At 37.2% G+C, this 71,393-nt stretch overlaps 5 protein-coding genes and 4 long non-coding RNA genes across 12 annotated transcripts in view; 4 read left to right on the top strand and 5 right to left on the bottom strand.

The window, feature by feature from the left end:
- The window catches only part of LOC137720318 (uncharacterized), a 912-nt gene extending 353 nt beyond the window's left edge, over positions 1-559 (top strand). Inside the window, exon 1 of the mRNA XM_068459371.2 lies at positions 1-559. This exon is cut by the window's left edge and continues 353 nt beyond it. Coding sequence (XP_068315472.2) covers positions 1-276 — 276 coding nt within the window. The 3' untranslated portion in view covers positions 277-559.
- A 135-nt stretch (positions 560-694) lies between these two features.
- On the bottom strand, positions 695-4,212 carry LOC137720317 (BTB/POZ domain-containing protein DOT3). 3 transcript variants are annotated; one of them, XM_088699015.1, is made up of 6 exons: positions 3,980-4,212; positions 3,814-3,883; positions 2,809-3,704; positions 2,448-2,706; positions 2,250-2,378; positions 695-1,246 (listed from the first exon to the last, which is right to left on the bottom strand). In XM_088699015.1, the coding sequence occupies exons 1-6, from the start codon at positions 4,168-4,170 to the stop codon at positions 878-880; spliced, it is 1,914 nt and encodes a 637-aa protein (XP_088555141.1). In that variant the 5' UTR covers positions 4,171-4,212; the 3' UTR covers positions 695-877. The 3 variants fall into 3 exon arrangements, with proteins under 3 accessions (XP_088555141.1, XP_088555142.1, XP_068315471.2); XM_088699016.1 differs by having other exon boundaries at positions 3,995-4,211; XM_068459370.2 differs by having other exon boundaries at positions 3,814-4,212.
- Positions 4,213-24,896: 20,684 nt separating this feature from the next.
- On the top strand, positions 24,897-27,350 carry LOC137720965 (ras-related protein RABH1e). The gene is made up of 6 exons (XM_068460091.2): positions 24,897-25,155; positions 25,273-25,343; positions 25,863-25,951; positions 26,324-26,435; positions 26,742-26,832; positions 26,987-27,350. Exons 1-6 carry the CDS (start codon positions 25,039-25,041, stop codon positions 27,128-27,130), a joined length of 624 nt encoding a protein of 207 aa, XP_068316192.2. The 5' UTR covers positions 24,897-25,038; the 3' UTR covers positions 27,131-27,350.
- Positions 27,351-27,519: 169 nt separating this feature from the next.
- Positions 27,520-33,573, bottom strand: LOC148699252 (uncharacterized). The gene is made up of 3 exons (XR_015965617.1): positions 29,223-33,573; positions 28,668-28,746; positions 27,520-27,787 (listed from the first exon to the last, which is right to left on the bottom strand). It is a non-coding gene; the product is annotated as an uncharacterized LOC148699252 (long non-coding RNA).
- A 2,992-nt stretch (positions 33,574-36,565) lies between these two features.
- Positions 36,566-44,327, bottom strand: LOC148699250 (uncharacterized). Its single transcript, XR_015955202.1, has 3 exons — positions 43,920-44,327; positions 38,188-38,233; positions 36,566-36,915 (listed from the first exon to the last, which is right to left on the bottom strand). It is a non-coding gene; the product is annotated as an uncharacterized LOC148699250 (long non-coding RNA).
- On the top strand, positions 39,505-44,301 carry LOC148699251 (uncharacterized). The gene is made up of 2 exons (XR_015955211.1): positions 39,505-40,382; positions 42,537-44,301. It is a non-coding gene; the product is annotated as an uncharacterized LOC148699251 (long non-coding RNA).
- Positions 44,328-49,273: 4,946 nt separating the features above from the next.
- On the bottom strand, positions 49,274-56,192 carry LOC137721338 (uncharacterized). 2 transcript variants are annotated; one of them, XM_088698993.1, is made up of 7 exons: positions 55,980-56,192; positions 54,145-54,263; positions 53,959-54,029; positions 52,746-53,023; positions 52,506-52,584; positions 51,914-52,022; positions 49,274-49,530 (listed from the first exon to the last, which is right to left on the bottom strand). In XM_088698993.1, exons 3-7 carry the CDS (start codon positions 53,978-53,980, stop codon positions 49,446-49,448), a joined length of 573 nt encoding a protein of 190 aa, XP_088555119.1. In that variant the 5' UTR covers positions 53,981-54,029; positions 54,145-54,263; positions 55,980-56,192; the 3' UTR covers positions 49,274-49,445. The 2 variants fall into 2 exon arrangements, with proteins under 2 accessions (XP_088555119.1, XP_068316539.2); XM_068460438.2 differs by having other exon boundaries at positions 52,746-53,030; positions 55,980-56,189.
- Positions 56,193-58,579: 2,387 nt separating this feature from the next.
- LOC137720586 (uncharacterized) lies at positions 58,580-61,320 on the bottom strand. Its single transcript, XR_015965615.1, has 5 exons — positions 61,178-61,320; positions 60,941-61,001; positions 60,292-60,405; positions 59,226-59,476; positions 58,580-59,140 (listed from the first exon to the last, which is right to left on the bottom strand). It is a non-coding gene; the product is annotated as an uncharacterized LOC137720586 (long non-coding RNA).
- Positions 61,321-61,885: 565 nt separating this feature from the next.
- Positions 61,886-64,223, top strand: LOC137720585 (putative mitochondrial adenine nucleotide transporter BTL3). Its single transcript, XM_068459677.2, has 4 exons — positions 61,886-62,385; positions 62,656-62,959; positions 63,211-63,678; positions 63,791-64,223. Exons 1-4 carry the CDS (start codon positions 61,886-61,888, stop codon positions 63,863-63,865), a joined length of 1,347 nt encoding a protein of 448 aa, XP_068315778.2. The 3' UTR covers positions 63,866-64,223.
- The last annotated feature ends 7,170 nt before the right edge of the window (positions 64,224-71,393 follow it).

Genomic DNA, 71,393 nt, shown 5'->3' with positions numbered 1-71,393 from the left:
AAGAAGGCCTACGTCACCCTCAAGGCTCCCCTCTCCCTCTCCCAGGACCTCTACCCCATCGGAATCGTCCAGCAGGACCGCAAGCAGCAGACAGCCAACCAGACCAAGTCCGCCGTCGTCGAAGAGGGCGAGACCGAGAAGCATTGGCTTTACGGGAACAAGGAGCGGCAGCAGCAGCCGCCAAGCACTCACAGGGGTAAGAACACCGATAAGGGTTCGGCTGTTTTCGGCGACGGCTCGGCCAAGTTCCCCTGGAGCAACATGAGGTTCCGCTAGGCAGGTTTGACGAGATTTTAAGGTTTTTATTTGGAGACTTTGAATTTTATGATATTTGAGGGTTTGATAAATTATATGGCCGTGTGGTGGCTGTTATGCTTTCGATTAGTAGAGCATATGGGTGTAATGTTTATGCTTAATCTTGCCTGATGATGCATTGCGCGGTTATGTGCTTTACTTGACCCAGTAGCTGCTTATAAAGTTCGAAATTGTCGAGGACGGAACTTTAATAGGCTTATTATGACATATGATATGAAAGAAATGTCTTTTGTTTCGTTGATAATCGGTGTCAAAACATGACGGCTCCCCCCTCCGCAAGATTATTTATATCCGTCCATAAATATGTTTCATCATCCCGTGCGTTCCAATTCTGAAAATTTGCAGGCTTCTAGTGGTAGCAAAGGAATAATAGCAAAGCTTCAAACACAGTTTACTCTTTATTTCTTTTAATGTATAATTGATACATTACGTATAGATGTGCAATTACAAACTATCAACCATTCCAAGTGTTTGTGAACAAACCAGTCGATATGGATGATGCTCTTGAAAGGCGTAACTCTCATATGTTGTGGGATGTCTCTGCGTCATGGGCTGATGCAATTTAGGATATTGACGACCTTTGTATGGAGGTGGTTCTGCGCCTAGCTGGGTTGGTTCTTTGTTGGTTGTCTCCAGTTTCATTTTCCTCAACTTTTGTATGGAAAGAGTTCTTGATTTTTCTCCATCCCAAACTCCAACCCGATACATTCTTTTGCTTGTTGCTTATTATCCTTTCATACTCGTGTTGCAGTTCGGAGTAGTCACTCTGCAGCTCTGCCATCTTCATCTTTACATTCTCAAGTTCTGCTTTAAGATTTTTAATCTCTGCATCTGTTGATGAGTGGTTCCCGTGCTGTTCAGAGCTATCGCCGCTTGGTGATTCCTTCTCTTGCATCACTGTCCTCATCTTTACTTGCTCTGAGAACAGCACCTGCACGTGTTTCATAATTGCTTTCTACAGTTAGAGGTGTCTCCATGTGTCATAAATGCAATGGTCATCGAATTCTCAGATAGTTGTCTACGCCTTTGTGAGGATTTTACACCTAGATTATATAAGGGTATTAGATTCTAATCTTTCCTTTTTTATAGGAATGCCTTCGTAAAACCCATATTTTAGAATTATGGTTTCTGAAAATTTTCTGTTTATTTGAGGGTTTTAGGATTTCTATTCAGTTAATGTAATTTTTTCGTACATTTCAATTGAGTGATGTTAATTTGACATACATCAGTCAATTTAGTCCATACAAGATATAAGTGTCCATTTAGGGTTCTTATTTTGATATTCAGATTGGTTTTATATTTGGATCGTTTTTGCTGCAATATTTTTCTTTTATCATGCTGTGTAATTCAACTTTCACTAGAGAACTGTTAAATTTGAATTTGAATTTGAAATTTGTTCATTACTTTGTTATACAATACTGTGGTTCTAGCATGTTTTGTGTGAGATCGAAGTTCTTTCCTTCCAATTGCTAAATTATATATTCCTGAGACTGCTGGAATTCCATCTCATGTTTTCATCACTTAGCCGGATGCCTGTATGTTTGTACTTTGAATTCAATGTGCATAAAAATAGTGCGAAGCAAAATAAATTGGGGCCCTTATTTCGGTCACGGGTTAATTTTTTAATTTTTTTGGTATCTTCTTGTCATACAGTCTCTAGTTAGTTTCATTATCGTGCTGCTTATAAAACCATAAATACCTTAGTCTGTGGTTGGTGGAGGTTATTGGGTTGCATTTCGTTTCCTGTTATTACATGATAAAATTATATATATATATATATATATGTTGGTTTTAATTGGAATGCAAGCATGTAAATCTGTCATGGTAAAAGGTCTAGATTCCTTAAGGATATAAGTGACATCTTAACATTTTAAAACTAAGTTTCAGCATGGGCCAATTCAGTATTCTCATAACTCGAACTTGAAAAATGTTACCTGGACAATGGTTCTCATAGGCAGTCGATCATTTAGTGCAGCGTGCATGCATGCATCAAGCGATAGTTTATCACAGTTCATTATTCTGCATAGCCTTCTCCGGTCATGCTCAGGCAGCGTAGGATGAGTCTGAAAGAAAAAGGGTTAGGTTTTAGGTTATGAAAAAGGAAAAACTAGGGAAACAGGTGAGAAGGCAACCTTTAGATAGGTATCAATGGCTCTGTAAAGGCCATCATCACATGTTCGAGCATTTTCTGGCAGTAATTCTGCCAATACATGAAACTTTGTTATGGAGAGGTTTGGGTCTCCCGCAATCTCTGCTAGGTAGTTGTCTAACAGCTTACTAACAGCGATTTTAGCAGTCTTCTGTTGCTGTTCTTGCTGCTCATGCATCAAGAAATATTCCACAATCCGTTGCACAACTTCAATGTCGTGCATCATGCATTCTTCAGGTGAACTGTACTATAATTAACAAGAACATGAAGGTTGGCTACGCCGGAAAGATTATACTGTAAGTATCTCTCCAATTCGTAATAAATAAAGAATGTAGAATACTCACTTAGCCAGTTTCCCTTGATCTGCATTATAGTAACTAGGAATCAGCAGATCGTTCACATTGGCATCTTTCAACATCATCCCTGCTCTTTTTTCAAGCTCTGAAATCAACGCTGGCGATGCAGAGTACAGCATGGCCAACTTTAACATCCGCAATAAGAACTTACATGGAAGAGCCTCGTTTTGAGGAGGTAGGATGCTTACTAGGCTTTCAATAATTGCTTTTTGCTCCTTGCTGTATTCGTAACCCCCGTCTTCCTTGCTCCTATTCAATATACTGAACCGCAGCTCATTCTTTCCAAGCCCGTATCCTCTTAGTCCTTCAAACTCCACATCCATGCCTGTCAACCATCTTTCTGCATAGTGCATAATACATTTACCTACAAACTCTGGTCTGGTACTCCTTGCCTTTATTGCTGTTATAGTCCTCATGAAATGATCTATTCGAAAGGTAGCCACTTCGTTAAGCCACCAGCCTTCTTGACCATCTGCATCCCGAATTACCTTCTCTCTGGAAGCCTTCCAAGCGATTGTGTCGCAGCAGCGTCTGACAATTTGAAGATTTTCAGCCCATGGAGATAGAGTTTCACAAGATTTGAGCACAGAAACGGTGTCTTTCCATGAAGAAAGGACTACAAGTGTGAGAAAAGATTCGGTCTTAGAAATGAGATTTCCATCTTGAATTTCTTCAGTCATTTCAAGAAATTCCGAGGCGCATCTCAGCGGAGCTATATTGTTAGGGTTTAAGCCCACTGGAAGACCATAACAGAATTTTAAAATGAGTTCAAAGGTTTCTGATCCGCCGGGGAAGTTTTCAAGCTCGAGTTCATAGCCGAAGTTTGAATGTGAAGGATGAAATTCCAGTCGACCTATGTAGCCACATTTTGACAGCAAGGGACACTGCAAAAATAAAGAGCATGGACCATGAAATTATTGACTACTCTGTAGAAGTGTGTTAGGTATCAAGTTATATCTTGAGCCATGCATGTTTGTATTGCTCTGTAGTTACCTTGTGAACGTTAAAGGCGACGCCTTCAACTTGAATGGTTAGGTCCGTTGGTACATGAGAATCGATAAACCTGCATGAATCCACCAAAGGAAAGGAAAGAGTGAGAGGGAAGATAAACAGTCGAAGAGGGAATGGAGGCGAACTAATTGAGTAGTTTAGGCCAGACTTTATCTGTTTATACCAGGAGTGTTGTTTCTTTTCGAAGGCACCAGCTAAAGTGATGTGTTTTGGAGGAACTAGGATGCGCTCAGTGCCCTCGTAGTCGGCCTCTGGAATTTGCGGTGGATTCAGGGACTTGTTCATCTTTTGGCCGGATGTGTAGGGAGTGAAAGATGAGAGATTTGGATGGAATAACATGATATAAGAGAGTGGGGATGTGATCTAAAAGAATGAATGAATGAGAAGTGAGTCTGTGGTTGTGAACAATGTAGCCCTTAAGGGGGTTGGTTGGGTGATGCTCTCTAATAAATTTCTGAATGTTATGTTGTTGAAAGAGATGGAGGGAGAATGTGAGTTTGCAACCTCTGACTGACGGGTGCCATGTAAACATGGAAGCAACCAACAGATGGTTCGGTGAATCAACAGATCTACTAAAGTTACTTGTGCATGCGAGTTCTATTTTGTGGATTATATTTAACCTGTCTACGTCTAGATCAATGCCAACAACTTGCACTGACTTCTTTTTTGTTATTGGTTATGGAGACGAGTTTAGCCGAATGCGGACCATGTTGTGTGGGTTATGGAGACGAGTTTGTTTTCTGTTTCTTCGTTATTAGGGGATCACTGTTTTCGGTAGAGAAATGATCTTTGCTCTTATTTTGTCCCTATTCAATGTACCCCTTTTTATTTTGGCATTTGAATTGAATAAATTAAAGGAGAATCAAGGGATAAATCATGGAATGAGTGGAGGAGAAAACATGGAAATCATTTTCTACTAATGAAACACTAGCAGCTCATTTTATGTCTCAACGGTGTTTTACTCTTAAACTCTAACCTCTACGTTAGTAGTATGTTACTGTTGATCCTAAAATTACTAAGCCTACGGGGCGCGCAGACCGAAAGCTAATGAGCTAAATACGTCATTTGGTGAAATACGGACTTGACAACTCGACGACTGAGCTCGGTGGATGAGTAGAATGAATGTGGTGGTGGTGTTAAATGTGTTGCCCACTTATGTATTTGAGCAATTTTGGCTAAGGAAGGAACTCGTCTTGGCCTTTCAGTTTTAGAGCCTAAAGACAAGGCTGTTAGTCATTGCAAAGTTCAGGATCATCTACATTGGGTTTGACTGCTTTATATTCATGAAAATATAAGTGCACCAAGTCGGAATTAAACTATAAGGACATAAATACTCAAAAGATATAAGTGTCTTGACTTTGAATGTGGTTCAACCGTTGGAATGCGAACTATGAAGTGTACTTGAGAATATCAAATCATAAAAAGGGCTCGACTTTCAATGTGTTGAACACTAGGTAACCTGGTAACACCTTTTCAAACAAGGACTCAAAGACTCCTTGTTGACAGAGACTTGGATAGATAGTCGAACAAGCTCGAAGCAATGCTGTTATTTCAAACTGAAGGTGCTCCTCGATCGCCTGATTGTGTGGCTCTAGTGCTGTTAATCCAAATTGAAGATGTCACTAGTTGCCAACACAATGCTGTTACTCCAAACTAAAGGCATGTTGACGAAGTTAGGAAGGTTCGTATTTTCTCAAAGGTTTTAGAGGGTTTCGTGTAGAGTGAGAATTTGCGTCGGCAGTTTTGTGTGTAAAGTTAAAGGTCCCTTGAATGTTGCAAAGCCACTTCTATTTATAGGGGTGATTTTTGTGCTGATCACTTTATGCTGAAGTAAAGTCCTACCTTGACTATACCTCCTCGACATTCCTAGACCCAAACTCTTATCAGATAAACTTGATCTCCATGTAGAGCTCGGCCACTCCTACTGTAACTAGGACTTTGAATCCAGTCCATTTTTCGTATTCAATTCACTCCTAAACTTGATCAGCCATGAACCTTGATTCTTGGAATATTACGAATCATATCAACATTCATCCTGATCCTTAAAACAATTTCACTCATACTCGGACTCAACTGAATCATTTCAACATGACTTCCCCAGAGTCTTTCACCTATTAGGATTTAGCCATCCTACCTTGGGCTTGACTTATTCCAAGTTTAGAAACATGGGTCGAAGATCTCTACTCTAAGTTGAGCCTACGACCATCTTTGGCCTAAACCTAATATTTTGGGTCCATACATTGCCCCTCGTCTTTGAAACCTTCGGCCAAAGACACCTAACCAGAAGGTTTTGAAGAAGTGAAAACTACTCAACCACCAACTTCACCAGTATTTAATGCACTTGATTCCTGTATCCATGTCACTACCCTCGATTGCCACAAAATAGCCACGCATCGAATTCTTGTGGCATGTATCTGTCTTCTATTGTTCCACGCGCCATCGGCTTTAGGCACGTAAATCGTCAAGACGTCCATCATTGATGGGCGTGCCTTGGAAATTGGAGCACGTCATCATCATGCGAACTAGGGGTGAAGTAATCGCCAAAAAATCTAAAATCATGATGATTAGGGGATTTCTTCCCGATATTCTCTTGATTTCTTGAAAAATTAAACTCTAGGTTTTCCCCCTTTTTGTCTATAAAATGCCCAAAGCTTTCTCATTCCTCCCTTACACTCTTAAAACTCCCAGAAGCTCTACCATTTTGAATTCAAGCTTTCAAGTTTCTAGAAAAACTAGAAACCTTTCTTCTTTTCTCCAAACTCTCTGAAAGCTTTCTCCTCATCGCCGTTGTACTCACCCCCGCAGTTTGGCTAGTAAGCATCACACTCGCCGTTGTCCGTGCCCAGAAACGGAGCCAGAAATTTCTTCTAATGGGGCCAACCGAAAAAAACTAAGAAAACCTTATTATAGTATGGTTATACGCAATATGATATTAAGGATGATTTCAAATACTGATGTATCACACTTTCAATGTTACAAAAATTTCAATATAGTAGTGGAAAGTAGCAAAGTGATGAGAAAAATATAAGTACATGGAAATACTTTGTCAACTTGTATAGTTTATACTTTGTCAACTTGTACACTTTCAACTTACAAAAATTTCCATATAGAACTTACATTCTCCCACTAGAGCAAATACTTTGTCAACTTGTATAGTTTATATTTAATATGGAATGAATATGAATTGGCCATGAGATTAGTATTTGACATTTCCTCGATTTACCAGTCTCTGTCATTAACAAGTATTCATGAGAATTATCGAGCAACACACTTAACCTTTCAAAGAGTATCGTCCCCATAATTACTTACAATGAAACTAACCAACACATGAGACTCCAACAAGATATAAAAACAATGTAAAACATGGTTGGATATGTATTTGTAATATGTCAAACATCTGGTCCCCTTAAGGATTGAAAACAATCCCAATGCTTATGAACGAAGCCCTTAGGTTGTTTTTCCATCATAATATTTCAAGATCATTAATCATCATGCATAAAAACATTCATGCATTATCATATCTATATGTTGTATACTTTTTGGGAACTTTAACAACCTTACATCATTTTCTTTATTAGCTAAGAAGCCTTTATTACTAATACTTAAATACAACTTCCAAAACATGAATTGCAACTAAAGAAAACATTTAAAATAAACTGATATGCAGCTCCCACTAATTTCCTACATCAATTTGCTCCCACTGGTTTCTTGCATGAGTTTGTTGCATCAAAATCACCCAATACCCCCATGCTCGTGACATGCTTCTTGAAAACTGCCATGGGAACAACCTTATTCAATGGATCATCAATCATTGAATTCGTCTCCAAGTAATCAATCTTGACCAAACTAGCTACCACTTTTTCTTGAGTAATGGGATACTTGATATCTAAGTTCCTTGTTGCATTTGACCTTTTATCATTCTAAGTGAAAAATATAGCGGCATTGTTATCACAATAAATCTGTATAAGTCTCGAGATTGAGTCCACCACTTGTAGTTGTGTTATGAAATTCTTCAACCAAATGGCTAGATTCAATGTTTCACAATAAGACAAGTATTCTGCAACCATAGTTGAAGTAGCCAGAGTCTGTTGTTTTACTCTCTTCCAAGAAACTGCTCCATATGACATTAAGAAAACATAGCCCCACGTTTATTTCATATCATTTGGACAACCCGTGAAATCTAAGTCACTATAACCTTCTAAAACTATGTTTTATGTCCTTCTATAGACTAACATATGATCTTTGGTCCTATGTTCTTCTGTACACTAACGTATGATCTTTAGTTCTCTGAAGATATCTCAGCACTCTTGGTGTTGTGTTCTAGTAAGTCTCTCCAGCATTGGATTGGAACCTACCAAGCATCAAAATGGTGAAGGCTAAGTCAGGCCTTGTGCACACTTGTGCATACATCAAACTCCTAACCAAAAATGCATATGGCTTGTTTTCCATAATCTCTCTCCAAGTCAGTATTTGGGCATTGCAGCTTACTCATTTTATCTCCCTTTGATATAGGCATTTTTTATTTCCACATGAAGACATTAAATCTTTCCATTACTTTTCAATGTACACCCTCTGTGACAATCCCAGTAAGCCTATTCTTCTCTCTCTTTTGATCTCAATCCCTAAGACATAAGTGGTCTCTCCCAGGTCTTTCATCTTGAAGTGTCTTTGCAACAAAACTTTGGTTTCATCCAACAAGCTATGACTGTTTGTGGCAAGCAAATATTTCATCCATATAAAAACTAGAATGATAAAAGTGCTTCCACTAACTCTCAAATAAACACAATTGTCTGAGGGGTTCTCTGTGAAAACATTCCTTTTTACAACTCGATGAAATTTTAGGTACCATTGTCTTGATGCCTGTTTTAATCCATTTGTCTGCTTTTGGATTCAAGATGACTTGTTTGAAAGTCTAGGATCATCGAACTTTGATAAATTGAAATAAGACTTTGCCAAATACATAAAATATGATGAGAATGTTGACTTTCTCACCCTATTTGATTTCCTCAAAATGGTGGAACATCACCAACTGCCAAAACTGGTGAGTCCAGTCGGTGGTTGCTACCTTTTGCAGCTGCTTCCTCTACGTGACCTTCCTGATTTCCTGCATGTTTCTCACCATTAAATAATACTCCAATTTCAGTGCCATGCTCTAGTCGGTGGTCATTGCCACTTGGAGTTGTCACCTCCATGTACCCTACATTATCATCACTTTGCTGCTTACCATGCAACAACACATCAATATTACAATTGCCATGTTGAACGACAAAATCATCATTATAATTACCCTCACTTTCTTCCACTTGGTTTGGAAATTCAATTATTGATGTTGCATTTTATCAAATTGTTATGTGAATGTATTTTGTATTACATAATTGAAGCTGTACAGAGGTATGAATTTAAATAAGAATTGTGATTGCTATTCTAGGTAAACTGGAACTAATTCTATGCTATTACAATCCTCTCCTACAATCACTCCAAGATGGATTAATGTATCCTACAAACACTCCAAATCATATCAGATAGTTGACTATTTTATTTCCTTTAACACTCCCAATCAAGTTGGAGTGTGGATGTCAATGGCACCTAACTTGCTAAGATGCGAGTGGAAGGCATGTGCTCTTAGCGGCTTCATAAATATGTCATCTATCTGATTCCCTATTTGCACATGAGTGGTCTTGACTTCTCCCCGTTGAATTCTTTAACGGATCATTTGACAATCCAATTTTATGTGTTTAGTCCGCTCATGATACATGGGATTTGCTGCAATATGTAAGGCATCTTGTTTGTCGCAAAACAATCTTGTTGGCTCAGGGGGATGTACACGTAAATCTTTCAATAAGTACCTTAGCCAAGTAAGCTCACAAGTGGTTGCAGCCATGGAGCGATATTAAGCTTTTGCTGAAGATCTTGCGACCGTGACTCGCTTTTTTACTTTTCCATGATACAAGTGACTTACCAAGAAAAATGCAAAAGACTGTCACTGATCGATGTGTAATCAGACATCTAGCCCAATTCGCATCACAATAGCCAATCAAATTGAGTTGGTTTCCTGAAGAAAACAATAAACCTTGTCCTGGTGCTTCCTTCAGGTATTGGAGAAGACGGTGTGCTGCCTTAAGATGATGAAGCTTGGGTTATCGCATGAACTGGCTGAGAGTGTTCACTGCATACGTAATCTCTGGCCTTGTGATTGTAAGATAGATCAATTTCCCAATCAAACATCAATATCGAGTTGGGTCCTTGAGAGCATCACTTCCTGTTGTTGTCAATACCAAATCAGGTTCCATAAGTACTTGGCAGGTTTTACTCTAAGTAAACCGACTTCCCAATATATCCAGGGTATATTTACGTTGACAAATGGAAATCCCTGCTTTTGAACGTGCAACTTCTACACCAAGGAAGTATTTTAATGGTCTGAGATCTTTAATTCGGAAACAACCACTAAGAAACTTCTTGAGGCTACTAATTGCTTCATCATCATTCCCTGTAATGATCATGTCATCAACATAAAGCAACACCACAGTAATAGAATTTTCATGAACCTGAGTAAACAACGAGCAATCAGCACGTGACTATTGGAAACCAATTTCTTGAATGGCAGATGAGAATCGTTGGAACCAGTTGCGAGAAGCCTGTTTGAGTCTGTATAAAGACTTGTGGAGTCGACAAACCATGGTCTCCCCTTGTCGATGATAACCAGGAGGCGGCAATATATATACTTCCTCATGTAGTGCACCATGAAGAAATGCATTTTGCACATCCATCTGGTGCAAATGCCTATTCTGAACAACGATAATAGTTAAAAGACAACGGACAGTAATTAGTTTAGTAACCAGAGTGAATGTTTCTTTGTAATTGATGCTATCATGTTGAGTGAACCCCTTTGCGACAAGGCGGGCTTTGTACCGTCAAAATGGTACTTGATCTTGAAGACCCATTTGTAAGTCTAATAAGAGTTGTACACTTGTTTAGCACATGCATGAGGGATTGAGATCATAATAGTTTGTATATGACAATACTTGTTGGTTATTAAGGAATGTATAAAGACTGAAATATAACCTAAAGAAGTCCCGATGCAATTGGTGTTAACCATTCTGATGTGGATGCTTTGGATATTAGTGATAAGGGTTATCAAACTAATGACTTTGATAAGGATTACATGATCGGAAGTATCCTTATGAAAGACCACTATTTACATTATAAGCAAAGGGTCCATACTCTCACATAACACATGAAAACAGAAACGTCAAGCCCCATTAATTGACAGTGCATACAGTTAGTGTTGAGAGGAGAAGAACCTTTATTTTCAGCTAAAATGTCTTTGCAAGGTTAGTGGTTAATTGGATATGTTGAGTTTTTTTGTTTCCGCTATATATAATCTAACATTTGGTATCAGAGCACTTCACATATCATTTAACCCTATGTTGAAGGCATCAAGAAATTTTTCTTGTCTCGCAGGTTACAGAACTGGTAGTATATCATTAGGGAAATATATATGAACACAAAGCTATCCTTGATCATAAAGACATATATTTTCATTCAGTTGTACATACCAGTGATGGTGCTTAAATTCAAGACGTGATCACTAGTCATCTAAAGAAGATCATTCTTTCATGCTTAGAATTTAAGCGGTATATCACTTTATATACAAATGTTTGAATCGAATTACTATTGTCAAGCCACAAACGTTTATAATTTTGATTACAGAAATTCGAATGTTAGTTATAAAGGTGACATGATTAAAGAAAATTTTCATATAACTCGTTAATCCAAAGATTTATGGGTCTGTGATATAAAGATTGGGGATTAAAGATTAATATTTTCATTCTATATGAATACAGCCATGAACCTAAGTTCCATAAACCTCAACATAGTTGAACACCTCACCGGTGTCAACAATAAGAAGTGGAAACAAGATTTGGAGATACTTTTGGGTCTCATGGATATGGATCTAGCGTTGAGAACCAAGGAACCACCAATGCCAAATGAAGGATGCAATTCGAGCCAGAGATCCAAGCATGAAAAATGGGAGAAATCGAACAGAATATGTCTCATGATAAACAAAAGGTCCATGATTGATGTAGTTCATGGAGGTTTCCCAGATGCAACTAATGCAAAGGAAAGATAGAAACTGGAAACTTGATGAACTCGATGACAACCATTAGATATGGTGAAGGTAGTCTCCGTTAGTACATTCTCAAGGTTACCGACATCGCTAGGAAACTTAGAACACTCGAGGTACCCATTTCTGAAACATTTTAGGTCCATGTCATCATGAATTCCTCGCATGATTCTTATACTCAGTTGAAAGTATCCTATAATGCACTGCAAGCAAAGTGGGATGTCAATGAATTAATATCTATATCTGTGGGTGGGGAAGTGAGGATTAAGAAGGAAAGGGTTGAAAAGGAAAAGGGTGAGTCGGTGAATTTTGTTCAAGGTTATGCAAAGAATGCCAATATCAATAACTTGGATACTACCAAAAAGAATTTTGCCAGAAACATTCCTCCCTCTAAAAAGACTTTCAAGGTTAATAACTCAACAATTTTTAAGTCTTATTTTTGCAAAAAGGCAGGCCATATGAAGAGAAACTATCCTAAATACAAGTCATGGCTTGCCAAACAAGAGGCAAAGAAAGGTAAAAATATTTTTTCAAATGTTTTTGCTTGTTTTGAGTCCAATTTGATTGATATACCTAGCAATGCTTGGTGCCTTGACTTTGGCTCTTCTATTCACATTACAAATTCATTGCAGGACTTCATCACAAAGAGAACACCAAATAAAGATGAAGTCAATAGAAGAAGAGTTGAAGTCAAGGCTATAGGCACCGTTAGGCTTAAGTTTGGTTTTGATTTTTATTTAGTTTTAGAAAATGTTGTTTATGTACCTTCTATGAGAAGGAAGTCAGTTTTAGTTTCAAGACTGGTATTGTTGGGTTTTTATTTTACTATAAATAAGATTGGCTTCAACGTTTTTTTTATAATTCTTCTCAGGTTTGCACTGGTTTTATAGTTGATGGGATGTTTACGTTCAAATTAAAACTTGATCAAATTGTTTTAAACATGGAAGACCAAAAACTTAAGCCACAACAATCTTCAAATCCTTGGCACAAAAGGCTTTGTCAAATTTCAAAAGGAAGAATGGAAATTTTGGTTAAAAATGAAATCTTGCCGTCGTTAAACTTTGAAGATTTCGATTTTTGTGTGGAGTGTGTCAAAGGAAAACTAACTAAGTCTTTCCAACAAAAACCATTGAAGGAAACAAGTATTTTATCACCTTCATTGACAATTTTTCTAGGTTTTGTTATGTATACTTAATTATGAAAAATCTATGGCACTTGAGGTTTTTAAAATTTATAAAAATGAAGTTGAAAACCAATTGGAAAGGAAAATAAAGATTGTAAGGTCCGATAGCGGAGGGGAATACTATGGCAAATATGATCAAGCCATTTTTCTACAAAATAATGGGATTGTTGCCCAATATACTACCCCAAGAACCCCTGAGCAAAATAGGGTGGCAAAAAGAAGAAATAGGACATTACTTGATATGGTAAGAAGTATGATATGCAAGGTAAACTTGCCAGAATTTCTATGGGGTGAGGCGTTGAAAACTACAAGCTATATCCTCAACAGAGTTCCTACAAAATCAATGGAAGGAACACCGTTTGAATTGTGGGCAGGGATGAAGCCCAATTTGAACCATCTACACGTTTAGGGATGCAAGGTAGAGGCGAAGATTTACAACCCAAATGCTAAGAAGCTAGATGCCAAAACCATAAGTTGTTATTTTGTGGGGTATGCAGATAGATCAAAGGGGTATCGCTTTTATTGTCCTAATAACAGTAGCAAGATTGTTGAAACTCGAAGGGCCATTTTCTTCAAGCATTTACAAGAAGAAGATCCTGGAATAAATTTGAAGGGTTCTATTCTTAAGGAGATAGCCACTGATAAAACTAATGTTAAGAAACTTGCACCACAAACAATAATGATCGACATCATTGGGCGTGCAGAAGAAGAATGAGGCATTAACGATCATGAAGCAGTAATTACAAGTGAAGTGGAAGAACTTTAAAATAAGCATGTTCAAGATGATGTTGCAGCAAATAATTATGGTGGAGTCGTGAATGAGAATGAGCAGCCCCCTATTCAACCCTTAAACCTAGTGTAGCATGTTGACATTCTTTTGAGAAAGTCTACTAGGGTATGAAAGCCTACTATTCTCAGTGATTTTGTATACTTGGCTAATTGTGAAGAAAATTTATTAAAGTTTGAAAACCCTACTAACTTCAACGATGCAATCTTGAAGACAACTCAGAAAAGTGGATTGAAGCCATGAAAAATGAACTCAATTAGATGTACGACAATGGTGTATGGGAATTGGTGGAACCTTTTAAGGGTGTCAAACCAATAGGTTCAAAATGGGTGTTCAAGACGAAGAGAGACTCTAATGGTAATATCGAAAGGCACAAAGCAAGATTAGTGGCGAAAGGATTTACTCAAAAAGAGGGTGTGGATTATAAAGAGACTTTTAGTCCAGTATCAACTAAAGATGCTTTTAGAGTGATAATGGCTATGGTAGCACACTTTGATTTGTTTTTGCATCAAATGGATGTTAAAACGGCTTTCTTAAATGGTGATTTGGAGGAGGACATATGTATGAAACAACCAAAAGGGTTTCAAGAAAAGGGGAAATAGCACTTGGTATGTAAACTTAAGAAATCCATATATGGATTAAAACAAACATCACGACAATGGTATTTGAAATTTCACCATGTAGTTAAAGAATATGGTTTTATGGAAAATCCATTTAATGCTTGTATTTATTTAAAGACCAGTTGGATGACACAAAGTGTTTCATGAAAAAGAGCTTTGAGATGAAGGATTTAGGTGAAGCAAGGTATGTGTTGGGAATTGAAATCAAGAGAGACAGACAAAGGGGCTTGCTTAGATTGTCACAAAGAAGATATCTAGAGAAGGTTTTAAAGAGATTTAATATGTTGACTTGCGGCATTACTGAGTTACCTATTTCAAGGGGTGACACGTTAAGTAAGGAGCAGTGTCCAAAGAATTATTTGGAAAGAGATGCAATGAAAGATAAACCATATGCATCATTGGTAGGAAGTCTGATGTATGCGTAGGTTTGTATAAGACCAGACCTTGCATTTACAATAAATGTTTTGGGAAGATTTTAGTTTGATGCTGGAGAAGCACATTGGAATGTCGGGAAGAGGGTTTTAAGATATTTACAGAGGACAAAGTCACATATGTTAGTTTATATGAAGACTGATCATTTGGTGCTTGAAGGGTATATTGATTCAGATTTTGCAGGGTGTTCGAATGACTTAAAATCAACCTCTAGATATGTTTTTATGATGGCTACAGGAGTTGTTTCATGGGGGAATGTCAAGTAGGACACAGTGGCATCCTCCACGATGGTTGCTGAATACCTTTCCTGTTGTGAAGCTGTAAATCAAGCAGTTTGGTTAAAGAATTTCATCATTGGCCTTCGTGTAGTGGACTCAATTTCAAGACCTACGCAGCTTTATTGTGACAACAACGCTGCAATCATTTTCACAAAGAATAACGAAATGTCCAATGCAACAAGAAACTTGGATATTAAATTTCTGGTTGCTCGTGAAAAGGTGATGGAAAGGTTTGGTGAAAGTTGATTATTTGGAGACAAGTTTGATGATTGCAGACCCATTGAACAAGGTTGTCCCTGCTGTGGTGTTCAAGAAACATGTGAAGAAGATGAGAGTATTGGCTGCTTTTGATATCGAAGAATAGTGGAGTGGAGGTGAATGCTTTAATATTTTGTTGTCTGATTGTAGTATTTTGGTTTTTCATATTACATGCATAAAGACTTTATAGTTCAATTATCTTAGTTAATAAAGTATTATGCTGCTTAGTTGCAAAGGTTTTCCCATAAAAGTGCAGTTTTTGGGTATGATGTAGTACATTAAATTGTTATGAAAGAAAGCAACTTAAAGGCTTCAATTCGAAGCAATAAAGAAGGACTAGTATACTAATCTTAAAGAGGACCTTAATGGAAGATGTACTGCAGAAACATTACATTTTATATATCTTTCATTATTTTCATATCTTGTTGGAGTTTCTTATGATTACTAATTTCATGATTGTAATTCTGGGGATAATATTTGTGTATTAAGATATGATTCCCTTTAGTTCTTCATGGATATTATCTTTTGACTGAAACTTGTAATCGTGGATTTTGTTAATACTAAACTCATGGCCTTTCAAGGATGTTCTCATATCAGTAAGCATTTGTATTAAACAAGTGTTGGCTCTAGTGGGAGAATGTAAGTCTAATAAGAGCTGCACACTTGTTTAGCACGTGCATGAGGGATTGAGATCATAAAAGTTTGTGTATGACAATACTTGTTGGTTATTAAGGAATGTATAAAGACTGAAATATAACCTAAAGAAGTCCCGGTGCAATTAGTGTTAACCATTTTGATGTGGATGCTTTGGATATTAGTGATAAGGGTTATCAAACTGATGACTTTGATAAAGATTACATGATGGGAAGTATCCTTATCAAAGACCATTGTTTACATTATAAGCAAAGGGTCCATACTCTCGCACAACACACGAAAACAGAAACATCAAGCCCCATTGATTGACAGTGCATACAGATAGTGTTGAGAGGAGAGGAACCTTTATTTTCTGCTAAAATGTCTTCGCAAGGTTAGTGGTTAATTGTATATGTTAAGTACTTTTGTTTCCACTATATATAATCTAACACCATTTGCATCCAATGGGTCGTTGGCTAGGCAAAGGAACCATAGTCTGGTGTGGTTGTCTTCAAGAGCTTGAATCTCAGAATTCATGGATGTAATCCATTTGGGGTCATGACGGGCCTACTTATAAGAAGTTGGTTTGACCAGGTGAGATATGTTGTGTACAAATGATTGGTGAGCATAGATAAACGAGAGTAGGAGACGTACCATTGAAGTGGATATCACATACCGGACATGGAGGAAGGTATAGCGTTGGGCATAAGCAAAGCAACATGATGAGTCTGATAGTCACTGAAATGAGCAGGTGGATTTGTAATTCAGTCGGATCAACGAAGTAGAGGAAGAACGGGCTGGGGTGGAGGAGCGAGTTCTAGTGGTGGTAATGAGGTGTCTGGTGTGAGAGGTGAGAGGTTCTCTGTGTTGTGTGTGTGAGAGTTTGAACTTGTAAGGTTTGTAGATGGGGAATGGGAAGATGATAATAACGAGGTGTCTGTAATAGAGTTTGAATTTATGGGTGTGTAGGTGGGCTAAGATTTGATGGTGTAGGTGTTTGGGCTGAGACTAAAGGACAATTTGTGTCATCATGAGGAATGGGTAATACTGGGGAATTTAGTTGATTTTTTGGTGGTGAGGTAGCAAGCGAAAAAATGTGCTCGTTAAAAACGACGTCACGAGGTGTGAAGATTTGCTTGCTATCAAGGTCATAGACTCGATAGCCTTTTTGGCCAAGGGGATATCCCATAAAAAATAGTGATGTGCATGTGCGTCAAACTTGTGCGAGGGAGTAAGATTGGTGGCATAGCATAAACACCCAAAAACCCAGAGATGAGAATATTGAGGTGATGTGCTGTGCAAGGGTTCATAGGGAGATTTATGTGAAAGTAAGGGTGTAGGAAGGGGATTTATTAGATAACAAGCGGTTTGGATACTTTCCCCCCAAAACTTTAAAGGTAAATTGGCTTGAAAACGTAATGCACGACTAACATTCAAAAGATGCCGATGTTTGCGCTCAACCACCCTGTTTTGTTGAGGAGTGTGAGCACAAGTATGTTGGAAAATGGTGCCATAAGCATCTAAAAACACACGCATCGATACAAATTCACCCCCATTGTCGGCACTAGAACTTTAATTTCACAATTAAATTGTGTTTTGACCTAAGAAAAAAATGATTTCAACAAGGCTTGTTTATCGGGTTTAAAAATGTGAAGCGAGTAAAATAATCTACAATAGTTAGGAAATAACGTGCTCCGGAGTGTATATGAATTTTGTGTGGTCCTTAAATATCACAATGAATCAAATCAAAAGGTGCAATCGATTTTATTGAACTTGAAACAAAAGATAAGGGAGTTTGCTTTGCTAAAAGACAAACATCACAAATATGCTTTGCTAAAAGACAAACATCACAAACATGCATAGAATCAAATATGATTTCTAGGATGGCCTAGGATAAAAAGTGAATAGGGGCTGATGATGGGTGTCCAAGACGTTGGTGCCAAAGTCCCGAGGTGCGGTTAACATGATTAGCTAGGTGAGGTTTTGGGCTTGGTGTGAGGTAGTAGAGCCCATTAAAATGCTTGCTCAGGCCAATCGTCCTCTTCGCATCCATGTCTTGCACAACACAAAAATTCGAATAAAATATCACGATACATCTCAACGCCCGAGTTAATTTACTCACATACAACAAGTTCACACAAAATTTTGGCACCTGTAAAACTCCATCAAGAGATATCTCTAGTGACAATTTAATAGACCCAGTGCTTTCAATTGCAGCTTGTCCTCCATTTGGTAAACCAACAAAATCATGTTGTGTTTTAGTTTTATTATGACTGGGTGATAGATGAGAAATGCGATCCGTTGCCCCGTTATCCACAATCCAATATAATGTTGAATGCGGATCATGTTGTGCAATATTGTAGGTGGTGTGCAAATGATTGATCTTTATTGTTCTTATTGAAAAGTAGAGCCATGAGTTGATTGTACTCCTCAGTTGTGAACGTTGGGTTGTTAGAGGTAGATGCCTTGGTTGTATCAATGTTAGTGGCTTGTGACTGAGGTGCATCAACATTGTGGGATGCTGGATTTGTATGTTTATTCCTGGGCTGCACATTATTCCCATGCCATTTGTGACCTTCAGGAAATCCAATAAGGAAAAAGCAACGTTCTAGTGGATGTCCTCCTTCATAGTAGCTGCATTTGAATGTCTTGCTTGAATTGGAGTTGCTAGCACCAGAGCCTGTTTTTGGCGTTGTCAAACAACTTATTTGCATTGCTTGGGCAGCAGGTTCACGACAATGTGCCACATGTATTTGGCATTCGTGTTGTAGAATCAACCCATGGACTCGTCGTGTATCTGAAAATGGACTCATCATCAAGATAGAGCCTCGTATGGTTGAGTAACTCTCGTTCAACCCCATTAAAAACTGGATGACCTTCTCTTTTTCCTCCCTTTCTACACATATCTTAGATCCTTCACATTCACAAGCAATTGGCTTATGGTATGATGCCAATTCATCCCAAAGAGCCTTCAACTTTGTGTAATAATCTGAAACGGATAGTTGTCCTTGTCGAATTTGATAGATCCTTGAATCGTTTCCTTGCTAGAATTGATCCTCAAAATCCTTCCATGCTACTAATGCAGATTTGTAGTAGAGTATACTGCGAGTTATATTGCCTTGCACGACTGCCAAATCCATGACAAGACCATGTCGTTTCATCTCTACCAAATTGAATACTTGGCATTAGTGATTGCAGGGCTCTTGATTGATCCATCAATAAACCCAAGTTTGTTCTTGGTGCTGAGAGCAGCTCCACTGTCCATAGTTGTATCCGTCAAGAAGCTGTGAGACTAAAACAAAACTTGGTGAATCTGAGTGGTGTAAGATGAGAGGATCGGATGCGTGTGGCATCACCTCTGTTGGTTTTTCATCACTTATGTTAGATGTGTTTAATGGAAAGAATTTGGGTTGTGTTTGTTGCGAAAGTGGAATGGGCTTCGAGAGTCACCAAGATCGATGCTCTGATGCCATATCAAATTGTTATGTGAATGTCTTTTGTATTGCATAACTAAAGCTGTACAGAGGTATGAATTTATACAAGAATTGAGATGCTATTCTAGGTAAACTGGAAATAATTCTATGCCATTACAATCCTCTCATACAATCACTCCAAGATGGATTATTGTATCCTACAATCACTCCAAATCATATCAGATAATTGACTATTTTATTTCCTTAAACACATTCTGATTGTTTTTCTACATTACCCCATTTCACTATCTTCCTCAAATATAAAATTGTCAGTTCTTGTGTTTGCATAATCGTCCATCTCTAACTCCATCAACAACTTGGTAGATTTGTCCTACAAATCACACTCCTTACCATGTTCCTTAGAGGTCTATTTCTTCTCTCAGCCACTTCGTTTGGCTTGGGATTTCGAAGTGTAGGGTATTGAGCTACCATTCCATTTTCTTGTAGAAAAAATGGCAAAAGGACTAAGGTGTCTACCAGTTTGTATATCTACCATGGTATTCACCTCCCTTATCAAACCTAACCACTTTAATTTTCTTTTCCAATTGTTTTTCAACCTCACTTTTGTAAATCTTAAAAGTTTCAAGTGCATTTGATTTTTCTGAAATTAGGTTATGAAATATTTATGTTCCTCTGTAGTTTGCATGGGAAAAAGACCACAGAAGTACGTGTGGACGATTTATGAAGTTTCTTTGCTTCTTGTTGAGACTTTCTTTCTACTACTTATCATTTTTCCTTTAGCATAATCCACACTACTTATCATTTTTCCTTTAGCATAATCCACACAGAACTCAAAACCATTAAAAATTTAATGGAGGCAAAATATTATTTTTGACAAGTAACTTTATCCTTTGTTTTGAAATATGACAGCCTCCTTTGCTTTAAGTTTGATTATTGTTGAGTCTTAGTATGTTCATTTTGAATGTTAAAAATAAATTCGACTTTGTTGAGTTTTTATATGAAACATGCCATCATAAAAATAAAATAAAAAATAGTACCAACTTGAGAAGATTTGTAAAATATGTTGAAGCCAATATTATTTATAATAAAATAAAAACTCAACAAAACTAACTTTGAAACGGAATCAGCTTCCTTCTCATGGAAGGCACATAGACAATGTTTTCTGATTCTAAATAAAAATCCATCTTTAGCCTAACACTTCCTAAAGCTTTGACTTCAACTGTTCTTCCATTGCCAACTGAAAATTTGACTTCATCCTTATTTGGTGTTCTCCTTGTTATGAAGTTCTGCAATGAATTCGTAACATGAATAGAAAAGCTAAAGTCAAGCCACCATTCAGTGCTTGGTATATCAATTAAATTAGACTCAAAACAAGCAAAAGAGTTTTTACCTTTCTTCATGTGGCAAGCCAAGCCTTATACAAAAGTAAGGTTTGAGAATCGATGGCTTGTTAGGTTTGGTGTTTCTTTTAGGAGAGGGAACCCTTTTGGTAGAATTCTTTCTGGTAGCATTGGTGGTTTAGGGTATATGTGCCTTGGTGGTACTTCGTACATAGTTCAAAGACTCAATCTTCTCATTTTCAGACTTTTTCATCCTTTCCTTTTCACTCACACATATTGAAATTAACTCATTCACATCCCACTTTTCACGCAATGCATTGTAGGACAATTTGAGATGTGTATAACTATCAGGCAGAGAATTCAATGTCACATGTACCAAGAAAGTTTGAGAGATTAGTACGATCTCAAGAACTTGCTTCCATTTCTTGTAGTTGACACCAGTGAGTGGTTCAACTATATTAAGGTGCATGGAGCTTGGATTCATAACTGTCAAAGGACATAGTTCAAGTATTAATCTTTAAATCCCCATATTATAAATCACCTTTTCAACATCTTTGGATTGATGAACATGTGAAGACTTTCTTTAATCATATCACCTTTATAACCAACATTCGAAGAATTCTGTAATCAAAATTATAAACCTTTGTGGTTTGACAATAGTAATTCGATTCAAACATTCGTACATAAAGTGATATATTACTTAAATTCTAAGCATGAAAGAATGATCTTCTTTAGATGACCAGTGATCATGACTTGAAATTAAACACCATCACTGATATGTATATTTGAATGAAAATATATGTCTTTATGGTCAAGGATAGCTTTAGCCATCACTTGATCGTGTTCATATATATTTCCCTAATGATACACTACCAGTTCTGTAACCTGCGAGAGAAGGAATATTTTCATGATGCCTTCAACATAGGGTTAATATGTGAAGGGCTCTGATACCAAATGTAAGTTAATTGTGCAACGGAAAAACTTATTCACAGTTATCAACTTTAACCGCTTACCTGTGGAAGACATCTTCTCAAAGAACTAGGATTAAAAACTGATGTTCTTTTGCAACTCTACACAACTGAAAGCAAGGCTCTCTCAATAGGGCTCGAGTTTACTGTAAACTTGCGTGTTTAGTGAGAGAACAGGGACCTCAGTTTTATACTTCATACGATGAAATTCAATAAGGATCCCTCCCATTAAGTGATCCTTATCAAAGAGTAGCCTTATCACCGTGAAACACTTATGCATTATATCAGCTAGAAGAGTTCTAATTTTATCGAGAACGTATCTGAAACTTTAAGTAATACAACTCTTGATAAGTCTACCACAAGTGTCAATCCTAATCTCCTTATCATTCCAAATGTCTTTAATCAAATCACCAAGTGTTTGCTCTCATATAGAACTTACATGAACCTTACCTGAGTTCGAGAATGGAGCTTGAGGCTCACGGCTTCAATGGAGCTGCACCTCATGGTGTTCCGATGATGCATGCAAGAACATAACTAGTTTCCCCAAGTCCCATAGGTTTTGAATATCAAGATTTGGGGTTAAATATTTGAAGGAACGAGTGGTGGTGGCTAGTTTTGATGGAGCTACAGAGAGAGAGCTTCGAGAGTTAGAGAAAGGGAGCGTGAGGGTGCAGGAATGAAGGAGGAGCCGGAGTGGGGTATAATCCCACTTAAAATCGTTTTAGGTGAAATTACAATTTTGCCCTCTCACATACTTCGGAACAGAACGTAACTTCCATAACTTTGAAATCGATTTCGTTATCGTCCATACTCGTGAGTCCAAAAACAATTTAAGGACACGAAGCAAGCACAAGAAATTAAAATTCGAGTCGAGGCTCGATAATTACTCAAGACACTCAACTAAGAGTATTTTGGTCATTTTATGTGAATTTGAGAATAAAATACATTATTTTAAGGTATAGGTTGTAATAGCTGGGATGAAAATAACTTTATGTATTAAAGTTTGACAATCACAATACTTGAGGGCAGTATAATGAGAATTACCCTTTAAAGAATTTGACAATCACAATACTTAAGGACAGTATAGTGAGAATTACCCTTTAAAGAATGTTAGTTTTGGCACGTATATATTGTTAGATGTTGTTGGGTCTCCTAGGTTTTCAAAAGCTTTGTTTAATTTATAAAGCAGCATCCAAGCTTCTTATAGCTCCTTTTTTTCGATGTTGGACCTTAATTTAGGATCCTACTTTCATGGACGACGTCGTGCTTGCATGTTGTGAGTCTTTGCGATTCGTTCATGCACATGCACTTTTGTGTAAAATACACATCGCCTTTTTCTCTTTGAGCTAAACAAATTGAAGGTATATGCACGAAAAGGGCAACTTTTTGTTGGCATTTCTTTACACTTTAGTGCGGATTTGTGAAAAGTCCGGCGCCACCCCATTTGACTTGGTGAATACATTTTTTTTTTTAATGGCTTAATTGGATTAATGGTCTTGTTGTAATAGAGTAGTTGGAAAGTAACCCCTGTAGTAAAAAAAAGAAGAAAAAAAAAAAAGATTTAAGCCCTGTAGTGAAGTATTTAGGCCAAAATTGAAAATATCGCCAACACTCTGTTAATTGTTAGCACATGAGGCTCACATGTAAAACTAGATAGATAAAATTAGCCTCATATTTAAGCCTCATATGCTAACAATTAACAGAAAGATCTGTTTTAGCCTAATATGTGTGACTCACATGCTAATAATTAATGGAGAGTTGATGAAATTTTCAATTTTGGATATAAATCCTAATAGACTTCACCACAGAGGCTTAAAATCTTTTTTTTTTTTTTACCACATGAGTTATCTTCCAACTACCTTATTACCACAAGGACTAATAATTCAATTAAGCCTTTTTTATAAATAAAAAAATAAAAGTGAAGGGAGAAAGTCGGACGTGATCACGAGATCTCACGTAGCAAGAAATTTTGGGTTCGAATCTCGAATCACTTCAACAATACGAATATAAAAACTCACGCTTGCCGTATACACTTTAGTTTCAAGCACCCCGCACTTCTTTTTTGGTCCCACTCTCCTTGCTTGGCCGTAGTTTGACCGTCACAAAATTCTTACATAACAAAAACAAGAGGCATGGCGGCTAGAGTGACTAATTATTAGTCGCATATTTGCAAGGTGACGTGGAGTAGTTAAGGACGTTTATCTTGTACTTAATATTATGTCGAGTGCGTGTTTACAAGAGTACTAAGAAAATATAGGGCACGTTTACTAATTCGTAATCAAATTGAGAGGAATTGAATTGAGGATGAATTGGATTGAGGAGGAATTGAAATGTGATGGAATCAGAATCGGATTCCTGTTGAAGTTGTTTACTAAAACTGTCTGGAATCAGAGCGGGAATGATGTTAAGTTCTCATAAGTTGTTTACTAATTCATTTCAATCGGAATGAAAGCTCGGTTGATTACTAAATTGCCCTTACATAAATAAATTATTTTCATACTAATTACTTGAATTAAATTTATATAATAAAATCATCTATATAAAAATAGGTTTTATTTATTTATTAAAAGATGGCATAATGAGTGTCAAATGAAGGGCAATATTAGGATAATAAAAAACAAGTGAGGCATAATTGATAAATAAAATCCATTCCGGATTCCTCAAGTCACAAGGAATTGAAATACCTCCCTTATGTAGGGAGTCCAATTCCTCTAAAATTAGGAGTTGGATTTCTTAATGCGTGTGGACCCCACATGTATTTTGATTACCCAAGATTACGTAAACAAAGGTGTATGCCATAATCGGAATCCAATTCCATAAGTTAATTCCGATTACGGATACATAAACGTGTCACTAGTCACTATGGGTAGGAACGTAATTTTCAAAAAAAGAGGGGCAAATTCGGGCACTAAACCAAATATCAAAGATTTCTGACTTTTGCCGGCTTCGTCGTGGTTGGCGGTTTCTCCTCGCCTCGCTATATATAAATACGTTCAACTCAAAAAATGGAAACCTAAAAACAAAACCAAATTTGGAAAAAAGAAAGAAAGAAAGAAAGAAAGCGTGGAGTCAGATCCAAAATAGCCGTGGGTAGAAAACGAAAACGAATCGAGGGAGCTGAAACAAAATCAATCGAATCAATTTTGAAAATGGCGACGGTGTCCCCTCTGGCCAAATACAAGCTCGTCTTCCTGGGCGATCAGTCCGTCGGCAAAACCAGCATCATCACCCGCTTCATGTACGACAAATTCGACACCACTTATCAGGTCAATTCCCAATTTTCCAATCTGTTCGTCTTCGTCTCGTTGGATCAATCAATTAAAACAGTCGAGCCATTTTTTTAATTTTATTTTGGTGTAATGTTTTTTTTAATTTGCTTGCAGGCTACGATTGGAATCGATTTTCTGTCAAAAACGATGTACCTTGAAGATCGGACAGTTCGTTTGCAGCTCTGGTACAGATTCCTTTGTGATATTGGGTTGCTTTTGTGATTAAGATTGTGATTTATGGGTTGATAAAATGAATGGTGATTGCAAGCTTCAAAATCATATACATGCCAATTTGTTTGAGGCAATGAGGCTGGTGCGATTGTCTGTGGATTGCAATGTGATTGCGTGCCATCCATACATACGCATACGATACGATACGAATAATTGTCTCTTCGTAGTGTTTTAATTTGTTTGTAAGGATCCTAAAATACGTACAATATAGGGGATGAAGTCTCGATTATGACCATGGTTAACATCTTAATTATGCTACATCATTTGGAGCCAAAAAAGTGAATTGAAGTAGGCACGTCTAAGTTGACAAGCAAATGTGTTGTCCTCTTTCATGTTTGTTTCTATGAGTATTTGGTGAAGCAAATGTTAGGGCTTGTTACTGTAACTCAGTTGTTGCTTCGTAAGTTCGTGTTTGTTTATATGACGTACATAATATCTTTATTTTTCTGAACCATGGTATTGTAACTTTACAGGGATACTGCAGGGCAAGAAAGATTTAGGAGTCTGATTCCAAGCTACATCAGGGATTCTTCTGTTGCAGTAATCGTCTATGATGTAGCCAGTGAGTATTGATCAAGACAAGTTGGGTTTTTTAGAATCATATTGTAAATTCATCAGTTTCCTCTTTCAGTCTGAATCTAATTTCACCCGGAAAACTAGAAAGCTCGTTTATCATGACTCAGCCTCTTGGTTGGTAAACACTAAACAATTTTGTTCGGATAGTGGAAATCAGATACGCAGAAAACCAACTTTGTTTCCTTCTGCTTCTGTTTGTGTGGTTGCACATCCATGTACGTGGGCACTCTTACCTCATTGCACAGCCATTACCACATGGAACATTAAACTTGTTGAATATTGCATCATTTACCCTTACTTTCTGCTCCTCATACAGACATTTTGTTTTCTAAATTCCTGGCTGAACCGTCACTTGCAGATAGACAGTCATTTCTGAACACTAATAAGTGGATTGAGGAAGTACGAACAGAACGGGGAACTGATGTCATCATCGTGCTTGTGGGGAACAAGACTGATCTCGTCGATAAAAGGTGAGGGCTAAAAGTATTCCCTTCTCCTTGATTTTGCAAACAGTAATGTTGTACTTTTTCTGATTAATAATTCTATTTCCAGTCCATCTTAACCACCCGGACATATACATACAACCAAAACCTACATGGTCAAGATAGGTTTTTCTTCCGCAAGTGAACCATTACCGTCAAAACTTTTAAGACGATATTAAGTCCCGGCCACCATTTGTTGTGTTTATCCAGTCACTTAAACAATACTTAAGTAGTTCATTTATTTTAATAAATTTTCAAAATTGTTCTGACTATATGGTTTTGTTGATCAAACAGGCAAGTCTCGATAGAGGAAGGAGATTCTAAATCTCGCGAGTTTGGAGTCATGTTCATTGAAACTAGTGCAAAAGCAGGATTTAACATCAAGGTAAAGATAAACAAATAAATTTACTGATCATATTTATTTGATGTATATTTCCCAGTAGGATTTTTCTACTACCTTATTTAGCATGATATCTTCTGATATAAGTATTCATGGTTTCCATCATTTTTGTTTGACTACTATGATTGCAAAATTGCAGCCTCTATTCCGTAAAATTGCTGCTGCTTTGCCAGGGATGGAAACCCTTTCTTCCACAAAACAGGAAGACATGGTCGATGTAAACCTGAAACCGACTGTTAACTCATCCCAAACAGAGCAGCAAGGAGGAGGTTGCGCATGCTAGGCGATGGCTATTCACTTATTCGAAGGAAAAAAGAGAGAGCTATTAGCATGATCAAAATCCAGCCAACATAGTGATTTACCGCAGTGTGAAGTGGCCTAGGTCTTAATGCTTTCTGTTCCATCATGTATCGGGCGGTTTTCTAAGTGTTCATAGGAAACTAATGGTAGCATTTCTTGTGTTCTAACCTACTAGTAAATGAGAGCTTGGATTGTTTGTTATATTTCCTACAACATTTTTTTTTCCTGCAGTATATATGTGAATTGTGAAATGCTCCCCGTGTGTTTTGGAGCAGAATATCGAGAGATTACAGCAGCAACAAAGCGTTATCCCACTAAATTAGCATATCGAGAGATTGAGAAAAGGAGATCATCAATAGCTGGATACCAGAATTGTGTCAAATTGCGCTTTTTGAAAAGATACATTGAAAATGAAACCTGTTGTTCTAGTAAATTACTAGAAACATTGCCCGCGCGTTGCTGCGGGATTAGAAACCCTATGAAAAACTCTGTTTCAAAGCTATAAGGGATTGTCAAAGAAGGTTAATGTTATTTACACTTAATGATGTTTCAACTTTTTGAAATTTTTTTTACATGAAGAGCAGAAATTAGGTGAACGAAGCTCTTAGAATTCTTTGAACCACTTTATGAATAGTATGACCTGTGAGTGATCGATTGTGTAACATAAATTAGTATGACCTGTGAGTGATCGATTGTGTAACATAAATTAGTAAGAGAATATAAGAGTGTTATATATGAAAGACACAACAAATACAAATTTATAAGAGACACAAAAGATAAGTGTTATTTTGAGATATATGCACAACTAAAATACTAATGTTAAAATTTATATGACTTCGCCTAAACTAACTAAAATGATTTGTTTATTTTGATAGGGCATTCAAAAATTAGACATAATTTAGTAGAGTAATTGCTAGAATGGATCAAACACTTTCAGCAACTAAAAGTTTTATACAAAAGCTTTACAACAGCTTAGTTGGAGAATGCAATATCTCAAACATATAACTAAAAAGAAAAACATGATTCGAACTTACAAATTCTACATAGGAAACTGTATAACAAAATGTCAAAAAGCTGAACACATTGTTTAACAACTTTTTACCAAGAAATGTAAAATCATTTGCAGCACAGCAGGGAAAATGTTAACTCATACCATATGATACAAATCATAAAAAAAATTAAAAAAAAATTAAAAAAAAAAAAAGCAAGAAAGGGTTATTCTTAAAATACCTAAAAAATATAAGTAGATGGATGTTTATGTAGAAGAGCACACAAAAAATTAAAGATCCGGAACATCAGAACAATAGTTTGAACAATTTAGATACAAATTTCAACTCTTAGCAGGAGTTTGAGGTTTAGCTAAATAGAAAATTGTGGTCCAAAGAAACTAAAACTGGATCATGGCCGTGTTAATGAGATATCAAGTATAGAACAATTTTGTGGGTGTAGAAAGCCCAGCAGATTGAATTCTAGTTAATAATTCAATGTGAAATATGGAGAAAGACCGAGACATTACTTACAGAAAGTGAATTGAAATGTATATCAGTTGTGGCGGCAACACAGGTTAGGGTCAATCAGATAATGAACAACTTCTTCACACTGTAAGCAAAAAAGTGTAAACAACAATGGTTAGGAAATCATTTTTTAACAAGTTGACAAGGAAAGAGAAGACTACTACATTTCTTGGACTTCATAGTGGGAGTTCCTTTTTTTCTTCCATAAAACTGAAGCTCCAATGAACAAAAATTGAAAGAATTAGAGATTTGTGGTTCTTACCCAAATTTGAGTCTACCCTCAACAAATTTAGTTTGTGCAGCCTTGAATTGGGATCACCAACTTTTATCAATTAATTAATTAAATATTAATAACCATACTTTATTTCCAAGGTGTCTTGTACCTATGTGTCTACTATACACTTTGATTGTGTGGCAATAATTTTATGCCATAGAAACAATATATATGGCTGGGAAGGAATAGTTTTATGTGATATAAACAATACATGCAGGGGTTCTTCCCAGTTTACACCTCTTTTTAATCATTGGAGTGAAAATTTCAGAAACACAACAGTTCAATACCTGCAATTGAAAGAATCAAAGCGTTACAAACTGAAATTCTTTAATTAAAAATGCAAATAAACTCCGCTGCAAAGCAACAAAATTAATTTAACAATCTTATTTAAACTTAGAAAACTTGTACCGAACAAATAAATAAAGGCCTAATTTTCCAACAAAATAAAACAAATTGATAAAAAGAAGCTAAATAAAATAATAATAATAATAATAATAATAATAATAATGAACTGAAAATTTTGAACCGGGTTTTATCAAATTTGCCTAATTTAGGTGGAACAGTATTATCGCCCATCATACCTTGTATATTTAAATTTGCCTGCTATTTAATTTCATTGCAATTTTAGGTGGTGCGATATAATCGCCCACCCTGCTCTGCATATTTAAATTTTTCTGCTACTTGAGTGGTGCAGAATAATCGCCCATCCTATGTTATGAGAATGGTGCGGTACAATCGTCATCCTCATTCATCATGTAAATCGCGAACCAGAAGTTTTGAGTGCTTATCATTTTTGCCTGAAGGTCAAAATGAAGAACTTGTAAGAGCCAGAAGTTCTAACACTACATCCCCTAGATTACATATTATTGCAAGTTCTTACACATCTCAATTTTCTTTTAGAAAAGAAAATGGCGAACTTGGCAAAGCTTGATTACCTTACCTGGGTACTGGATACCAAGATCCATCTGGAAGCAGGGAATCTTGGAGATACCATTAGGGAAGAAAACAGTTCATCCTCTCAAGATTGGGGCGAAGGCCATGATCTTTATTCGTCGCCATCTTGATGAGGGACTAAAGAGCGAGAACTTAATTGTTGAAGATCCGTTAGCTCTCTGGAAGGCATTGAGAAACAGATACAATCACCAGACAACGGTGATTCTTCCAAGGGCTCGCTATGAATGGACTCACCTAAGGATCCAGGATTTCACGTCAGTAGCTGAGTACAATTCTGCGTTGTTCAGAATTACCTCTTAAATGAAGCTCTGTAGGGATACCATTACTGAGAAAGATATGCTAGAAAAGACTTTCAGCACCTTTCATGCTTCCAACGTGCTCTTGCAGCAGTATAGAGCGCGAGTTTTCACTGAATACAACCAGTTAATATCTGTGCTTTTGGTAGTTGAACAAAACAATGAGCTCTTGATGAAAAATCATCAGTCCCGACCTACTGGATTTGCACTATTCCCAGAAGTGAACGTTGCTTCCCTCGAAGAGAGTGCCACATCCTCTTGTGGTAATAATCATAAATGAGGACGTGGCCACAGGTGAGGACGGTGGAACGGGAAAGGCAAGAATCATGGTGTCCAGTTTCACAACCAAGTTCCAAGGCATAATTCCGGCCCAAACTTTAAAAATGTAAATCGCCACAAAGGCAGAGCTCATAGGAATAACACTCTCAGAAACTCTGAAGAAGCCTGCCATAGGTGTGGTGGCGATGGGCACTGAGCGCGTACTTGTCGTACCCCAAAACATCTAGTGGATCCATATCAAGCCTCCATCAAGGAGAAGGGTGTCGGGACTAATTTTCTTAATCAGGCTAAACCAATGGATATACCTAATCCAGTATGTGACTTATCAGGGCAGTTGAACACAACCCACCTAGAGGTCTCATACTTCATGGTGGAAAAGGGAAACGAAGTATACCGGTCCGATTGAATCATTGATGTTTGATGTACTTTTATTATGCTGAACTTGTAGTTTAAAAAACTAGCATTTTAGATTCAATAAAAGTGGCATTTAAATTTCCTATTATAAATTGCTTTTAACTGTGATTCCCTTACTCAGAGAGCATGGATAAAAACTATGATCATTTTCAAAACATGAGAAATAGTGGAGATATTTGTCTTTCAGACAGCGCAACCACGCATACAATACTTCGAAATCGAAAGTATTTCTCAAGATTGATGGTTACAAAAGAAAGGGTAGCAACAATATCAGGGCAATCAAATGTGATTGAAGGCTCAGGGAAAGCCCAGATTATGTTACCAAATGGAACAATATTGTCCATATAGAATGCGTTGTACGCTACTCGATCTACTCGAAATTTGTTAAGTTTCAAAGACATACGTTTAAATGGATACCACATTGAAATGAAAAGCATAGAACATGTGGAGTATCTATGCATTACCTCCAATGATACCCAGAAACATATATTTGAGACGTTGCATGGTTTGATGAGTGGATTGTATTATACATACATAAAGACAGTTGAATCACATGCTGTCATGAACTAAAAGTTCATTGATTCAAAAGTTTACATGCTTTGGCATGACCGTCTGGGTCATCCAGGATCTACCATGATGCATAGAATCATTGTCAACTTTAATGGACATCCATTATTGAGCAGACAAATTGTTATCTCAAATGATAACCCTTGCAAGGCTAATTCTCAAGGGAAGTTAGTAATTAGACCATCACAACTAAAGGTTGATGATGAATCCCCATCATTCTGCAAAGAATTCAAGGGGATATTTGTGGGCCTATTCAACCATCTTGTGGACAATTTTGATATTTTATGGTTTTGGTTGATGCATCTACCTGATGGTCACATGTTTGTCTCTTGTCTACTCGGAATGTAGCTTTTGCGACTTCTTGCTCAGATAATTAAGTTGCAAGCACAATTCCCAGATTATCCCATTAAGTCAATCTGACTGGATAACGCTGGTGAATTTACGTCTTAAACTTTTGATGATTAGTGTATAACATTGGGCACTGATGTTGAACACCCTGTTCCTCATGTCCATACTCAAAATGGTTTAGCAAAATCATTGACCAAGCAACTTCAGTTAATAGCTCACACTCTGCTCATGAAAACAAAATTGCCAATTTATGCATGGGGACATGCCATCCTACATGTTGCATTATTGGTTCGATTATGACATATAGCCAACCACCAATACTTATCAGTACAACTCATGTTTGGGCATCAACCAAACATTTCACATTTACAAGTTTTTTGTTGTGCTGTTTATGTACCTATTGCACCACCACAATGCACTAAAATGGGACCCCAGCGCTGACTGAGAATTTATATGGGTTTTGATTCACCATCTATCATTAGATATTTGGAATCCTTGACAGGTGATATATTTACAACTTGTTTTGCTGATTGTCACTTTGATGAAACAGTATTCTCGTTATTAGGGGGAGAAAAGACCGTTCTAGAAGAACGAAAAGAGCTGACATGGGTTGTTCCCACCTTATTTCATTTTGATCCACGTAGCACTCAATGTGAAAATGAAGTGAAAAAGATCGTTCATCTTCAAAGTATTGCTAATCAAATGCTAGATGCATTTAATGATGCTATGAAAGTGACAAAATCACAAATACCAACTGCAAATGCACCTGCAAGAATTAATGTCTCTGTTGGACAAAACAAAGTGGCAGTGAATGATTCATTTGGTGCATGCCTGAAGCATGGTAGACCTCCAGGATCAAAAGATTTAGCCTTTTGAAAGAGAAAGTCGATGGCACAACTGAATCCAAATGAAATCATTCAAGAAGAAAAAATGAATGACACATCCAGAATTCATGATTCTATACTTTCAGAAAAAGAAAATGTCTTTGATGAGACATATGTACCTAAAAAAACAGAGGTACATGAAAGCAAAGAAATCTCCATAAATTATGCTTGTATTAATGAATTGTGGGATTGGAATGAAATAATCATCGACGACATGTTTACATTTGCGGTAGCCACTGAAATCATATCAAGTGATGCTATTAAGCCTCGTTATGTTGATGAATGCAAACAGAGACAAGATTGGTCTAAGTGGAAAGATGCAATCCAGGCAGAATTAAATTCCTTGGAAAGCCGAAATGTTTTTGGACCAGTAGTCCAAACCCCGCCTGGTGTAAACCCCGTGGGTTACAAATAGGTATTCACAAGGAAACACAATGAGAAAAACGAGATTACAAGATATAAAGCACGACTCGTTGCACAAGGCTTTTCGCAAAGACCTGGAATTGATTATGAGGAGACATACTCCCCCGTAATGGACGCAATTACGTTCCGTTACTTAATAAGTTTAGTGGTTTTAGAAAAACTTGGCATGCGATTTATGGATGTCATCACCGCGTATCTGTATAGAGAATTAGATACTGACATATATATGAAAGTCCCAGAAGGACTTAAGTTGCCTGAAACAACTAATAAACCATGAGGTATGCTCTCAATCAAATTAAGGCGATCATTGGATGGGCTGAAACAATCTGGACGAATGTGGTATAATCGTCTCAGTGAGTATTTGATCAAAGAAGGGTATATCAACAATGTCATTTGCCCTTGTGTGTTCATTAAGAAATCCAACTCTAGATTTGCTATAGTGGCAATATATGTCGATGATATGAACCTAGTTGGAACCCCTGAAGAGCTCAATAAAACTGCTGAATATCTGAAAAGCGAATTTGAAATGAAAGACCTTGGAAAAACAAAATTTTGTCTCGGCCTGCAGATCGAGCATTGTGCTAATGGAATTTTGGTCCAACAATCAGCTTACATTGAAAAAATCCTGAAGCGATTTGGTATGGACAAGGCTTATCCACTTAGCCCGCCAATGGTCGTTCGTTCTTTGGACATTAAGAAAGATCCATTCCATCCAAAAGAAGATGATGAACTGGTCCTTGGTCCAGAAGTACCATATTTGAATGCAATAGGTGTTTTATTGTATTTAGCACAATGTACTAGACCAAATATAGTTTTTTCAATTAACTTGTTAGCAAGGTATAGCTCTGCTCCAACAATTCATCATTGGAAGGGAGTCAAAGATGTATTAAGGGACCTTCATGAGACAACAGACATGGGTCTCTTCTACTCAAAGAAATCCACAAATGACCAAATCCTTGCTGGATATGTAGATGCTGGTTTCCTCTCTGATCCGCATAAAGCCCGCTCACAAACTGGATATGTGTTCAAGAATGGAGATACAGCAATCTCATGGCGCTCAACAAAGCAAACATTAGTTGCTACATCTTCAAATCATTAAGAAATACTTGCTTTACATGAAGCAAGTCGTGAATGTTCTTGGTTAAGATCAATGATCCATCATATTCGGAATTCATGTGGCCTACCTTCAAAGATAGACACACTAACTGTCATTCATGAAGATAATGGAGCCTATGTTGCCCAAATGAAGGAAGGATTCATCAAGGGCGATAAGACTAAACATATATCTCCAAAGTTTTTCAGTGCACATGAGCTTTAGAAGGCTAAAGTTATTGAAGTCAGACAAATTCGTTCCAATGAAAATTTGGCACATTTGTTCACCAAATCTCTACCAAAGTGCACGTTTTAGAAGATAGTGCAAAGTATCGGATTACGTCGACTTACCAAACAGCTAAATTTGGAGAATGTGAAATCAGAGGGAGATATATATCAGGGGGAGCATCCATGATACATGCATGTTGTACTTTTTTTCCTTCGATTAGGATTTTTCCCACTGGGTTTTTCCTATCAAGGTTTTAACGATGCAACATAAGCATATTTAACATTATATCAACAATCCAAGTAAAGTTGTACTCTTTTTCATTCGCTATAGTTTTTTCCCAATGGGTTTTTCCAAGCAAGGTTTAAACGAGACAACTGATGTTGATATGTGGGCATCCAAGGGGGAGTGTTGAAATCATTGGCATTGTTATGAATGCCCACACACAGGTTTTTCAATGCCCACAAATGTGATGTAGACTTTGGAAACAAAAAGATTGTATTTTCAAAGTCATGTGATGTAAATTTCAAAATGCAATAATGCGAGTTGCTCTATAAATAGACCACTTGACTGCAATCAAAATACAGAGAGAAAGAAATGAAAGATCAATAACATCATTATCTACTCCTACCTCCTTTATTTGTCATCTTCTTGTGCTATAGTTACAGTGTAATATTTTACACCTGCTTCGCTCCTGTCACTAGTAAAGGTTATCTCTCTAACTTTGACCTATTTATAACAAAAAGACTATTTTGTAAATGTGCTACTGAATAAAATCTTTAGAAAAGTTGTAATAGGATGAAAATGTTTAGCAACCAATTTTCTCAATCTTGATGTCTAATTGTGTCCCCTCATTATACTTTAACATAAACCAACATTGAGAGTAAATACTGTGATGTAGTTAGTTGACTAATCACCTCGAATACCTTTTTTTTTTTCCACTGAGAAGCAAATAGAGAGTAGCCAATTCCCAATTAGGAAACACTTCAAAAACCAAAAGTAACAATGAATTCAAACTTTAGTCAGAAGAAAACCACAATTCATTTAAAACTTCTAATAAATTTAATAAGTGTACAGATTTTTTCCAAGACCTTAAAATGTATAAGAAAATCTGTAAACACTCAATCACTATTTACAAACAGATAATTGTTTAAAAAATATAAATCACCAGTAAAGAATGACAAATAATGTATAGATATATGGGAGCTATTTTGTAAACATATATTCTAAATATAATTTTGAACAAGTTTTTATAATTAACTACACCTTTACCTGTTGGCATTGGCATTGATCAGTGGGTGAAACAGAAAATTTCCAAGTTAACTAAAGGCTTTTGCATAAAAAGAAAGCTTGTGTCATTTCACTAAATAATAAAAATTTGCGAGGTTGAAGGTAAAATTAAATGCTAATGAAATGAAGTAACCTGTAACCATTTCTTGCGGACAACACTCAACGAAGTCAATGCATAAGCTCTTCTCTCATACTAAAAGTTGGGTCATATGTTTTAAGAAAATAAGTCTAAACAAAAAAAAAAAACATACAAAATCAGTAAATTGTTGGATAAATGGAATCTAAGCTGTTTTGTTGAAGGGAAAAAAGTGTGAACTTTTTCTGAGAAGCTAGAAGCCAAGTTGTGATCAGGGAGGGAAACAATCATGTTATAACAAAATTCTTAACCACCAATAAAGATGCTTTCATCTCTCTTTGTAATCTCTAATTATCATTTAATTCCAAAATTGATACAATAAGACATAGCAATTTTAGTTAAGCATTGCTTAAAATGATAATTCCCTACAATGGCAACCACTATTATCATAATAAACTACAGATGAATCAAATCAACCTATGCAGAAAAAGTCACAAAGTTCTGTACCGCAGCTTTATAACAATGAAAAAGAAAGCTCCACTATAACACAAAGTGAAAACATTATCTAGTCCTTCTCAACATCACATAACAATTATTATCTTGGACATGGGTAGATGCTTTATGTTCAATATTAAGTTACATGTTAAAAAACTTCGAGGACGATGAGACAGTTCACTATCATAAAAACCTAATGAAAACACCAACCACACCAACCAACCAATAACAAAATCACAGAGATAAAATGCCTAACAACATTCGATAAAGAATCAAAAACATTGGGTTAAACCAGAATCACAGAGATAGCAAGGGACCTTCAACCTTTACAGAATCTAACAGAGAAAATTAAAACCAAAAAAATAAAAAAGACAAACCATCCAACCTCTGGACAATCAAGGGATCACAGAGACAACAAAAAATGAGAAACAAAGCAGAAACCAAACGAATAATATAAGGCGATCAAACCAAAAAATCATAGAGTCGCATTGTCTCAAACAAAAAGCACGGGAAAAGAACGCATTGAAGTTCAGGTGACATATCAAAGCCTTGATTCAAATGCAATGCCTCAGAACCCCTAGATTAATGGCAGTAGCAAGAGTTGATCACGATGTTGCGATGAAAGTCCGATCTAAACTGCAAAAAAGTAGCGAGATTCAGAGTAAGAATTCGAAGCGCAAACAAACAAACATAGGAAAAGTAACTCAATCTGTAACAATGCAATGGACTCAATCTATGACAGTGCAATGGACTTAATCTACAACAGAACTACATTTCACGAAAGAAAAGTAGCTAATGACGAGAACGTATAATTTGTCATCATGATCTTTTTTGCATTCAACTCTTCCATCTGAGATGATAGATTATCTTAAAAAATGTTATTGAAACCTTCCAACAAACACAAAAACATGCTAAAACCAAACATTTTTACCACTCATCCCCACCCATAAAATGTATTGAGGCCGTGATATGAACTTAATCCGTCGCAGAACGGTGATACTAACAGTCCCGAGATTACTATATTCAAATATTTTACGAACAAAAGGGTGGGGGAAGGCAGGTTATAGCACCGCAAACGAAGAGATAAAGCGAGAGGCAACAAAGGTAAACATCACATGTCAAATGCCAAATACACTTTAGGCACAATACTACATCAGTAGACACTTTAGGCACAGCACGTAAAATGCTAAATTCCATTTTAAAAAAAAAAAAAATTTAAAACAATCCTAAATGCTTTATTTCAATCAAAATTTACACAAAGTAAGGAGGTTAAAGAGATTTGATAAGCTAATTAAACCTCAGGCAGAGCGTCACTCACACAGGCCAAATGTATACCATATCCCAAACCTCACTTAAAATATACCCAAAAATTGGAATAATTTCATTCTAATCGCAAAACAAAAGGCCAAATGTTAAGCATTAACTAATGAGAATTAAAATATAAACTCAAGAATTCAAAGTTTCAAATGTGCCATGTCTTGGGAAAAAGTACAACCAAGATTTGGCAACCTTGACCTATCAGATACGCCCAAAAACAAAAATAACAAAGATCAATCTAAAAAGGAGTTCAACAGTTTAGAACAGCAAACAACATAAAAAAATTAGAGAACACATCATTCTTTCATATTTTCCAATCAATTCTAAATCCAGAAATCATTACGCCTAGACCTTTTATTTTCACCACGGCCATTGCTCTACCCCTACATGTACCAATCCAAATTTATTCAAGAAACAATGCTAAGGAGAAAATTCAGAAGTAAGAATGTCCCATGATTAGCCTTCTCCCTTTTTTTTTCACAAACCAATCAAATATTTAAAATCCAAGTACGAAAGGTTTGCAAAGATAAATAAAAAATTTGTATAACTAATTAGGCTTTGAACATGCAATCAGGGCGCATAATCTTATACCTAAAAATAGTAAGGAACTGTCTTCTTCCTCCCACAACCAGAGTTTCTGAAATTTTCAAAGAAAGTAAATCCGTTAGCAATTCAGAGAAATTAGAGGACTAAACTGTATTAAATTTGAGTTAAATGAGCAAAGGTACATCAATTAAATGAGATACTAAGCACAGTTCGAATCTATGAAATAGAAGAACAATCATGTTAAGACCCCCAAGATGGTGTCTTGAGCACAAAATTATAGGTTAATAAGGGTAAATACCAATCTAAAGCTCCAACCTTTAAATTAAAATGAAAACAAAAAGCATGGAACATATATTTCAGTTTTATTATTAGATTTTCTAAATCTTCAATTTGAAGGGTGACAACCTGACCATCGTTGTGCATGTTATGTCGACTCTATGCAACTGAATATATAAAATTTAAGCAGGCCCAGACAGTCTCCTAAGCATCTACAAACCATTAACATTATTTCCCCAATTTTATTTCCCAATTTTATCAAATGCTGCATAAACGATCACAATTTACTCCCTTCCAATTTTCACCTAACGCTAACTAGACAATATTGATAAATCTTTATCATCACCTTTAACAAAACAGATTACAGCGAAAAGAAAAAAAAAGTTCCTATGTAAACAAATTTAAGCAGTTTAAGTTAGTCTCCTAAGTACAAAATTATAGTTGAATAAAGAAAAATCCCAATCCAAAGCTCCAACTTTTTAACCTAAAATGAAAATGAAAAACATCGAACATATAATTCAGTTTTGTTATTAGGTTTCCTACAATGAACACACACACACACACAAAACAGAAAACACTTACCCAGTTGGAAATGATTTTTGCATATATAGGCAAAAGACAGCATGATTCAAATATAATTTTATTAGGGTTGGTAAAAGGACAATCCATCCAGCAAGACGTCTATCGTGCAAAGATCCACTGTCAACTATTATACCAACTGTGATTCATCTGTCACACACTTTAGTTCCATCGTACGTACCAGACCCCACCAAACCACATGCTAATTAAACTAATTAACAAAGTAAAACCATCTTTAGTATTTAATATCCAAAGCCCGAAAAATGTTGCCCTCCCTTTGCGAACCAAATACAAAGAGAATATAACACATTTTCTATCAAAATATTATACATATATATATATATATGTATATATATATATACAAACCTTGAAGGCATCCTAAGTCATAACAACGAAAGTAAAGCAAACCTGGAAATAAATAAACAACCTAAGACAAGACAGATTCAACATCTTAACCTATTAATCTATTAGATATCAACTAACGAATAATTGTCAACCAAATGCATGTCAAATGAAAAACGTAAGAAATATAGATAGCATTCTCAGTCCTCCAACTCCATCCCCACCACGAGTATGTTATCATTAAGATTTAGAGCTGGTTTGGTATTGTTCTGCTTTGAAAAAAAAAAAAAATGTTTCTGCTGTGCTATGAGAATAAGCAGCTGTGAAATAAAGTAGCAGAATGTTTAGTAAACTTTTTTGTAAAAGTGCTTTTTGTTAAAAAAAAAAAAAAAAAAAAAAAAAAAAAAACAGTGTTATATTGTTTGGTAAACTTTTATGTAAAACAGTTGTGACTGAGTGAAATGACCAAAAAATGTATAATACTAGATATGTCATTGATTTAATTTTCTTAAGTCTTCCCCTTTTATTTTCTCCATTTGCATCGAGAAGTCTCTCCCACTACCCCACTACTGAACCAGACTTTCCAAAAACCAAAAACATCTCTCTAGAAGTCTCCCCCACAACCCCAATTTTCTTAGTTTTTCTTTTTTTTTTTGCTCTGTCTTCTTCTTTTTTATTTTCTGCTCCATTCCTCAATCTCTCTCACCTATCATCTAATTTGCAATACATACATGGTCTAACTGCTCGAGGAGTTCATTATATACATCGGGCAAGGCTAATGCTCCAGGATGCTGGTTTCTTTCTTCTTCCAGGACTAATCATTTTTTCTTTTTGAAACTATATAGTGTGAATTTGATCATACGAAGTAGTTTCCTGTATTTAATTTTGGGTATTTGGAATAATTGAGTTTTGGTTTCCGTCTAGGTAATCTGGGCTCTCCTAATTCGCAGAAATACGAAGATCAGTCACCTGCAAGAGGTGCAATCTGGGAAATCTGGGCAAATATGCGATGCCAAAATTGAATATGGTCCTTGCCGGAAAATGTGACAGCCCGTTCCGGAAATTTTAAAACGTACGAGTGAAAAGACGATTTTGCCCCTAGCGTGAAATTTCGTTGCGTGGTTGTTTTTGAGCTTGGTGTGGCTGATTGTGGACCACACACACACTCTCCCATATTTTCCCTCACCCTTTCCCCTATCCCTGCACCTATCCCGTGCCATTTCCCTTCCCATTTTCATATCCATGTGTACGGACACACTCCAAAACCCTTGTAATCTTCACAGATCGAAGAAACAAAGTACATACCCATGCTCGTGGGGTCCGTAGGAGTTCAACCATACCCATTTCAGGTAAGGATACCTTCGTTTTCACGTCGAACTCAAGATACCCGATTTTTGGTACTGTTCATGCACACGTAAATTCTTATGTTTTTGGGAATTTCAAGCTTGTAGGAAGCTTGGTGAGGTCCTTAGGAGGCTCGGGGTGGTTCGTTTGAAGGTTTTGGACGTCGGGATCGTGAGTTTCGAGGTTGGACGGAGTTGGGGGTATTTTCCAGGCGAGATTTCGTGGATTTTAGCACTTGAAAGTGGTATGATTTTGTTCCTCTCGTTGTAAGCTTCAATTTGGTACCAATTTTGTGAAATTTGGTTGAAAAACGAAAAAGATAGGACGATTTAAAGATTTCCCGATTTTCCGGCGCCAGAGCCTCGCCGGAGAAGACGACGGAATATTCCGTCAGTTTGGACGGAATATTCCTAACGCCGTTGACGGAATCCGTTAAAGTTAACGGAATATTCCTGACGCCGTCAGCGTGCCAGGCACGTGCCTGCGCGTGGCCGGCGCGTGCGGCGGTGAAAAATTTTTCTAAAAATATGGGGATGTTCCTGAGGTTGAGTAGATCACGTTGGTGTATTCATACACCCCATTTGAGCATTGTGTGAGAAGTTATTTCATAAGGTTGGTTATGTGCTTTAAAATTAACATTTTTATAGTTGTTTCGCATATAGGTGATACCTATCCCGAGGACGAGCGTGGTCACTCGAGGCAAGGGGGTTACGACCCTTCCACATACCAGTGAGTGGGCTTTTGGTTTTCCGTATATACCTATATACTTATGTTTTTCCCAGAAATTGATTTAGAACGTTTATTCGTTTATATGTCATGCCTATAGTTTGCCGTTGTTTATGCATTGTTAATTGTATATATATATGTATGTTTGGTGCTGCGGACGCACAGGTAAGTGTCAGGTGAGTTATGATTATGTTTACATTCAGTAGTGATTTGAGATGCATAGAGAGCTCATAACCTGCACCCCCGGTGTTAGTGCTCCCGCCCAGAGTTGGGCACAGTCCTTCACGTGATGTTCACCTCCCGCACCACACGCTCATCTTGGATCCAAGTTAGGTGCACAGTCCTATCGTACAGACCACTTGAGGTGGTTCCGACTCATAGGTGACCCGCGATTATTCGCCCAACCTTCACGTGATCGTAGCACTTGAGCGTACTTATATTACACCCAGGCTTGTCGTACAGACCACTTTAGGTGGTTCCGACTCGTGTGCAGGTCTAGTTAGTGAGACGGAGATTTGAGCTCTAGATTCAACCGTACAGGTCACGTTAGGTGACTTCGGCTGACAAACTATATGATATTGATGTGTTGTTACCTGAGCACTTGCATTTTACTTCGAGATTTTGGCATAACATATTTCTGAGCATGACTTATATATATATATATATATATATATATATATATATATATATATATTCTATTTTCTGGGAAGTATACAGGTTTTACGGCGAGGGGTTAGAACTTATTTATGAAATGGTTTTGAAAAGATTTGTTTTTGCCCACTCACGCTTTTGTTTTGCGCCCCTCCAGGTTCCAGTTGGCTAGCACGTTTGGTGGCTTCCCTGAGGATTTCCCCGGTATATCTGACAGACCACCACCAGTGTAAGACCACCTCGGGTGTGCTTTTGTTGTGTCGTTTTCTCCTGGACTGCATTAGGCTTTCATGCTCTGAACTTAGTGTTCACACTTACGCTTGCACTTGTTCGTTATTACCTTGTGTAAAGCTAGTTTTTATTTATTCGTACTATTTATATTATTATTTTATTAGCTTCCGCACTGTGCACATGGTTACGTCACTTCCACATGATGGTCAGCATGCCCTGATCTCGATCGGGGTGTGTCAGAAAAGATGGTGATATTTCTCGGCACGATTTTGTCGGCATGGGAGTGAGAGAGGACGGACAAGAGATGGAGGGAAGAACAGAGGCAGAAACAACGTCCTAGGGTATGGAATTGAAGGTTAATAATGGTTGTTGAAGCTGGGAGTGAACGGCATTGTGGCGAGATCGACGAGGACGACCTCCCAATTAAAGCCGACGACGTTTTCCAGTTGGTATTATGTGTAATTATTTAATTGTTTAAAGTCATTTTGGGTGTTTGAAAGTTTCATGAAAGGGCTCAGCTCCTCTTGCAAATTAGGTTTACGTAAAAGTTGTGGAAGCAAAAAAGGCTGGTTTTTCAAAGCAAGCTTTTGCTGCTTCTGCTTTCAACTTTCAACTTTTTTTCACCCAAAACTGTGAAAAAAACTGAAGTTGTATGTTTACCAAACACAAAAAAGATCCCAGCTTTTTTTTATACCCGTTTTTTTAAAAAACACCTCAGTACCAAACCAATACTTACATAGGCAGTTGAAGTTAGGCAATGAAAGCTTGTACAACTTCAGTTCACCCACTACAAACCCATTTCAAAATTCACACCCAATGCAAAAAAGAATCACTCCAATGAAGTCCAAGCACCATTTTTTATCCACCATCACAGGTAATTCATACCAAATAAATATTTTATTGCTTAAGATGATAGTAATTTTAAATGCAAGAAATCAACCATAGAATAAGCATATAGAATTTGATTTCTTTCCACCAAAATTATACTGAATCAAGCAGGTGAAACAGACTTCAGTTTGTTCAAGCAGAATTCAAAACCTAAAACCAGAGATTAGAAAAGCTTATTAACATCTCAACGAACAACCTTTAGCTCCTATTCAAACATTGTGGAATCAATTTTTACAATGAAACCCAACCCAAGAGAAATTTTTTTTACTCAAATGGGTGACATTACATCTAACTGAAGAAACTAAAACAAAAGTACAGCAAATTATATACCTAAAAATGTCAAGCAACCAAGGCCATAATTAAAATGCTTCACTTTAAGCAAATAATAGTGAAAGGGTCAGGATGAACCTGCTACTATCAATTGCATATTTGAGTGGATGAAGCTCTCTATTTCTAAAAAAACGTTCATATGGTTCACCTACAAGGATCATCACACAGCTAAAAATTAGAGAGAATAAGAGTTTGCATTCGAACATAGTGAACATATTTGTACCAAGGAATACATAAGGAACCAAGAAATGGAAAAAAAAATCTACCTACAGAGGGATGAGAAGCAGACAGCAGGAAATTATGAAGAAGCACCGAAATGAGCACAGTGAAACAACAAAATTCGAATGATTGTTTTAACAAAGCAAATGGCAAACAAAACAATAAACAATGAATTTAAAACGGTGCATTACCTGTTGAATCAGAGGAAAAAACTGAAAACCCATACCCTCCCATACATCCCTCTGTCATTCTCTCCTCACCGACCATGTGTACTAACCCATTAATTAACCCCAAAAAATGCACACAACTATGCTTTCTCCTCACCGACCCTGTGTCCATCTCTCTTTCTAAAATTGGAGAAAATCGCATAGGCCCTAACCAACCTAAATCTCTCTCTCACTCAGTCCAAACCCATAGCTCATATCTCTCTCCAATCCATCAGTCCCTCTGTCCCCTTCCTCTCCTCCCCTCAACAACCCTCTAACCGATGCATCAACCACAGGACACCCAACCGCACGTCCGTCCTGAAAATCCTCTCCTAGAAATCCCGACGAACGTCACCCTCTCAACCCTTCTGTCGCCTTTCCCTCTCTCTCCCGGAGTCCTCTCTCTCCCCGAGTCAAAGCCCAGATCCAGCCTAAAGAACGAAGACTCGTTCTGAAGCCCAGTGGCAATCTTGTAAATGAAGCGAAATTTGGGCTGAAATCAGGCCAGTGGCAAACTCGTAAAGAAAGTGAAATTGACGCAAAATTGCACAATGTCATCCTCTCCCTTACTTTAGACTAAAGTAATACAATTTTTCTTCAATAATCCAAACTACTCAATAGTACGAGAAATGAATGATCATTATTGAATTGAGAAAATACTATTTTTCTTCTTGCCAATACAATGGATTAAAACTGAACTAGTAGTCCGGATTCCTAAAAAGTCAAAGACAAACGCTAATTTATGATTTTCAAAAGAAAAAAAATATATCAAAAGAATGATCTGACAATTGACTTGGCAATATCTTGATAGGGATAAATGGTGCAGTGGGTTCTACTAAGTACATATTAAACATAGTAGTATAAATGGAACAAACTTGTTCTCTAGATGGTGGTCATTTGTATAAGGAGCATAAATGGAATAGACCCATCGTTCGAACTTAATCAAACGGTAGATGGTCATTTGTACGAGTATTGGCAGTTTTAGATTAGAGGGGTTTTGGATTGTTAAAATGGGCTTGAGGTTCCAATTTTCTCACATTACTCTAAAGTTTTGTAATTGTACCAAGTTACACGTCTTGTGTATTTCAACGTCTAATTCTCTATTAAATTGATAAGTTTTTTAGTCAATTTGGTACAAATACAACCAACGTGTCAACCCAATTACGAGTTCCATGCTCACCATGTCATCTATTTAATAAAGATTTAAATAATTCATTAGACAAAAGATATAAATTGATACAATTTTAAAACATTAGGGTCAAATGTGAAAAAGATATAACACCATGGCACAATTTGAAAATCACTCTCAACCTAAAGGGTGTAAATTTAGTTAACTCTTTTTTTTCTCCAAAAAGTTATTCAAGGAACGTCTTGCCTTTCTAAAATACACCATTTTCGTTCCTAATAGTCATGTTTGGATTTTGTATGGATTTTGATATATACAAAATTTAATCCAAATTAGAAATCATTTAGCCATTTGATTATTAAAGTGAAAACTTAATTGCAACACTACCAATTTGATTTTCTTTGTCATAATTAGATAATGAAACGTTTTCCGATTTAGATGAAATTTTATAAAGACAATCTATGAATGAAAATTTAAAATATGTACTGTTCATATCATGAAGAAAAAAATAATGTGAAGTGTGGCCAATGTGAATGATGGTTTTAACTAAGCAAATGGCAAACAAAACAATAAACAATGAATTTAAAACAGTGCATTACCTGTTGAATCTAGGGCTGGGTTCGGTTCTAATCGGTTCGGTTTTTTCTCAAAACCGAAACCGAACCGAAATTTCGGTTCGGTTCGGTTCGGTTCAAATTTTTTTCGGTTTTTTTCGGTTCGGTTTTTTTTCGGTTCGGTTTTTCTCGGTTCGGTTTCGGTTTTTTTTCGGTTTTTTTTTTTTTTTTTCTCCCTCCAAAATTATTAAAAAAAAAAAGAAAATATGAAAGTTCACATTCATATTAATAGGCCAGGCGGAATGAAAAATAAGGAGGAGGAGGGTTAGGGTTACAATTAAGGGTTTTGTTAAAAAAATTAAAAAATTAAAAAAAATCTCACAAATCCTGGAGGCATGAGGGTTCGAACACATGCCTCCATGCTTGTAAAGTTTCACTGAAACCAACTTGGCAACAGGTTCTGTTTTGTTATGATTGTATGACTAAACTATTTATAAATATTCAAAAAAATTATATATATATATATATCGGTTCGGTTCGGTTCGGTTCGGTTTCCGAGCCTAAAAAACCGAAACCGAACCGGTCAGATTCGGTTCGGTTCGGTTTGACAATTTCGGTTCGGTTTTTTTTTCGGTTCGGTTTTTTTCGGTCTCGGTCCGGTTCGGTTTTCGGTTTTTTTCGGTTTTCGGTTTTTTGAACCCACCCCTAGTTGAATCAGAGGAAAAAAACTAAAAACCCATACCCTCCCATACATCCCTTTGTCATTCTTTCCTCACTGACCCTGTGTACTAACCCATTAATTAACCCCAAAAAATGCACGCAGCCATGCTTTCTCCTCTCTCTCTCTCTCTCTCTTTCTCTCTCTCTCTCTCTCAAATAGGAAAAAATCGCATAGGCCCTAACCTACCTAAATCTCTCTCTCACTCAGTCCAAACACATAGCTCCTATCTCTCTCCAATGCGTTAGTCCCTATGTCCCCCTCCTCTCCTCCCCCCAACCACCCTCTGACTAATGCATCAAGCACAGGACACCCACCCGCACGTCTGTCTCAAAAATCCTCTCCCCAAATTCCTGACGAATGTCACCCTCTCAACCCTTATGTCGCCCTTCCCTCTCTCTCCCCGAGTCAAAGCCTAGATCCAACCCAAAGAGTGAAGACCCGTTCTTAAGCCCAGTGGCAATCTTGTAAATGAAGCGATCTTTGGGCTGAAATCAGGTCGGTGGTAAACTCGTAAATAAAGTGAAATTGAGGCAAAATTGCACAGTGCCATCCTCCCCCCTACTTTAGACTAAAGTAATACAATTTTTCTTCAATAATCCGAACTACTCAATAGTACGAGAAATGAATGATCATTATTGAATTGAGAAATTTTTCTTCTTGCCAATACAATGGATTAAAACTGAACTAATAGTCCGGATTCCTAAAAATTCAAAGACAAACGCTAATTTATGATTTTCAAAAGAAAAAAAAAATTATATATATATATTAAAAGAATGATCTGACAATTGACTTGGCAATATCTTGATAGGGATAAATGGCGCAATGGGTTTTACTAAGTACATATTAAACGTAGTAGTATAAATGGAACAAACTTGTTCTCTAGATGGTGGTCATTTGTACGAGTAGTATAAATGGAACAGACTCTTCGTCCAAACTTAATCAAACGGTAAATGGTCATTTGTATGAGTGTTGCCAGTTTTAGATTAGAGGGGTTTTGGATTGTTAATATGGGCTTGAGGTTTCAATTTTCTCACATTACTCTAAAGTTTTATAATTGTACCAAGTTACACATCTTGTGTATTTAAACGTCTAATTCTCTATTAAATTGATAAGTTTTTTAGTCAATTTAGTACAAAGGTGACCTACGTGTCAACCTAATTACGAGTTCCATGCTCACTATGTCATTTATTTAATAAAGATTCAAATAATTCGTTAGACAAAAGACATAAATTGATACAATTTTAAAACATCAATGTCGAATTTGAAAATGATATAACACAATGGCCCAATTTGAAAATCACTTCCAACCTAAAGTAGGGGTTCAACACAGGCAGGTTGGGTTTCATTTGGGTTCATTTGGGCTCGGGTTTAATTGGGTTAGGGTTTACTTGGGTTGGGTTCGGGTTGCCCAACTTTTTCAAGTTTAATCTTGTAACAACTTAGCTTCCAAGAATTCCTAAAAAAATTAAGCCAAGTAGCATCAAAGCTAACTAACCTTAACTTCATAAATCCATTTACTATAAAGCTTGCTTTAGGATTTTGAAACTACAAATATGGGCTGACTAATCAAAGCCTCTTATTCCCTAAAAGCTTAAGTAATTATAAAGGGTAATTTATTAAAAAAAAATATATTAGAAAGCGTGTTGGTTTTTGGACTTGGCTTACTTGGGTGTAGTATGAGCATTAATTGAATATGGGTTACAATCTGGTTAGATTGGGTTTGGTTAGTCGGGTTGGATTGGGTTGGGGATGGATGGGCAAATAATCAACCTAACTCAACCCAATCAATAAATAAGTTGAAATTGGGTTGGGTTCGGGCAGGTTATAACTAAAAAAAAAAAAAAAACCCACTTGTTCTGGTTTAAAGTCGGGTTGAGCATGGGCGGGTTCGGATTGGCCCAACCCAAGTTGCACCCCTAACCTAAAGGGTGTAAATGTAGTTAACGCTATGTTTTCTCCAAATAGTTATTCAAGGGACGTCTTGCCTTTCTAAAATACACCACTTTTGTTCCTAATAGTCATGTTTGGATTTTGTATGGCTTTTGATATATAAAATTTAATCCAAATTAGAAATCATTTAGCCATTCGATTATTAAATTGAAAACTTAATTGTTTTTTCGGCAACCATGCCAATTTTATGTTTGTCATAATTAGATAATGAAACATTTTCCGATTTAGATGAAATTTATAAAGATAATCTATGAATGAAGATTTCAATGTGTGATTAACATCATCTTAAGTTACTAACTAATGAAAGCTTGAGCGCTCCTCTATATACACACAAGTGATATTCTAAACTAAATCAATCTAAACGAAAGTAGATTTAGACTTAGATGCAAAAGAAGACTCGCACCGCTCTAGCCAACTTGGTTGGACATAGATCTTATAGATATTAATAGGGAACTTTAATGAAAAGCTCCCGATATTATTCACTTTAACGAAAAACCACATTTTTACACTAAAAAGTTAATCCTGATACTATTCACTTTACCCTTTATTTTGTCCTTATCGTTAAAACTCAAAGTTTTCAAGTCATTTTCATTAATTTGCCCATAGGAACTTTAACAAAAAGCTTCCGGTACTGTTCACTTTAACGAAAAACCACATTAATAACCTAGATTGCGAGTGTTTGGTTTCTACTCCAAGTTGTTTATTGGAAATAGAATAATTTTTTACAACCAAAAATTCGAATGGCTGCTTCTTTTCAGAAACCAGAGTAGGTTAGAACGTATTTTTTTTCAGTTTTGAACACCAAACAAAGATGAGAGAAGCCTCCAATTCCACTAGACGACTTTTCTTTTTTTTTTTTTTTTTTTTATTCTCTAAAGGATAGATTTGTTAGATTAGTGAGCCGACGGGTTTGAATCTACACCGTGATGCAAGGGCAACACTCATCTCCACCACTCAGAAGGCCTCTTGCGCAATAGACGACTTGATGAGTAAAGAAGCATTGCCTATTAATATCTTATGAAGAGTCAAGGAGATTATCCAAACTAAAAATATTGCAACAAGACACCGTAAAGTATCAATATTTACATTATGAACAAGGTTACTTCAACACTAGTGCATGAGACGCAGCAACAGCAGAGCAGCTAAGTAAGCGTCGCGAATCAGATGGCATCGTGAAAGAAACCGTCTGCATTCTGCCTAACTCTCAATGTCAGATATATCAAGATCATTGTCCCCAAACTTGACCTGCAAAACAGAGATTGCTGATCGTCATTGATAACAACGGACAAGAAAAGTGAAACCGGATTCCTGGGTTTACAACATACGTTAAGACCAAATACTTACGCACATCAATACTTGTACAGGTCATTTCAAACTTTCAACAGCGCATCAGCACCCGTAAAGATTGAGGACACCTTTTTTTAGGGAAAAATACACAACTTTTTGCAAATTTTCAATCAAAATAGAACTCATTTCACTAAAGAGATGCAAAACAGACCGAAAAAAGAAACTCGCTACCTAAGTTCCAATCCACAGAGCACACATTGGTGTAGAGCAGTAGAATAACCACAAAGATAAGAAAGTATAATATGATTATACAAAATAGTATCGATAGATTAATATACTTAGATTTGCAATTTTGCATGTAGTCCTTTAAAGCCTACCCCATTACTATCTGCAGTTCCCCATTCTATTTCAGATCCAATGCCCTAATTTTTCCTCCGTTTTTCTTCTCTGACAAAGGATGCCAGCCCAGAAAAAAGCTGTATACAAAAGATTAGGAACCAAAAGAAAAATAGAACCTAACCGAAGAAAGAATTAAGTTGCAGGTGTCTTCCTAGTCCATTCAACCAGGTTGCAAGTTGAACTTCAAGTCCATTAAAGAATTCTCCGCATCATCAATAGCTCTGCCATTCCACCCAAACCGTAAGCACCAAAAGATGCAAAGAGGGATAACTTTTCACTAGCTTCACCTCTTCGCGCAAACAGCAGGCCATTCAGAATATGAAGGTCCATAACTCCTGGCTATGGAACAGTAGGCAAGAGAAGGGCCACAGATTCTGCTGGTGCCTTACTTAGAAAGCACCAATTAGCAACACACCACATATTTTTTATATCTATAATTTTCTATATTCACTACAAAATATGGCCTCCCTGATTGAACTGGCTGTGCGCGGACTAGAAACCATGTATTTTCCTAGCACTTTACACACTATGACTGATACTCACTACCCATATCTCTCATGTTGATCTTAAAAACTAGAATGGTGTTTTCAAATTTGTCTACAAATCCAGCAACATATTACATCTCATCTATTTCATAATTGTTTGAACTCTGAAGCTCAATATCAAAAGCAGACACACTAGACCAAGAAGGATGAATAAAACAACAGTGTATGACCCTTTCATCCCAGTATTGGCCAAGAATCTTCACTATCCCTTAACTCTTTCACTCAGAAAACATTATCTTCCTCTATTTGAAGCAATTTTCCCCTGCTTACTGAATTATAAATGGTGAAGGTTCGACATTACATTTTTTGTAGTCAGCATCCTGTTTCTGGAGCTAAGCTTTTCCATAGTAGGCGACCATGCAGCCTCTTTCTTCTTTCTAGGGACCAACCTTGGTAGAAGAACTAGGGAGACACTGCAGTTTACGCCCTTTATTGGTTATGCATATTCCCCAACTGAAGGATATGAGGTTTTGATTGCATATGTAGATAGCAATATCATTCTGTTGCATCCATTTCTATCGGAAGGTTAGATAGTGCGAACATTCTATCGGATTTTATTTCCAAAAATCAAGGGAGAATTAAAAGAACAAAAAAAGTTGTGGTTGTTAGATGGATGTCTAGATATGAAAGGGGAAATCTTGTCATGCAAAAAAGCACAGATTGAACTGTAGCTTACCCATCACACCTACCAGAATTTAATCTAAAAAGGAGGTGCACCAAGAAGTACAATCTAATTTGCTGCAAAAAAATTCATGCACTAACAAAATGATTGAATCATACCTTGGATTTTTTTTTTTTTTTTATGTAAATCATACCTTGTATTGATGGAGTTTAAAAAGGGTTAATTCCAAAGGAAATCATTGTATCAATAATAACTTAATGAATTTACTTCTCATTCAATAATATTACACTCAAATATATATAATGATGCACATCTAAAGAAGAAAGGTTAGAAGGAAGACCTGAGGTCCTACGTTGGCCTCTTATAACATTGAGCATGAAATGGAATCTGAGCACTCAACGATCTATGTTAATGCAAAATAATTGAAAGCTTGAATATTCAGATTAATCAAACCCTAAGATAAATGCCTCTCCATCCTACTATTGTTCTGAGAATTATATTTTGTCCAATCGAGTCAAGTACTAATTTAAAACTAGTGATGGTAAAATGTAAAAATTAGACCATTGAGCTTTGCTATTGACAGCAAAACAAGAAAAACATTAAAATGTCAATATTCCTCATCTCATTGTTGTCATGATAAACTACACTTGTCTGATCAAGTCAATTACTGGTTTAAATTACTCATGACATGTAGTAAAACTAATAGTATTTTGAAGGAAACATTTAAAAAATTTTAAACCAAATATTTAAGCAGCTTCTTTGTTTTACTACTTACAAGATTGAGAACAAGATGACGACTTTTCTGGAATCAAATGAGGCAGTGCGTTTGCATCTTTTCCACCGGTTATTTGGCGCTTCATGAATTCTCTCAGTCACTGCGTTATCTATTGAAATATGAGAGTAAAAATCAACTTCCCATTTTATTAGAACGTGATCATCCAACCCAAAACCAATCGGCAGTGGATGGAGAGACCCAAGATTGTTTAAACTATTATGAAAGGCTTTAATTCTCCGATAAAAGAGAAGTTTTATGGACAAGTCAAACATATGTATCCCTTCCATTAAGTGACAGATGACTCAACCTAGTGCTGCTAGAGAAATTGATTGTATCGATGCAAAATGCATCTTATACAGGAGACCCTAGAAGATATGTCCAATATATGTGTCCCTTCCATTAAAATAGATGTGCAATATTCAACCCACTACATCCAATTAGAAAACATCGTTAAGACTATATAAGGGCTTTCTCACCAGGAGGATATCCTAGCCTTATTACTTGCAACGATGTATGGAAAAATAATGACTCACCGATTAATAATTTAGAAAATAAACTGTACAAATTTGAAGGTATAGAAATGTTTACATACCTCTTGAAGTGCCATGGTTGAATAGAAGCTGCAAAAGTTTCCCACCAACATTTAGCCTTGCCTGTCTCCGAAATACTCTCTGACAGTGTTATGCCAATGACATTAAATTTACAAGGGTAAACAGAAAATGTCAAAATCAATAGCAATCAATGTATAGTAGTATGATATTTTTCGACCACCCCCAGTTTCAAGTTTATTCTAGATAATATCAAGGATATAGCATAAGCTATTGTAACTTACCGCTAGTAAGCCCTCACGTTTTAAACTTTCAACAGCTTCCTCTTTCGACTCTGGTGCTTGAATATATCCCTTCTCCAGATCTATCTCAATGATGCATGGGGGATGAGAATCTGCCCTATTTGCTTGTAAATCATTGTAGTTCTGGCAACTCAGCTGAGCATCCATGCACATCTGACCTTTAGATGAACTAGAAACTTCTGAAAAGTTCAAAAATCCGAACACTGAAGCGCATGGTAGACGGTTGCTTTCTGTGGCTAACATTGAAATGCTATAGACATCTGTGGTCTTCACAAACAGAAAACTTCAAAGTGTTGCGAAACTGAAACAGGAAAGCCTTACTTGAAACAACAACAATGAGAACATCAATGAGATTTTTTTAGTTTTGTGTAAACAAACTATGTGACATAAAAAATAACAGCAAAAAAACTAAGTGATTCAAGAATAACAAAACGGGGTCTCCACTAGGAGCCAATACTGATAACGGAATCAGGAAGCTGAAGTAGATGAGTCTTCAGAAACCCCATGCCACCAACGCGGGTCAATGAGAGAATCCAAAAAAAAAAAAGGAAAAAAAAAAAATTATTGATATATTTTATGGCATAACATTGTGAAACAACATATAGTTGGTTAAGTCAAATGGCTCTGTCTAGGTATATGATGAAAACATCAATTATTCATACATGTCTATGTCATCTGATGAATTGCAAGGAAGGTAGACTTAGATGTCAAATTCTACACATATTTTTAGTTCCTAATGTAATACAAAATCACACATCAGTAGGTGTATTCATGTTTTTGGTTTATCAAGTGGCCTTCAATGTGATCTAATGATCCAACCGTCCATCTGTTAACATTATCCAAGGAAAAAATAGCTACAACTAAATCAGATGACATTTAGTCACTAAATATGATCAAATAAACAAACACAGTGTTCCCAAAAACAGTGAACATGATAATCAAATGGTCCAACGATTTCCATTTCATTTGATTTTTTGCAAGAATGATTCTTATATAACTTTACAAAATTTAGATGGTTTGGATCATTGGATCACATTGCAGGATGGACACAATAATGCTTTCCCTTATACTTCTTAGAAAACAGGACCCCTCTTAAGAAGGGGACTATGCTTTATTAAATTAGCAATGAAACCAACACAAACCCACAAATAGCATAATACTATTCAGCAAAATTTTAATTGTTAGGAGGACTTACATGTGAGCTGTGAAGGGGACATCTTAGCCTTGCTTGAAGTGGAGCCTTCTCTAACAGAATAGGAAGAATATCTGAAACAAAATGCCAGAAATGTTGAAGAATTTAACAGAGCGTACATAGCCATCAAATTGAACTAATTGCGACAGCTGTCTTTTTTCCTTAGTTCGGAGAGACAGAGAGAGAGACCTAGAGAGCAATGCTGGTCGATCTCTTCAAGAGTTTGCCTTAGCAACTCAAAACTTGAATAGCTAGCAGGTAAGCTGCAACATCCATCCACAGTTCCTTGGATCAATGCCTGCATAAAACTGTACCTCAAATAAAATTTAGCATCCAACGTATGATATTTGGTTGGAATAGATATCATGACTGGAACAAAACCAGTGTCATACAAATGATTTACAGGCCTAAGAGAATTCCCAGAATTAAAAAAAAAAAAGGAGATAAGTTAGTTCTGTTTTTTCCTGGTTGCCTTCTCCCCTTTTGGTCACTAAAGGGTAAGATAATTGGTATTAGACAACGTTTTTGAGGATTGGGGCTATTCATCCCATAACACTCAAAGTTTCATTCTTGCACTGAACAAGCAAGATGCAACATTCAGCACCGGAATCCATCTTTTGTTTTAAATCATTTCAGCAACATCAAAGCATCACATATACCTCCAACAATATATCTAATATACGGATAGTTAGAACAACAACAACAAAGCCTTTTCCCACTAAGTGAAAACATATGGATAGTTACTGAAGAATAATCTGAAACAAGCTTAATATTAGTAAAGGTGACGTAGACTTGCCATTCGAAAGTTGAACAAGCATATTACAATCACCAGCAAAATAAAATTCGGTTGGAAAGCACTGGGCAACCTTGATGTGCCACATCAGCGTGACCATGTGCGGATGTGTACTGTTAGTTGCAATTTAGTTAGGCTTAGTCATTTAAGTCTAAACCTTAACACTGATTCAGTGGTAATTAATCAAGTTCAGTTGAATAAAATTCATTGGGATTTCCGTGTTATCTCAAGAGCTCTATTCACAAAAACCCTTACTTGTTCTCTGATTCTCACTGACTAGCGTAGAAATCTTTGATGTCGGTAAGATTCCATGAATGCAATCAATATCAACAGCAAGAATTGTAAAAGAGTGCTCTAATTCTACTAATCTTCCCTTTGATATTCCCTTCATTCCAACATGATTGTCCTAGTCCACCCACCCACCAACGGTGAAATGAAAATCTCTATCAACCAGCTAGCTGTATGTTAATGTTTTGACCCACAAAAAGAAATGTGAAATTACAATTGATGGTGCCACTTAGTACTACCGTCTAGTGGTATTCCTCTTCACTTGCAAGTGAGAGCTTTTAGATCCGATTTTCACCAAAGGCAAATTTGAATCACATTATTGCTAGCCCATTGAGGCTAAGCCCACCCCCTCCTCCAAGGTAGATAATATCGTTTGTTAAAATAAAAAAAATTACAATTGATGGCCGAGGCGGCAATCTGAAGTTTTATGTCAAATTTTGTACTTCTTCATTCAAATTTTTCTTGAAATTGATGTCAAATTTGACTCCTAATCACAAAGCCTTCAAATCCAATTAGCAAATAACACTTCGGTTGGATAGAATTTTGATTTCAAATATGCAGACATTCCACCTAGGATTTAACATGGCCTTTGGATATGCACTATCTATGAAAAACTCGGATTTATCTTCCATACTCCGTATCATTTAATGATGATTTGGGTATCATTTAATGATGGAGTATGGAAGTCGGAGCCAAGAAACTAACCCAGAAAATACTAAACATAAAGATGTCCAGATTAGCCACCATTGCAGCCATGAGAAAACCAGCTTTTTAAAGTTGTTGGGTGTCTCCAAAATTCTAGGCAGATTGTTAGGTGAAAGATGATTTGTTGTTTCAACTTGGAAATTTAAATTTCTCACAAGGTGAGAGAGTAGAGAAATTCAAAAATGCTACCTAAAACTAAAAAGTAGAGAGAGAGAGAAAATGTGATCGGAAATGATACCTTATCGGAATCGGAGGTATTAACAGCCGCCATTGCAGCAAGTTTGTAATTGCAACGAGATTAGGTCTCCGTCCCACCACTATGAGTCACCCGCTACTGCTTGCTTTTCAAGTTTCTGCAATTTCAAGAATCCATAGTCTTAGAGAGAGAGGGGAGTTAACGTTAAATGGGATGAAGGAGAAGGAGGGCTTTGCATTTTAGCTTTGTTCTTTTGTAAATGGCGCGATTCGAAGGAAAGGCTACTGGCTGTGACGTCATCCCCCACTCGCTCGACAAGTTCCATCTAATCCAATTGTATCTACCTACTGACCATTTTGTCCCTGGCCCTTTTTTCTGCAACTACTGTATATTTGAAATTAAATTATGGGGTTTTTAGATCTGGGGCCAAAAATATAGAGTGTTTTTAAGAGTGATTTCAATTATCTAATTAAATATTTTTATTTCTTTTATACTCATTTTATATTTTTTAACAATATTAAAAATCAATTAAAATCTTTTAATATTATGCATTTTCCAACTCCAAAATATCTAATTAATATCTTATAACAAAAAAACTAATATACAGGTTTTACGGCGAGAGGTTAGAACTTTTGATAATGAAATGATTTTGAAAAGTTTTGTTTTTGCCCACTCACACTTTCTATTTTGCGCCCCTCCAGGTTCTAGTTAGAAGCAGCTTTGGTGGTTCACGAGGACTTGACGGTGGTTCTGACAGAACATCACAAATGTAGGATCACCTTTGGGTGTTGTGTAATTAGTATTCATTCTTCTGGACTACACTTAGGCTTTATGTGCTCTGATTATGTTTATCCCATTTAGTTTCACACTAGTGTGTTACTTTAACTAGTTTATTTTGTAGTTTGGTTTTTATTTATTTGTACGTTTATTATTATCTTTTACTTCCGCACTATGCACATGGCTACGTCACCCTCACGTGACGCCCAGCACGCCTTGATTTTGATCGGGGTGTGTCAAATAAAGTGACGACGAGACGTTTGGGAATTGAGATTACGAGTTGCTGGGACTTTGGGTGGAAGTGAACGATCTGATCTTGTTTCCCTTAGTCTTTATTTGACATTTTACGTGAGGATAAATTGGTAATTCAATTTTTTAATAAAGAGTGGATGTAGAAATAAGACAGAGAGGTGGTAATAGTAGCACTCTAAAATAATTAAATTTAAGGAATTGGACTTATTTTAATAAACTGGACTATTCTTACTATTGGCTCAAAAAATTGGACTTATACCAAGTTTTCCCTTAAATTATATATATACTAACATTTGCCTACATACCTTGTGTGTATGAACACATTTTTTTAGAAATGAGAAGGAGAGAGGGAGAGAGAGAACGTGGGGGAGTGGGAGGTTTTTTTATTTTTTTTTATTTTTTTAATATTGGAGGTATTTTAACATCACATGTAAGTGAGGCTTCAATAAAACACAGTAAAATTTTGACCTGTGAAATTACATTATTGCCCTTCATTTTTTTTGTGTGATAGAAGACTAATTTGTCCTTCCATCCTCTTTTGGTTGACAAAAAGGGTTTTATTAATTAGTAGAGATTAATATATATTTATTTATTTATTTTTACATTGAAACTTAAAATTTTTAGCTCAGAAGCAGTTTTTTTGTCCCAACCCTTTTGTGTTACATTTTTAGCCGGAGATTATTAAAAAAATAAATTTATGATTATTTTTTAAAGTAAATTTAAAAATATAATAATAAATTATGTAGACTATCCTAATTTAATTTTATGAACACTTTAATAAAATAAAAAAAATTGATTCCGATAAATATTAAAAAATCACTAAACCGACATCATGAAACTCGTGAAACACTACACATGAAAGAATTTTTAAAAATTATTTTAACTATTGGATTTAAATTTGAATCATTTAATTTTTGTTATCGTTGGATTTAATCATATTAGAAGTTAGTCGTTCGATTCAATGAATTTTTAAATATAAAACTAAAAAAAAAAGTACACATATATAATGAGCCAACCTATTAACCCTGAAGGAATTTTGGCCTAAATTTGCCCTAGAAATGAGTTTTTGGTTAAAACTCATATTTGGCCCAAGGAATTGGAGCAAGTTGGAATAAGTTTAGAACTTAAAATTTAAATTTTAAGTTTAGAACCTAAAGATAGTGATTATATTGATTACATTTATTAAATGACCAAATTCAAAGTGAAATGTATATATCAAAAGAATTCACCATTTGTAAATTTTTAATTACGTAGAAAGAACTTGAGAATATATTGCTGCACATCCAAGATAGTTTTTGCTTTTTTGACACTTTGTGCAAACCATACCATTAGTTTAAGAACAAACAATCTTCTCTTCACCAATCACTCACTCATCTTCTTTCTTCCGAACAAAGAACAATATCACTACCATCTTGTTCAACATATACCTAAACTAAGTGCAAGCTCCCCCCTGTTTTTTACAAATGGCCAATCAATTTGTCGCTTTCTGTCGCTAATTAATCAACGATTTGTCTAACTTATGGTGTGAGCAATTGAACTAATTCACGTCGTTTAAATTTTAATTCCGAGATGCAACCACAAAAGCAAAACCATGTAGGTATACATTAAGGACATATCGAAAAAGATGGAGGGCATTTTAATATTTAAACCTTGAGCAAAAGGTGAATATCTTGTGTACGGTTTTAACTATTTGCTAGATATTTGTCTTCACGTAGCAATTTTGGTGCTCGTGAAGCTTTAATGTAGAAAGAAAAGAGACAAAAAAGTAGCAGAAACATGAGAGAATAGGGGGTCACGGGTTTTTCTAACTATTTCAGAGACTCGTCCGACTTGTGAGTTGTGTCTTGACATAGGAATATCGTCGACAACCAAGTGCTTATAAAATTGATGGCGTTGGCGGTGCCCACGTATAAAATTGACATGCTTCAAATTCCCAGCAATTATTTGCTCGTCACCGATCGCACTCACCCTCTGCCTTTGATGACTATTCCTGGGCCAACTCCAACTATGGTGTCTCTAGACTGCTGGCATCTTCTATGGCTAATTAACCGGTAGCATCTAACCTTCCAGAATTAATGTGGAAAGAGCGATGCTCGGCTATTTTCAACGACAGGGCACCAAGCTTGTATCGGACATTGCATCAGTACAATCAATTTTCCTATCTCTCCATGGGCCTGCAGTACAGAGAACCATCACTTGCAAAGCCCCTCAAAGTCCACTCATCAAAATTAATGTAGATAAGGCTTGGGTTCCAACTACCTGGGAAGCTCGCGCTGGAGTACACCCTGTAATTGTAATAGCTTACACCTGTGTCTCTTCCCTCCTCCTTCCTCAGATTCCTGTGACTAAGTAGTTCATTTCCTCCGGGATCCCAAGCAACCTCTTTTATGGGTGCATCATGTATGTAGCGGTCACTGGTTGGTTACCAGCCAAAGGCCACTCTTAACTTGCTTGTCACAACCACCAGAGAACACAGTAGATCCATCATCCTTCCAAGTTGAGCGCTAAACCTATATAGATAGACATATATCCTTCCCAGTTATATCACAGAATGTCCCTAATTGACATACATTGATCTAATGTGATCTCAAATTAAATCACATACTTTTGCATGCACAAAGATATGTATGTATCAGTAAAACTTTGGAATAGTGGTGATCCTTATTGAAAGGACTCTTATCTTTTTAAACGAGATCGTAGAATAACAGTACAAAAATTACTTGCTTAAAATCAACAACATATAACAATTCTAAAAGCAATTGTCCTTCTACACAGAGATTGTACCGTTTTTATCTAAGCAAAATTGTGCATCCAATTGTAACCGTAAAAACATTTTGCGTCCAATATATTTCTCACCGTTTATTTATTTATTTATTTTTTTTGTTATATTTAGTATTGTGTAAAACTACTCTTATCTCGATTCCTGAGTATATATCTAGAAACAAACAGCAAAACTATTGTTTGTTTTATATTCAACCAGAAATAACGCTAAGTTGCTATGAAGAGCAGAAGTTATGAATCATATCAGAGGGCCATGGCCGGATGTAAACGCCCCTAGCTCTGCCAGGGCCCAGTAGAGTGGTAAAAAGTTCCAAGTTCGAATTCTATAAGCAAAGGCAGGCCATCTAGCATTTATAAACTCATCTCGGATATTTCTAATTCATACCCTAGTTATAATTAAAAACTATAGTTGACACATTGTTGCGAATGGATGTATCCTTAATTACACAATATGTTGGAATTCAAACTTGCGAAACAAAATAATTTGACTACCAAACTAGTCTCATGAGAGAGAGAGAGAGAGAGAGAGAGAGAGAGAGATTACCGGTTGGTCGTGGGGGTATGGATGCCTTGGCCACACTAGCAAGATTTTGTCCACTCTGGTGTATCTCCCAGCATTGCACCTAAACACGGGCATACCAGCAGTCATTACTTAATCCTACCAATAAACTGTGTTTGGTTGCAAAGACAAGACAAGAAATTATAAATTCAATCCAATCATGTATCTACTTCAGTTCCCATGAATCATACATACATATACATAAGCAATAAGCATACTTATTGATTTTCAAGGATTGAATTGTATTTCACTCGTATATTCTTTTACAATTGTACAGCAATATATAAGAGGATTAACCTCTTGCTCCTCTTGCTTTACGCCACAACAGGTGGCTTAGGAAAAAATAAAATAACAGCCCCTTGAATTAAGGGAGTTGATTAAGGGAGTTGACACCCTTGAATTAAGGAAGAAAGCACCCTTGTATTACGGAAGTTGTCTGGCTTAGGAAAAATAAATAACATTCCCCTGACTTAAGGAAGAAAGCGACTTCCAATAATACTGTAGTAAATAATTATACGTGAATCCTAATCATATATTATATTGCCTGGTAGTCTGATGACAGAAATTGAATCCGATCGAATCCTATAGAAAAACTTTCTTAGCAACCAAACGGAATGTAAGGCTACATACATACATAACTGGTTGTCCCAGAAGGTGGTGGCCAGAATGTTGCTCTTGGGACTTTAGCTTAGGCTCTATAGCGAGTCATTAAAACATCTCATAGTCCATCAAAAACAGCTAAATCAATTCACAACCCCTCAAACCCAATTCACCCAATCGAAAAACCAATCCAAAGAAGACAACTTTGAGGTCAAAAAGTTAAAAAATTCAAAAAATTAATCAAATATTTGACATGGGTGATGGGTTCAACCTCAGTTTTTGTGACAGTGTGCACAAATTTGTGCTTGAAATCAGCTGCCTGCTTGCTTGAAGAGCTCTCAATCTTCTTCTTAGCGACAAAATATCCTATCTTTCTGTTTGAAGAAGTGCCGCTGCTCTTCACGCTCAGCACTCCCGACTCGCTGGGGGGAAAATTGACAAAGAAATTGATGGAGTGGTCTGCAGAAAAAGGAGAGGAGACTGATTTTGCCCGGGGAAATTTGACCCGTTCGATGTAGCAGATTACCCGGTTCTACGCGTGAGCTCGCCCAATCTCAGCCGTCAGATTCTGGTCCGATTATTTTATGGTTTGTAAGGAAAGGCAGCAAGTATTTGGAGGTTTGGGGGTTGGTGGGATCCAAAGTTCCAAACAGAAAGGGTTCAATCAAGCAATCATCCAAACCAGAGATACTGAAATGAAGTGAAGGCGATGGGAACCAAGCACCAAATCCACCATCGCCCTTCACCAATTCAAAATTCCCACCCGTCGCTTTCATTTCCCGCAACAATTCCAAACATTCTCTCTAATTGTTCCATTCTCTCTCTCTCTCTCTCTCTCTCTCTCTCTCTCTCTCTCTCTCGTCCTCTTCAAGCTTCCTTCCTCCCCCTCTTCTCTTCCCCACTCTCTTATTAACCCCTAAATGTCGTTAGTTCCCACGCTCCTCCACCCTTCTACGACGCCGTTTTCACGTCCCCGGAAATGCTCCCACCCGACCACTCCAGCTTCAACCTCCTCACCCGTTTCATCAATTCCTACCCGTCCGATCCCGATCCCGATCCGATCTCCCTCGGAGGACTGTTCCTGCACCCCAGCAACACCATCCCTCCTTCCTTCGTTTCTTTGATTTCTCACCGTACCCGTTTGCGTTCCGGTTCCGGTTCGGCCTGTTGTTTAAGGCGCCACTGCCACAAGACGCTGCGTTTTGAAGGTTTAAGACGAGGTGGTGGCGGCGGGTTGCTTTTGTCTGTGAGCTTGTCGATAAAGGGGAGTGAAAGGGATGGTGGTGAGGAAAGGTATGTTCGGGAATCAGGACAAGTCCTGGGGCAAAATGGGGATAAAAGCTTTTCGTCCTCGGAGGAGGAGGAGGCCGCCATTGTGGCGGTGTTCGAGGGTGAGGGTGAGACTGCACGGAAGGGATCGGGTGCTATGAATACCACCAAGCATCTTTGGTCTGGAGCTGTTGCTGCTATGGTTTCAAGGTTCGATCACTCTAAACCCGACTGAAAACTTTGGACTAAAAACTAAATTTATATGACTCCATTGGAGTTGGTCTATAAATGGAAAACAAAAACCCAATTGTCAGTTTCTGTTATCTTGTGATTTTGAAGCAACTAAAGATGGAGCGCCCATTTCTCTTTTCGATGTGATTTTGGTTCTGAATCATTTGTTATGCTTTAATTTGGTTAATGGTACATCATATGCTTCTCCAGGACTCAAAAGAAACTTCTTGGTGTTTTCTTTTTTCTTAGGACGTTTGTTGCTCCTCTTGAGAGGCTAAAGCTGGAATATATAGTTCGAGGTGAACAGAAGAACCTTTTTGAGCTCATCAGGACGATTGCAGCTTCTCAAGGGCTGAAGGGATTTTGGAGAGGAAATTTTGTCAATATTCTTCGCACGGCACCCTTTAAGGCTATCAATTTCTATGCTTACGATACTTACAGAAATCATCTGATGAAATTGTTTCGGAATGAGGAGTCCACAAATTACGAGAGGTTTCTTGCTGGTGCCGCGGCTGGAATTACAGCCACTTTGCTCTGCTTACCTATGGACACGGTATGTTGCAACCTTCTACTGTTATTTGGTTCAGCTGATTTCATCTCGTAAGCACTTTTTTCCTGGTTTCTCTCTTAATTTGTGTTCAAATTATTTCTTCTTCAACTTTGTAGTTCAATGTGCAGAATAGGATTGATCGTCTATGACCCACACTTTTATAGGTCACACCGTAAGAGTGTGCATAGTCTGAATTCTATTGCTTGCACTTAAGAATTGGCCCAAGTCCTATTCTAAAATGTCAATTCTTTCAGATCAGAACAAAGATGGTAGCACCTGGTGGAGAAACCTTGGGTGGTGTAATTGGTGCTTTCCGCCACATGATCCAAACTGAAGGGTTCTTTTCGCTTTACAAGGGTTTACTACCCTCGATTGTGAGCATGGCACCTTCAGGTGCAGTTTTCTATGGTGTTTATGATATACTGAAATCAGCTTATCTGCATTCACCTGAAGGGATGAAAAGGATCCAACACAAGAAACAAGAAGGTGATAAACTGAATGCTATGGAACAACTGGAGTTGGGTCCCGTTCGAACATTACTATATGGGGCAATTGCCGGTGCTTGTTCTGAAGCTGCTACATATCCATTTGAAGTTGTGAGGAGACACCTTCAGATGCAAGTTCGGGCAACTAAGTTAAGTGCTTTCGCAACTTGTGTGAAAATTGTTGAGCAAGGAGGTGTACCTGCTCTTTATGCAGGATTAACACCAAGCCTATTGCAGGTATGGTACTCTCACGATTCTTTAGATGAGAACACATCTTTTGTCGAGCCCTTTTGTCATTCGATCAGGTTTGCGGTGAAGTTTCTTGACCTGTTTCTCATGTGCTCACCAGGTTTTACCATCAGCTGCTATAAGTTATCTTGTATACGAGTTCATGAAGATTTTTCTCAGAGTAGAGTCGACGTAATAGTTTTCAATCCAGATCAAGGTCCAAAGGTTCTTGTCGAGAATGAATAGTTTGGTTGTGTTTCATTTCTTGTTTTGTGTTTTCAATATGTACTTGGGAAAAAGAGAAGAAACAAGGCACAATGTTTCCGATGTTTTCTGTTGACTAACAGAAAGTTTGCTGTAATTTTTCTTGGGATTTTTAGTGTCATTTGAGTAGCTAAAAGAGGACTATAACAGTCAAATATAGTGAAAGAATAAATAAGGGCAAGCTGATTGTTTGATTGTACTTGACCCGGGCGTATTATTATTTTGAGATTAATTGTTTTGTATTTGACTCAACCGACTCCACTGAATGAAAAAACATTCTGTTGTTGTAATTGTTTTGTAGTTGATTAGTATTTTTTGAGATAAATTAGCGAACTTACAGATGCTTGGAATTTGTTTGTCCTTTTTTTTTTATCAACGATTTTGTTTTTGTCTAATTAATCATTAAAATCATGAATAATGATGGGCATGAATGTTGTGGTAGATGATTGTCAACATACAAGGATCTGAGGCTCTGAGGAAGGTTTTTGCAGTTAATTAAAGGTGGGCTTTACTGTAATAAAACTGTAGATGGTACCCAAATAGAGATCACAATCTCTATAAGGGCGTGTCTAATGTTCGGACGAAGCGTGCGGACCATTCGTAGGGATGACGATCTAAAGGCCGAGAAGGGACGAGCTCACGAGTAGAACCGGGTTGTCGTGACCCGGTGTAATTAAAAAATTTTGAATTTTTTTTACTCAGTGGGTATCTTTCATCGGAGACAAGGAAAGAGAGGCAAAGAGGACGAGCTGGGGTGAGGAATGGACTTGAGGTGGATTGAAGATGCGTTGCAACTGTGACTTGGCAATCTTATACCTCTATTTTTTGTTCAATGAGTGTTTTTGTTGGCGAGGGAGGGAGAGAGGGTTACCTTGGCCTGGAAAGAAGGGCGGCAGGGTTCGATTTTAGTGTGGATTAATTGGGAGTTGGTAAATCATGTACCTTTACTTTTTTTCGATTCAATGGGTGTGTTTTTGTCGGAGATTGAGGGTTGTATAGGTGGGGAAAGAGAGGCAGAGAGAGGGAGGTGGTGAAGGGTGTAAGCGCTCAATTTCATGTGGATTAAAGATGTGCTTGGATTGGAGTTGATAAGGTTGGTTCATCTAGAACCTCTGAAGAAACCCCGACTTGTGAAGGTGAATCTATGGACAAATCCAGAACCTTTGTTATAATATGTGAACCATAATAAGAATGGTTGAAAGGTAACACTTCCCTCATTAAAGATGGACATACTCTCTTTAACGCAACGTCAAAAACGTGTTGATAACGTGTTGTCGGTATATTTAACTGAAGAATTATAATAGAGAGGGAGAGGGCGGCAAGCAGAGAGAAATGAGAGCATTTAGTGAATTATGGTGTTTGTATTATCTCACCTCATTATGCATTTACTTATTGTGGTAAAGAAGAAACACTACTTGACTTTCAAGTTATACATTACAATCTAGAAACTATCTTTATAAGGGCTTGTCTAATGTGCGGACGAAGAGTGCAGACCATCCATACAAACGACAATCTAAAGGTTGAGAAAAGACGAGCTCACAAGTAGTTGTGACCAGGTGTAATTAAAAAAATTTGATTTTTTTTTACTCAGTGGATATCTTTCATTGGAGACAGGAAAAGAGAGGCAAAGAGAGGGAGCTGTGGTGATGAATGGACTTGAGGTGGATTGAAGCTGCGCTGCAACTGCGACTTGGTAATCTTATACTTTTTTTTTTGTTTGTTCAATGAGTGTGTATTTGTTGGCGAGGGAGGGAGAAATTAGGGTTTGTGGAGCCAAAAATAATCGAGAAAAATATCGAGGCAACATGTGGATTCTAGGGTAAAAAGACAAAATTACCCTCGAGGAATACCAGAACTCCTACACTCAAGCAGTGGACAATCATGACTCAATCAAGGTCAAAAGTGCTCAAAATAGGTAATTATTCAAAACCTATTTCATCCATCCTCATCAAATCTTCTCCACAAGATAACCCTCAAATCATTCATTTCTAATTATATTAATTAGCTAATTAATTGATTTATTACCCAATTAATTTATTAATTAGCTAATAAATCATGAATATGATGTGATATAAAATAGCACACAAATTAAACCCTCTTTTTGACAATTGTAGTATGGATAAGTAGGAATCGTTGTAGGTCGGGAATTAGGAGGGATTGCTAATCTACTCAAATTAGACTCAATTACACTAAATTAGACTCAAAAACAGAAAACTAGACTCTAATAACTCAAAACAAACTAGAATGACTCAAAACATCACAAAACAAGTAAATTGACTCAAAACAGAAACTAAGAGTGATTTTGGATGAATTCTAACTTAACTTTGACTCAAAACACTAAAGGAAATAAATTAAAATAGGTTCTAACTAAGTAAAACACGAAATATTAAAGGAGGAATTGGTTTTGATGAATTTAAAGTAAAAGCAAATAGATTTAAAGACTCTAAACAACTTTGGACGAATTGGGTGTTTTAATGGGTGAATGACTAGCTAGAGGGTCCTTCTCCACACATGACACATATGCATACAAATTGATTTCCAAATATTATTCCAATAAACCATGAATGACAATGCCCCAAATTAATTGTGAACTGCACAAATTAACTATCAGATTTTCCTAATTTCATTGAATTGGACTCAGCGACGCAATCAAATTATTCTTATCAAGTTCCCTATATGAACAACATGATAGAGATACATATCAAAGATCATTAAGTTCTATGAAAATCATAAGCATTGACGAGGCATTTGTAACTATGAAAAGCATGATACTCTTGCTAGGAATTCACTTAACACAATCGTGACTAGCGACTTCCACTACTTGCAAATATAAGTTCATAACGATTAGGTGAAACTCCCTTATATTTTAGCATCAAATTCATGCATGCAAACTAAGTAGGCCTCCTTAATCAACATACAAGAATAAGTTATCAATCAAGCAGTTAAGTAAATTGCATTCATTTTTTTGCGAAACAATAATTGGATGAAATCAATTCATATCACATATATGTTCATGGCTTTGAATTCTCCTCTAGCCAAAACGAATTTAGCTCCTCATGTTCGCAATTAAACAAGTACAATTAAATTTAAACATTGAAAACAAAAGATTGAATACACCTAGAAACGCTCCAACAATCCAAACTTTGAATGGCAAGGCATGACTCCAAGTGTCTTCTCTCATTTCTCCTTGCAAGGCTGCGACACAAGGGTGTTTGTGTGTATGATGGATATGTGGTGTGAATTATGGTGAAGGATGGATGGATGGATGAATGGTTCCTTCCCTTATATGCGGCAGAAAGCATAGAAATAAAGGAAGAAAGGGAAACACATTAATTAAAATTTGGGAAAGATTTGCACTCCAAATCCTCAAGGAAAAAGGGTAAATAAATGTCAGAATCCAAGAGGAAAAGGGAAAAGGATATGCGGCAAGACCTAGAGAGAAAGGGAAAGAGGTTTGCGGCAAGGAATTGTTGTTCTAGAAGGAAGAGGGTGCGGCATCCCTTAAGGAATAGGATTAAGCCTTCTAGAAACATATATTTAAGTGTCCTAAATTAATTAGGAACCCCCCTAGCAGCTGGAACATAGGTAGTGTAGGATTAGGATTGGTTAAGACAAAATAAGGTAGTATGGCTCATGTTTCCTTCTTTCTTTGTTGAGCTTCAAATCTTCTTTGTCTTGAATTAATTCTTCCATCTCTTTAGCATATTCTTAGCCTTTCTTGAACTTCAAATTCGTTCATCCACCTTACTCCATGCATGTGCTATCCATTCCATTCCAAGACCAAAACTGCTCTAAAATGCTCCAAATTGTCTTTTCTTGCCCATTTAGCTAATTAGACCTATAAACACACGAAAATAACTTAAATCACTATAATAAATAGAAACTAACTAAGCAAATGCAAGGAAATAAACTAACAAAGTTGCATAAATGTGCTCCTATCAGAATCTCACCCAAAAAACCATCCAAGTGGCTGGTCCCAACGCGTTGCCAAGCCAAGCCTTAGCCTCACACCCACATGTGCAACATGCAGAGCAGCCCACTCTCGTGGCCCAGCCTGCTTCCGTGGTCCAGCCTATTCCTATGGCCTTCTAAGCAGCCTAAATTGGTCCAAGATTAGTTCAACCGTCCCGGCTTTAAATTTCCAGGCCTACGATTGAACCAGGGGCATTTTCACCATATTTCTCCATGAATTTGACATTTTCCAACTCAAATCTCATGCCTGGAGTCTACCCCACTTCCATTGCTTAAGGAGACGCATTTCTTCCAAGCTCTTCCAACCCAAATGAAGAACAACACTTGTCTCGATAAGTCTTAGAATTGACGAGCACCCTCGCACGACAGACGACCTTGGTGAATTAGCTCTTGTAGCGCATCGAGATGCAACGTAGTAGGACAAGGGCAAACGAAGAACCTCTCCAACAGCTTCTCGGCAAGCAGCCACTCGACCAGCCACGAAACGAGCGTTTGGGCAGTTTACATTCCCAATTGGGCCCCCGAGATAGCATATACTTCCGTCTTAGTGCGCTGAGAAGCATGCACTCTCTACTAGGCCCACAGACAAACATACATTCATGGTTGGGACCACACTCCGATAGTCAACATGAGCAACTCTCTAGGCAAAATGTTCATTTGCGGCTAGGCCTGCAAGGAGCACCCTTCACCTCACATCGGAGTAGGTAGCACGAAGGACAGAGAGAAGTAGTCACTCAGTCTAGCTCAAGCTCAATCAACAGCCTGTGAAGAATTCCCTCGCCTGCTAGGAACGAACCACATGCACCGTAACTGCGGCATAGACATGCCGATACCAGTAGGTCAAGACCGGGGGCAACCGAAAACTCTGTTACCCCCAACAAAGGCAAATTCAGGAAGAAGTAGAAAGGCTTCTAACCTAGAGATTGCACGATTTCCAACGCAACAAGGTCACTAACGAGGTGCTACGATGAGACATGACCAACATAAGCAGGTTACCCTTCATGAACGAGATTGAGCAAACAGAGCTTCCATGCAAGTTTAGCATGCCACATTTCACATCATTTAAAAGGGATGGAGACCTGGAGACACCTAAAGCATTACTGAAGCGCAATGATCCTCTATCGAAACAACGATGATCTCATGTGCAAGATATTCGCCACCATTTTACAAGGCGATGCGCAAGATTGGTTCTACACCCTAATGCCACAATCCATCTAGAGTTTCAACGAATTTTCTTTGGTTTTCACCAAAGAATATTCATCATATTGCTTAATTAAGAAAAAGTCCTACCACTTGTTCAACGTCAAGAAGAACCCAAATAAGTTATTTTGCGACTATGTGAAGAGGGTCAAAACAAAGAAGGCAAAGATAGTCAGATGCAACGACTCGATAGCTAGAACAGTCTTCCAAAAAGGACTCCTAGCAGACTACCCGCTGTTCGGAGAATTGATCACGAAAGAAGATTTAACTCTGGCAAACTTTTTCGCTCTAGCAGATAAGCATGCACTTTAGGACGAGGTTCGTCGATGCACATTCAAGGCAAATTCGAGCAATCTTGAATATGAAGTCCCCCATTACTCTAAAGGAGATTCAAGTTCTGACTGGACGAGCAGTCGCATCTGAAGCAGCAATAAGCTCTACCCTCATACGAGAAGAGCTGGAGGCCCAACTACCTGTATTCCACAGTTCAAAAGCTCTCATCGATGAGGAAACCAGCAACCAGAAATTCAAAAGCTAACTTTGGCGATAGTTGTTGCAACCCAGAAGCTCAAGTTATACCTTCAGACACATGCAGTCATGCTCATGACGCACTATTCTGCCTAATCTAGATGTGCAATAATAAAGGCGCAAACATTGGCGATGCAAAGTTTTTTTACGAACGCAATAACTCAGCTTAAAAGGCACGCCAATGCCAGACAAACACTAGAATGATACTTAGAAGCAAGTTTTGTCCTCGTCACCCTAGAAGATTCTACATATGAGTAACTTGTATTGGCAAGTTGAACACCACCTCCTACTGTGTGTCACATGGCCCTAGCTCCACGGTTCCCTACCACGCCTTCACACCTAGCCTAGGCGACGTAACAAAGCGACGCAACAATGCTCCGGAGGTAGCCGAGCATGCCTTAGCCAAGCCTACTTCGTTTGATGGAGACTTTTAGCATTTGCACATTGATAGCGAATCTAACTACAAAGGCTTGGAAACAGGCATGATCCTTGTCACCCTATACGGTTCGATGCTCGAGCATGTAATTACTCTAGGCTTTAAGGCATTCAACAACACAACAAAGTGCGAATCCCTATTAGCAGGCCTTCGAATGGCAAAAAACTTAGCAATGAAAAAGCTTGCAATTCATTTTGATTCTTAGCTAATCACCAACTAGACTACTAGGGAGTACACGACAAAACATCCAAGGTTGGCGTAATGCTTAGAGAAAGTATGCAAGCAACTTGAGGCATTTCAGACTTACACCCTCACTCAAGTTCCACGGGTAGACAACGCCCACGCGGACGTACTAGCCGACCTAAGCTCCACCATCGACCACCAACTTAAACGCTCTATCCCGGTGGAATATCTAGACAAGCCAATCATAGAGGCGGAGCTGGCAACCAAAGTGTCAGGTTAGTACAACTCCAAACTGACAAAGTTCTATTATAGACTATCTGGTCAATGACACACTCCTCACGGAAATGTTAGAGTCTAGAAAGCTCTGAATAAAGGCAGTACACTACTACATGTGGAATAGCATTCTCGCTCAAAGATCCTACACTCGACCACGTCTTCGCTGCCTAGCGTCTCCCGATAACCTAAAGGTTCTAAGCTCAATCCACGAAGACGTCTATGGAAATCATTTCGGAGGCTGATCCTTAGTGCGGAGGGCTCTTAACATAGGCTACTACTGGTCTACCATGCATCAAGATGCTAAGGAGTTAGTGCAAAAGTGCAACTACTGCCAATGCTACAAACCGATACCAGCGAGCTACACCCACAGATGAGTCATTGGCCATTCATGCAGTAGGCAATTGACTTGGTAGAGCCAATGCCGCCCGCCACTTGGGGCAGAGGCATGTTGATCGTGGCAACTAATTACTTCACTAAATGGGTAGAAGTAGAGCCCATGACAACCAAAACTCAGGTGAACATAGAACACTTCATATGGAAGATCATTATTTGCCGATTTGGCATTGCCCATCCATCGTCACCGATAACGGCCTTTAATACGTGGGCAAAGATTTGACGAAGTTTTTCCAAAAGTATGGCATCAAGCAACATATGTCCACATCGAGATATCATTTAAGGCAATGGGTAGGCCAAAGCATCCAACAAGACGATTCTCGATTGCCTCAAGAAATTCTTCTCTAACAAGAAGATAAAGTAGCCAGACGAACTCCCTGGATGTCAATGAGCATATTGCACGACCAAATGATGAGCCATTGGTGAGACTTCTTTCTCTTTGGCATTTGGTTCAAAAACAATATTCCTCCCA

The sequence above is a fragment of the Pyrus communis genome, chromosome 1 (genome assembly GCF_041283825.1).
Source record: "Pyrus communis isolate YQ-2024b chromosome 1, ASM4128382v1, whole genome shotgun sequence".
Classification (NCBI taxonomy): Eukaryota; Viridiplantae; Streptophyta; class Magnoliopsida; order Rosales; family Rosaceae; genus Pyrus; species Pyrus communis.
Note: the sequence above shows the minus strand (reverse complement) of the source record. Positions and strands in the feature narration are given on the sequence as shown.

Coding starts and splice junctions, on each gene's coding strand:
- LOC137721338 (XM_068460438.2), bottom strand. CDS start 54,259: ATGCAGGCATTGATCCAAGGAACTGTGGATGGATGTTGCAGCTTACCT. Junction 52,023..52,505: donor CAACCATGGCACTTCAAGAG/GTATGTAAACAT, acceptor ATATTTCAATAG/ATAACGCAGTGACTGAGAGA. Junction 49,531..51,913: donor GTCATCTTGTTCTCAATCTT/GTAAGTAGTAAA, acceptor TCTGTTTTGCAG/GTCAAGTTTGGGGACAATGA.
- LOC137720965 (XM_068460091.2), top strand. CDS start 25,039: ATGGCGACGGTGTCCCCTCTGGCCAAATACAAGCTCGTCTTCCTGGGC. Junction 25,344..25,862: donor ACAGTTCGTTTGCAGCTCTG/GTACAGATTCCT, acceptor GTAACTTTACAG/GGATACTGCAGGGCAAGAAA. Junction 26,436..26,741: donor ACTGATCTCGTCGATAAAAG/GTGAGGGCTAAA, acceptor TTGATCAAACAG/GCAAGTCTCGATAGAGGAAG.
- LOC137720585 (XM_068459677.2), top strand. CDS start 61,886: ATGCTCCCACCCGACCACTCCAGCTTCAACCTCCTCACCCGTTTCATC. Junction 62,386..62,655: donor GTTGCTGCTATGGTTTCAAG/GTTCGATCACTC, acceptor CTTTTTTCTTAG/GACGTTTGTTGCTCCTCTTG. Junction 62,960..63,210: donor TCTGCTTACCTATGGACACG/GTATGTTGCAAC, acceptor CAATTCTTTCAG/ATCAGAACAAAGATGGTAGC.
- LOC137720317 (XM_068459370.2), bottom strand. CDS start 4,170: ATGTTATTCCATCCAAATCTCTCATCTTTCACTCCCTACACATCCGGC. Junction 3,705..3,813: donor TCGCCTTTAACGTTCACAAG/GTAACTACAGAG, acceptor TTATTTTTGCAG/TGTCCCTTGCTGTCAAAATG. Junction 2,379..2,447: donor CCATTGATACCTATCTAAAG/GTTGCCTTCTCA, acceptor TTTTTCTTTCAG/ACTCATCCTACGCTGCCTGA.